General features: G+C 38.5%; 2 protein-coding genes across 5 annotated transcripts in view; one reads left to right on the plus strand and one right to left on the minus strand.

Moving 5' to 3' along the window:
• The window catches only part of LOC127075993 (uncharacterized), a 4,915-nt gene extending 472 nt beyond the window's left edge, over window positions 1–4,443 (plus strand). Inside the window, exons 1-2 of one of the 3 annotated variants that reach the window (XM_051017543.1) lie at window positions 1–1,069; window positions 3,906–4,443. The exon at window positions 1–1,069 is cut by the window's left edge and continues 472 nt beyond it. In XM_051017543.1, the coding sequence (XP_050873500.1) occupies window positions 1–1,056 (1,056 nt within the window). In that variant the 3' untranslated portion in view covers window positions 1,057–1,069; window positions 3,906–4,443. Of the gene's footprint in view, window positions 1,070–1,371; window positions 1,876–3,905 lie in introns of those variants that run through there. The other 2 variants (XM_051017542.1, XM_051017544.1) reach the window with 2 other exon arrangements.
• A 7,655-nt stretch (window positions 4,444–12,098) lies between these two features.
• On the minus strand, window positions 12,099–14,834 carry LOC127075994 (uncharacterized protein At1g01500). Of its 2 annotated transcripts, XR_007786736.1 has the most exons (3): window positions 13,752–14,834; window positions 12,477–12,831; window positions 12,099–12,388 (listed from the first exon to the last, which is right to left on the minus strand). XR_007786736.1 is itself a non-coding variant. In XM_051017545.1 (2 exons), the coding sequence occupies exons 1-2, from the start codon at window positions 14,430–14,432 to the stop codon at window positions 12,592–12,594; spliced, it is 921 nt and encodes a 306-aa protein (XP_050873502.1). In that variant the 5' UTR covers window positions 14,433–14,834; the 3' UTR covers window positions 12,099–12,591. The 2 variants fall into 2 exon arrangements, 1 of the variants encoding a protein (XP_050873502.1); XM_051017545.1 differs by having other exon boundaries at window positions 12,099–12,831.
• Window positions 14,835–72,089: the final 57,255 nt, after the last annotated feature.

Below are 72,089 nucleotides of genomic sequence, written 5' to 3' on the forward strand. Positions count from 1 at the left end.
GAAGATATTGAGGATGTTTACAAAGCTGAAGAGATTTCTGAGAAATATGATGGGAAGGACGATAAGGAGGTTAAACCGAAAGCAAAATCTGAATCCGTGTCCGATGAATCTGATGGTAGTGACTCGGATAATCCACGTTTGAGGAAGAAGAGAAGTAAAAGTTCTTCTAAGAAATCGCGAAGCCATAGTGAATCGGAATCAGAAGAAGATGAAGATCTGAAAAGGGGAAAGAATAGGAATTATAGTGACAGCGATAGTGATAGTGAATCAGAGGAGGAAGATCGTAAGAGAAGAAGGAGAAGCAAGAGGAAGATCAGTAGAAGGAAAAGGAAAAGTAATCGGAGAAAGAGAAGGCATAGTGATTCAGAAGAGAGTGAGAGTAATGACTCTGACTCTGATGGTAGTGAAAGAAAGAGGAAGCATTCTTCTAGGTCTCGATCAAAACGAAGCAGGAAAGGAACTAAGAAAAGTGCTGAACCGATAAGTGAGAGTTCCGAAGATAATGAGATAGTTTCTGATTCAGCTGTTGCGAAGAATAAGGAAGCAATTGTTGTTGATGAGGTGGATGTGCCTGAGATTAATGCCGAGGCTCTACAATTAAAGGAATTGTTAGAGTTACAGAAGAAACCGGCTTTGGATAACGAGGCGACAGTTGGGCCAATGCCTCTGCCAAGAGCCGAGGGGCATATAAGCTATGGTGGTGCACTTAGGCCTGGTGAAGGAGATGCTATTGCACAATATGTTCAACAAGGGAAACGTATTCCTCGTAGAGGAGAAGTGGGTCTTTCTGCAGAAGAGATTTCAAAGTTTGAGGAGCTTGGTTATGTGATGAGTGGCAGTAGGCATCAGAGGATGAATGCAATTCGTATCAGGAAAGAAAATCAAGTTTATAGTGCTGAAGATAAGCGTGCTTTGGCTATGTTTAACTATGAAGAAAAGGCTAAAAGAGAACACAAGGTTATGGCTGATTTGCAGCGGCTAGTACAGCGTCACATTGGTCAGGATGTTGGTCCAACTCATGATCCTTTTGGCGCAAAAGACGGTGCTGATGCCTGATATTATTATTCATGTATGTCAGCTTGTTTTCTTTTGCTTTATTTGTAGTTGTTTTTGTTCGGCTGGCTATGTTATTTAGACAAACCTGTTTAGACCGTTTAAATAGAGACGAGAACTTATTGCCTTCGTCAACATAGCATATGGATATTCAGAAAGTGGTGTATGATTTTCAATTAGTGACTAACTAGTATATAAACAGTTTGGTTTAGTTAATACTGTGTCCATCTGTTTATGTGAAATTGCTATAGAAGGGTAGATTTATCATCTATTGCAACATGCAAAACACGTGGATTGATTTTGTAGCTTCTAGTGCAGCGACATATTGGTCAAGTTGGTCCAACCAATGCTCCTTTTGCTGCAAAAAATGGCGCTGATACTTGATATTCATGTATGTTAGCTTGTGTTATTAAATTTCACTTTATTAGTAGTTTTATGTACTTGCTAAGACAGAAAAGAGGGATAAAAAAAAACTTATTGTCTTAATTAACTTAGCATTTGGATGTTCGGAAAGTGGTTTGTGAAATTGCTATAGAGTGGTAGACTTGTAATTTATTGCAACTTGCAAAGCACGTGGATCATTAGAAATTACTTTATCTGCTGCCGTTGTGTTTGTGGATGAGAAATGACATTACACAATTCCAAGTTTCCCATTATGGTCTGATAATGATAAGCTTATTGGGGCCTCACTTTGAAACTCTTCATCATCAATCTTGTTGAATTCGCCAAAACACTATTCTTTTGGTTGCTGTTGTTGTTGTTATATGTCCAGGATTAGAGGTGTAATATATCTGAATTCTGATGCAAATTTGATTTTATTCACATTTCCTTCATCTTACAGTCATTTTTGCATCTCTTTCTTACTCATCACATCATTCATTCTCTCTCCCTTCTCTTTCCTATTCCATTTCTCTGTTCCCTCAAAGAAGTATTGTTCATCATATCATTCACCTCTCTCCCCTCTCTTTCATATTCCATTTCTCTGCCCTTAAAGAAGTATTATTCATTCTGATTTGCTTGCCGTGTCTCAAGTGACCACACTTCACCATGTAACTGTTTAAAATGGTGAGAAAAAAAAGACTAGATATTATTTTTTCTGTAAGACATGTTTCTTTTCATACATTAATTCTTATATTTATTACACAGTAATCTTTGCTTGTTCGTTTCATTTCATATTTCTCATTTTCTTTCTATAATACACGAATCTATAGACTTTTTTTCTCACCATTGTACTACACCAACAATAGTGTTTTTCCATTTTGTCAAATGATCTGTGATTCAGCTATCATTGTATTAGTTAGGCTGGATTAACCAAATTTGATGATAAACAACCAAAAGGAAAAAAGGTGGTGTACTGTACCTGCCAGCACTGTAATCTAGATAGGAATGTAATCAGATTGTGTACCAATATTTATTGATTTTACTCTATCAGAATGAAGCTCATATTTAGAGTGTATCTAGAGCTTTTGATGCATCGACCGACTATGATTGCTTCATAGAAACATAGGAATCCTTTGCACACCAGATACAACTATATATTAAATCTCGTATGATGATAGGTAGAAGTAGTCTCTTTCGGCAAGCCAATCATAAGGTTATATAAAAAGTCTAAATCCCTATAATTGTTCTGATGTGCTTTCTGCAAACACGAAAGCCGAAATCGCTAATGTTGTATTCAAAGTAGTCAATAACAGCGCCCGAGCATTTTGGGAAGAGCTTTAGCGCGGTACACGATAGCGGCCGCTCTAGGGTAAATAGCGGGATAGCATGAACCCATATGGAGTGGTTTGTGGTCCGCTATCCCTTTCCCTTCTGGAAAAACCAAAGTTACCTCTTAAATTTAAATGTTTTAAGAGTAATTTTGGGTTTTCTAATAGCTGAGACTCAATCTTAACCTTCCTTCATCGTTGTTTTTGCATTTCATTGTTGTTTTTGCATTTCAGTTGTTCCAAAGAAAAATCATATGTTCCTCCCTCATCTATCTATGCACTTTGTTCTTCCCTCTGCTGCTGTCTCCTCCGTCTGCTCCATTGTTTCATTCTTTTCATGTTGGTTATTTTCTTCTCTGTTTCTTTCTTTTTCTTCTGTTTCTTTCTTTTTCTGCTTTCTTCCCCCTCTTATTTTGTTTTTCTGTTTTGCTCTTCTATTTTGTTCTCCCTCTGTTTTACTGTTTCTTCTGTGTTTTTATTTTAATTCCACTGTTCCTCTATTTTTTTTTTCTATCTCTGCTTTACTTTGTAGTATAAGTTTTAATTTTAATCACAATTTGTCTTCTCAGCTTTAGTTTTAGTCACACTTTTGTCTTCTCGATTTTAATCACATTGAAGAAAATGAAGAATTGGAAGAAGATAATAGGGTGGAGGATGAAGACAAATATGTTAAAGAAGACTTGTTTGATAATGTTTTTTAGCTTTAATTATGAAATTTGATTTTTATGATAGTTTGAATTTTAATATTTAATGCTTAAGTTTGAATTTTGGAATATAATGTTTTGATTAAGACTTGGTTGATGTTGATTAAGAGTTTCAACATTAAATATATGTTTGTAATCTATTATATGTATATGGCTATGCTATTCCGCCACCTCACTTTGGGGTCGGCCGACCCACCCCAGTATCGGGGATTGACTCTTCTGGTTTCATTTGAATTAGATTTATGTGAAGTATTTATGTCTTATTAATGTACTATGAAATTTTCTTAACAAGAGAAAGTTGGACACCACACAGACAGAAGATGTGAGACAGGAGACATTTTTTATATTTGCTTGAACTCAATTCTGGGAACCTAAGATTTGAAAATTTCATAATTAAAGCAAAAAAACATTGACACCTCCTTTTGGGTAATTGTGAAAGCCAGGAAGAAGCAGGTGATGAAGGGAAGTGAGATTGGAGGTGAAGTAACCATGGAAGAAAATGTCATCGAAGGGGAGATAAATCAACTGCAAAGGATGTTTGAGCTTTGGATTTGTCGATGAATGTTATGGAGCAACTGTGGAGAAAGAATGCGGAGGAAAATTCACTAGTAGGTGAAGAGGTGAAGTAACCATGGAGGAAAATGTCATCGAAGAGGCTTTGGCGATGCATGCATTGCATTGGATGATTATTCTTTTACTTTTCGGAGATGGGAATTCTTTTTGCGTGTGCTTGAATCACGACGAGAAGAAAATAGTTTCAAATATTTTAAAGTGTTGCCTGCAAATCTGGGGCATAAATAACCTTTATAATAACTTTTTATCCTTGTAATTTTCTTCTCTACTTTTCGTTTCTATCATGTGGCATTCATTCATTAGACGCCATCGCAGCATGATAGGGTTGACGTGGCAAGTAGATGATATGTAAAATGTTACGTGATCATGTTAATTTGTCCTATTATTGCTACATGTTATCGTCATCCTTGTGTTGTCACGTTGCATTGTCATCCACCACATGGACTAAACAAGGGTATCTAATTTTATGGGCCAGCAAAATTACAAGGACTGTACAAATAAAAATGTTTTTAATGCTTAATATTCTTGATATATACTCACTTTTAAAACGTATTATGTTAGTTATTTTTTTAATTAGTGACAATTTTTTTTTTGAAATTGATTGCTAAATTTGTTGATAACTTTTTGAAAAGTATTATGTTAGTCATTTTTGTTTAATTATTCTAAAATTGTTAAATTTATCATTTCTTTAAATTAAGTGATCAAGTTTGAGATGTAAGTTCATATGCACAAGAAAAAGGAAAAACCATGATCTTGTAAACACCTATTTCACTTCACCATTTCAAACTTTTTGCAATGTGGTGTTTACACTTTCTTGACACAAAATTCTGCAATCTTACATAGAATCGTGTTGATGTTCGATGTTCATGATACTTTTTTGAAATGATCATGCACCTTCAATATGAAATTGAGCGCATCTCAACTTTGGCTGATCACCTCTTTTAGCATGCAAGATATTTTTAAGTCTCATTGAGTAGACTCAATCATATAAAATAATGAGTTGCAGAGTGGAAATGAGGCCACCTCACAAACCTGATCTTGTAACATCTTAATGTAGGTCTAAGAACCTGGATGACTATTAAAGGAGACAACATTCAAATACTTCAATATGGCCACTTGAAACTTAGACAAAGACAGTTGCAGACCTAACATGGTGAACAAACACTCAAAAAATGGAACTGAACTCCCGTCAAAGGGGTTTCATATCCTTTTCTCTGAGTTCACTGGAAGGACCAACCAATTCTAAGATCAACCGACCACGATGTAGGCCATGTCTATAATCGTCTCAGTAATTAAACAGAATAGGTCCTCACTATTTATGAGGCCGCCCAGTTATATTTGATCGCATAAGACGACTCTACCAACGCCATCCTTTTTAGGGATAACTCATTAACCTTAAATTTCCAGAAGGTTTAAGCTAGGAAAATCCCTCCGATTGACCCTTGCACTTCAGACAAGCCTTGATGTCGGCATTGTTAGGATCTTGATTGTAGGTTTTTCAATAAATCTAAATATAATCTCTAGCACATTCCCTCCTCAGGATGGCCGCCAGTATTCTTGTTTATATCGCTACGATTATAAACACTTTCTTATTCCTATTAACAAAACATCCATTTTTTCTTCGAGAGGATGGTCGCCTACATTTCCAAATCCGAAATTACGGGAGAAATTGAAGCTCCTGCAACCCGAGATAAATGGGGCATGGAATAAATTGCATGGTACACCTCAATGTCATCATCAAAGAAGAGAGTATTGAAAGAAGAATCCCTAGAGGAAGTTCCTTCATCCTGGGAGCCCACAAAAAACCTTTCCAGATCAGAGTCGTTAGTTATAAATATGACCTCAGGACCCAAGACGAATGGGGAAAGGTGAAAAATAGGAGATACTCCTGTTCTCGTTACAAGAGAGACACCACTCTTAAAGTCACTAACAAAGTTAATAGGACCATCACTCGTATTGATGGAAGTAAAAGAAATGTTGAAGGTATTACAAGATTGAGGTAAGAAGGGTACGTGGTAAAGCAGAAGAGGATGAAAAATCTAGGAGTAATGGGAAAATACGAAGGTTTCGAGAAAAAAACTATAAGTAATCTAGTAAATAATCTCGGGAAGTAAGATAGGAAGACACTTTCAAATTAAAAGTGACTCTCAAGGACTGCGATAAGTTTCATCACCAATAAATAATATATATATATATATATATATATATATATATATATATATATATAACAATTGTATTCCTCCTTGAAAACATAAATAAACTCAAGTGCACTCAAGTACTATAAGCAATGCCATGTCCTAACTATTCACTTCAAACCACATGTCTGAAAGAAGTCGTGAAACATTTTATTGATGGGAATATATTTAATGTACATGTCCCCCCCACTACTTTTGCAACTGATCTAAGGTGTTTCCACATCCGATCTAAAGCGAGCAAAATCCTCGCCGACCACGATTGCTAATACTTCCCCAGAAGATAACCACCCGACAAGCCTTTAGGGAAACTATTTTGGACCGGCCAATGGCTCAAGAAGCCAAGGCCCAAACCAATGTCAATCCACTCCTAATGACCCAAGGCGTAAAAATCACCTCATGATAAATTCTAGGTACACTTTTTGATCTCTACTTTTTACTACACTCATCTTGAGTTATGATCTGACTTAGGAGTTAGAGTGCTAACCTTGCAGGTCTACCTTGCACCGTCGTATTAGAGGCCAACACAACCGATTTAGAATTCCTCACTATCAACATATACCTAATTCTTGTTTTGGGACGAAACAAATTCTATTAAATAATTAGAATCCCTACCTTTGAGGTTTTGATTTTATCGGGTTCGTCCCTAGAATCCATTTTCCTGTCTCAATTGGTATTTAGAGCCTTCGATTCTGAACCAATTATGGATGCTAAATACAATCAAAAGAAATTTTTTACTGCCTTTATATTAAATCATTAGAATCTCTACTTTTGAGATTTTGATTTTATCGGGTTTGTCCATATAATCCATTTGCCTGTCTCAACTGGTATTTAGAGCCTTCGAGTTTTGACCAATTATGGCTACTAAATACAATCAAAAGAAATTTTTGAGTGCCTTTAAAGTGGAAGACAAGATGGATATGGGTTCATTTTTGTTATGTGACGAACCTCATACCATAGACCATGAAAATAAACACAAAGGTATCTGATTCTTAGTGATAGATATGGATGACTAAGATGATAGGAATATTTTTCAGAAACCATTAAGGCATCAACCCTAACTTGAAATTTGGTATCTACCTAGTATTTCATACTTATATTTTTGTTGGCTTTCGGTGAACAACAACGAAGCACCAAAACTAGAAGTTCTCAAAATTGTTCAAGATTGCAAGTAATTTTTCATTTGTAAAAGAAAAATTCAAAGGTCAGCTTCTTCAATTGCATATTAAGAGATAACATGCCCTCTTTAAATTGAGTAAAGTACTTCTTCACAAAAGCAATCTTCATCATTCTATCTTCAACGCTTGAGTAAGGTTTAAATTTTAATCACTCTCATATAAAACATTTAGTATGTCTGCATAATCAGCTCATAAAATCCTCGACAATCTCAAAAGTTTTGATCCTGGTGGGTCGATACTATGCTCGTTTCTATCAAGACATTCAATTTTGATTTTACTTCAGATTTACGAGGTTGTGCAAATTGCATATGCAACAATAGTGTCACTGTACTTCATATAACTCAACCAACCATTGTCAAACGTTGTTCTCTCTAAGAAACAAGTAGCATCTTCACTAAGACGGTTGTTCCAACCTCTGAGGAGCAATAATGAGAATACATAACCGCCACCGAATTCACCTAATAGAGTTTACATTATGAAGTTATCACACAATCCATTTATATTCATTACCACACTAAGTGTTTCAAAACAACCCAATACCAAAGTATTGTTGCCAATAAATTACTACTTCCCATCCTCCAAATGTTTGATGAAATGCCAATATCGCATGTGGATGTTTGGAGTGTTATGAGTAACAAGTTTTATTTTCAGGACTTTTTTACGAAGGAAATTCATGTAAAATACAAACCAATCCACTAGAAGGATCCCAATCTTACACAAATGTATTTTAGAAGTGCCACATTCTTGAAAATAGTGGAAATTGCTTTGAGGTTTCTTGTAGCGGATGCATATGCATGAGAACTAATGTTATAAATAAGAAGGGTCATGATGATATTGTTTGGATATGGAAAAATATTAGTCCTCTACTATTTTCAAATCAAATAGAAACCATAATTTTTCCCATAGAGAAATTACTAGGAGAAAATAATCAAATTGTCTTTTTAGTACTCTACTATTGGAATCATATATGACTGTGGACTTTAAGGGTCAATTGATGAGTGCTAGCATTATTATTCATAACCAATATTTCTATCATGATAAAACCCAATCATATAGTAAGTCAAGACCAATTAATTTCACATATGCTATGAAAATGATGCCTTTGAAACATGGTTATTTAATTTATTGAAATTTGGTGGTTAAACTCAATTGATTCAATCCTACTTCTTTAAGCTTTAAATGAAAATTCTAATCATTGAAAAATCTATATAAGTGGAGATAAGCCCTTAAACATTAATTTGATCCTCATATTCCTTACTTAAGCTGAGCAATAAAAAGTTCAATTGTGTTGTGTGTATATGGATAAGTTCAAAAGAAATTTAAAAGCTCTTACTTCCTGGCTAAATATTATTATGATATATTTGAATCTCCAATTCTATTACATCCAATTATTTTAGATTTTAATCACATAATTTCACAGAAAAAGAAGTGGTTTAAGCATGACAATAAAGATAACTTCCTACAATCCAACAAATATAGTTACATGCAAATATTTTGAGAAGCATATATATTCACGGTTATGAGAAACTTCTCATAGTATAAAACAGAAAAACTAAGTTATCTAAGCTTCAAAGGGTCTCTAAGGCCACCTCCACTACATACCATCCAAAATTAGAGATTTCAAAAATACTCTCCAATCGAAGCATTGGAAATAATCAACATAACTATTTTGCATAGAAATATGATCAACGAAAATGTTCTTTTTCATAAAATTATGCTCAAATGAATGGACTTACACCATAAACACGACATTTGAGAATTTACTATTTATGAATTTTTGTTGTTATTTGTGTCATCGTCCTCGTCACAATTCTTGCACGAGACTACTTATTCAAGAAAAATTCCCCTTCTTGTCCTTTTGAGAAACACTCATCACCAAGATAATCTTTACTAGTTATAAATTGATTTGTTTGTGTAATTGTTTTTCACATGAAGATGATTAAGGAAAATGTTCGAGATCCTAAAATTTTAATCAAATGAAAAGGGTTGTCTCTTAAATATGACACTTGTGCTTGTTCATCCTTGAGAACAATGATGTTTAAAGGGGATATTATTGTTGCAACAATTTATTATCTTAGTAAATTAGTTATTTTAATTTTAGTTGATATTTTTCCTATTTTCCTATTTTATGCGATGATTTTATTTAGTAAAGTTAGTTACTATTTCCCCTATTTTTATGCAATGATTGATATAATTTGTTATTTAACCATATAAGTTAATGAAATAAATATATTAAATTTATAACAAGTATTTCTTCTTTCTGAAATTATCTTTTAATACCATACTCTCTCTATTGTATCTGATTCTATTATAAATCATTAGAATTCCTACTCTTGAGACTTGGATTTTGTCGGATTCGTCCCTAGAATTTGTTTTCATGTCTCACCAACATCTCCAACCATTAGCCAAAAACGGTTGGTTGTTAAATGTTTAGTGCAACTATAGACCGTTCAAACACAACTAAGAAAAAAATATGATTTCATTAGGTCTATTTGAAGAGTTCATAAGGATGGTATTTTTAACGGTGTTCCATAACTGTTGTGAAAGAAGTGGAGGAGAAGAATATATTTTTTTATCTGAAAATGATTTCTAGATAAAGCAGAGGTGGATTCATGTACTTTCTCTAACTTACTTATGAACGTTATCCCCTGCCTTAACCTATAGTGGATAATGTTTTGTCTTGATTATGAGGTTAATAGGGGTAATGGTTTTTGGTTCTCGCTTGCCGGTCTCTGATTTGTTGATGGTGGTTTTTGACTTTACCTTAACCTATATCAGATAGATTCTTTGTCTTGATTATGAGGTTGATAGTGGTCGTAATTTTTTTTATTCTTTCTTGACGGTCTCTGATTTATTGATGGTGGTTTTTGACAATCTAAGATCTAGCCCGAACAATATGGGTGAGGTTCCAGCTGCTTGGGTGATGTTTTTTTGGGATTTGTCAACGCACCCTATGATTTACTAGGACATTTCATAAAAAGTCAAAAATACCCTCAGGGTCCGGATATGCATCTCCGAACGCACCCCATGCACACACAAGTCTTTTGCTTTTTTAACCACACCCAAATTTTATGACTAAATTTAGTTCGGAAATGTAACACCCGAGGCAGAAGAGGACGGAGAATGGTTACATTTAACACCCGATGGCGAGGGAGTGGTTGTCGATGCGCGGGGCATGACAATGAGACACTCCTAGCAGCTTCTAAAAAAAACGAATTCACATCTGAATGAGAGAGATCCTGAGACTGTACAGGTATGTGACTGAATGGTTAAAGGAATGCTTATAAGGATTAATTGATACTATCTATACCAACAAGATGCATCTTTTTTTCGATAGTCTAACAAATAAAAATTATGTATTTAAACGTGCTTGACTTGGAGTAGTATTTGGATGTATGACCTTCTGGGAAATTTTTCGAAAAACGTGTGAGTGAGGACAAAACATGCTGAAAAGACCGTATTGATTTGTGGAGTCAGTTGGTAATCCTGAAAACAGTATAGGGCGTTACAAATGGTATCAGAGTATACCTCTCCCAGTACGATGTGGTTTGGGGACAAACCAAGTGGATATGGTGAGCATGTAACACTCAAGGCCGAAAATGGCGGAGAGTGGTTACATGTAACATCCGAGATCGAGGGAGTGGTTATCGGTGCACGTGGCATGACAATGAGACACTCCTACCATCTTCTAGATAAAAATCGAATTCACATCGAAGTGAGAGAGATCCTGAGACTGTGCAGGTATGAGACTGCATAGTTGAAGGAATGTTTATAAGGATTAATTGGTAATACCTATACCAACAAGATGCATCTTTTTTTCGGTAGCCTAACAAATAAGAACGTCGTAGTTAAACGTGTTTGACTTGAAGTAGTATTTGGAATGACCTTTTTTTGGAAAATTTTCTGAAAAACGTTTGAATGAGGACAAAACATGAGGAAAAGACTCGTATTAATTTATAAGGTCCATCGATAATCTTGAAAACAGTCTAAGGCGTTTCAGAAAATGCATTTCAAAAATGTCTCTAGAAATGCTTTTATGAAACTCGAAAAAACACTTACTTTCTATTGTTACTTATTTAATTTAAATAGTAAATCAAAAACACTATAAATAAATAAATGGTATGACTTCATTTCAATCAAATCTGCATATTTTAAAACTTTATAAAATTTTATAGACTCATATGTTCTTTATGAACATCTTACTAATTTAAATATAACTAAAAAACATACCAATTTAAATATAAATAAAATTTAAAAGTATTATTAACTATAAAATCTATGAATTTAATTAAAATACTCTGACAATATAAAATGACAGACGTTGGATATTGGAATAAATATGATTTTTACACTTAATAATGATTTTAATCTCAAAATATAAATAATAATTAATCCCAAAATATAGTATCATTAACTATAACATAAAGTTAAGGTGTATCTAAAAAAAATAATATATGCACGAGATGCTTCCGAAAATGTGATGTTTAGATGTTTTGATGCTTCTCTATTTTTACATTTGCTTGTTGTACCTTTTTGTTCTTTTTGTTTTTTTTTTATTGTTGTTGTCCGTTTCCTAAATGATACCCTCCTCTTTCGTACTTAAGTAATTTTCACCAATTTATTAATATATTATATTTACCATCAATTTGTTTTTTTGGTTGTAATTATTGAATCAAATTGAAAATGAAATTCACTAAAAAGGGCACACTTTTTTTTTTATTAAAAAAACCGCTTACCATGGAAACATAAAATATATACATATCAAAATTTGCATAAAATGATAAACAATCTACAGGCAAAGAAACAGTAAAATATCAGTACAAGTTCACATTTAAAACCTCTCTCAAACTTGAAGGCTGGCCATGGAACACTTGTTCCTGCTGCCACAAACCATATTATCCATATCCTCAAAGCTTTTATTGACATCCATTGTTGTTGGAGGATCCGATACATCTTCTACAAAATGCAAATCTTCAAACCTACGTCATACATACGATGCAATAACACTTCAATACATGAAAGTATGAGCGAATGCACCAAACCTACAAAAACTACACGATGCACAACCTTTCACTCATCTACGAAACTCATGATTCATGCATTCAACTTGTTGTTTGATCCAACTCCGGTATATCTTTTTTGTTTTTTCATTGATCGAGACCAGCAAATTCATTATTATCGATTAGAAAAACTTCCTCCTAAAATTCTTGGTTGTTGTTTGGTACGAACGCATAAGTAATCCAACGCCAATCCCTATCCCTACGCACATACCAAGGCCAATCCCGACACCAACTCTAACGCCAGCATTGAACCATGTGAGTTGTCCGTCCTCGCCAAGATACATTTCTTGAGAGTAGAAACCATTCGCCATCTTCCCATCAAGATCATAATCATAAACTTCTGACCCTGGAGACCCTGTTATCTGCAAGATATCATCAATGTAAAAACAATCAGCATTTGAGAAATCCCAAGACTCAGATACGATAGTGAAGTTAGACCAGTAACTACCGATATAAAGACTGACTACGAAATAAACATCGCACTTAGTAACCAATAAAAACTAGAAAGGTGAATCATTTTAGTGATGACATAATTGCATACAGAAGGCAGAGCTATGATATCAACCTCAAATAGCATAGAAGAACGAATAGCCCAAATGATTGACAATTTACGGCTTCATGACTTTTTTTGTGTGAATCTCTCTAATTTAAAGGACTAACCTAACATGACCGACAATTGCAGGAACCAAATTGTAGATTCATTAGCAGTATAAAAGCAATTTTAGAGGTATAGAATTGGTTTTGGAATGATTTTGAGGTGTTTGGTTCTTCTAAAGTAGAATTGATTCTGCCTCCATAATTGATTCTACTTAAGTTAGAATTTGTAGCTTTTGACATTGAAAATTACTGTTGAACTCGCTCACTTCTACATAAATTTATCCAAACACAACTCACTTTATCTTCAATTCACTTAAGTATCAATTCTAACCAATTCATTCAAAATCAATTCTTTTCACTGCAGAACCAATCACAATCACACACTAAATTGTGTATCGCATTCGCATAGCAATAGAAATTTGTTAAAATTCTGCTACGTTATAGAGTCATTATTTCAATCAACAGTGACTTTTGATCCTAAAAGAACATTACACCAAAAGTGACAATATCTTAATCACAATCACAATCACAATCACAATCATATAGAATTGGATAAACTTCAAGCTTTTTTACAATGCCAATGCATAATCATCAAACTCAACAAATAAACCAAAACTACTTATTCAAAATGAGAAATTCATACTAAATGAATAAAAAGCTTCTTATGAAAAACAAACAAAAATACCTGCAGTTTGGGGTGTGGAATCAATCCATTCATACTCTTAGCATGATCCTTCTCTATAACATTAATTTCCTCATCTTCTGGAATAGCATCCAAAATAGCATGCCTAGGAACTCTCCTCCGAGGACTCATCGAAATAGTCTTACTCAAAATCACAGGCACACCAGAACAACACCCCGCAACATAAACTTCAACCGACGGAGCCGAAACTCCGAGCTTCGGCCGAAAAAACGCCGACGAACCGGACCCAATAGACCCCGCCGCCACATGGCAATCCATTTCCCAACCCGACCCATTCCCCCAATCAGTATCCAACCGTTCCAATGACCCACAGAGAAACAACACATCCTTTTCATACACCTCAAATTCAGCACCACCGGTGATTCTCACATTATCCGTGCTGACATAGGTAACCTCAGCAGATTCCTTGTCGACACGGTCACGGCGGAGAGGAAGCGGCGGAGCGGAATCAATTGCAGGGATTGGTGTGCCGTTGATTACAAGAGAGGAACCGGTTTCGCGATTTGGGTGACATAGGGTTAAACATTCGGGAGCGCTGTTGATTACACAAGGTGAAATTCGAACGTAGAAGAGACGAAGTTCGAGCCACGATCGGTGACTCTTTATCGGTGAAAAGCTTAACGAGTTTTCGCTTTTCGCAATCGCTTCTTCGTTTTGATCCATATAACAAAGACTTCAAATATCGAATTTTGATTACCCTTCTGGGTTTTGTTGAAATTGGGAACGACCCAGATGAAAAAAAAGTGAAATTTGAAGGAAAAACGAATTTGGGTGAAGATGGTTTTTTTAGAGAAGAAAAAGAAGGTTTTTAACCGTTTAACTGAAAAGGGGAAAGAAACAGAGAATGAAATAGGGTTTTGGGATGGCAAAGTTAAAAATAGGAAATGAAGAATTCTATTGTTGGAAGGAGTCAACTCAAAAAGGTGAGATGGAGAAGAAAGGTTGAAGGACAGAAGGGTGGTCTGTCTTTCTTCCGGAGTTGATGCACTCTATTTGGAATGGGAATAAACAAACACTAGCTACTATTTTTTTTTGGTTACAAACACTAGATGATGTCTAACCAGCTATGATCATTTTTAAAATAGTACATTTGAATTTGATAATGTGTATATAGACTGATTTTAGAAAGAGAATCAAATTGAACATTTTTCGATTTTTTCGATTTGGAATTAGAATTGTTGATGCAAATTTTTGATGTAATGGTGCGAGTGGCTTAAGTACAATTGTGGACTTGTAAGATTATCACTTCAACGTCTAAGTTAATTTGTGAATAAATAGGATATAGTGAATTATAGATCAAATCCAACCTTTTTGTTGTTCATACAATGATATTTATGCAACGAGTGAATATTGAGCCTATACCGTATTGGATATATAGTGTTATGCACTAAAAGTCTTGAAAAGGTTTTGGAGACAACTTCATTAAATGCCAATCACACCATTGAGACGTTTCACAGGTTTTCTTCACACGTGGCCCTATGTTCATAGGTTAGGGTGTGACATTTCCGCTAGAGTGCACTCAAGTGCCGTTACATTTTTGAGGTGTCATCTAGACCGTTGATTTTCCATATTCCGTTTTCTTTCATTCTGCAATATTGATTCACTTCATTTATTTCATTATATAAAGGCTGCTTTGGCCTTTCAAACAATTTTTCGTTACCGCTCATACTTGAACTTTATATTCTTTGTGAACCATTTCTTATTTTTTCTTTTTTCTTTTTCTTTTCTTTTTCTTCTTTTCTTAAGCTCTGACTATTCTTGCTTTTGCCATATTTTCCATCTTGTTTGGGTCCATCGTTCCTGGTTCATCCATATTATCAAGTTCTTATTGTCTTTAGTAGTCTTTTTGCTTCACTTCTTACTTAAGTACCATTTCTAACCATTTCCCTTCCATTTACTATTTATCTTTCTAGCATTCACTATGGGGGGTGTTAATGTGTTGAGAAGTGGAAAAGGTTTTGGAGACAACTTCATGAAATGGCAATCTCACCATTGAGACATTTCACAGGTTTTCTTCACACGTGGCCCTATGTTCATAGGTTAGGGTGTGACATTTTCCCCTAGAGTGCACTCAAGTGCCGTTACATTTTTGAGGTGTCATCTAGACCGTTGATTTTCCATATTCCGTTTTCTTTCATTCTGCAATATTGATTCACTTTATTTATTTCATTATATAAAGTCCGCTTTAGCCTTTCAAACAATTTTTTGTTACCGCTCATACTTGAACTTTATATTCTTTGCGAACCATTTCTTCCTTTTCTTTTTCTTCTTCTTCTTCTTCTTCTTCTTCTTCTTCTTCTTCTTTTCTTAAGCTTTGAAGATTCTTGCTTTTGTCATATTTTCCATCTTGTTTGGGTCTATCATTCATGGTTCATCCATATTATCAAGTTCTTATTGTCTTTAGTAGTCTTTTCGCTTCACTTCTTACTCAAGTACCATTTTTAACCATTTCCCTTCTATTTACTATTTATATTTCTAGCATTCATTATGGCCAACTTAGAAAATGTTTTTGAGAATATAAATGGAGCTGATAGGGAGAATCTCCAGAATCAGCAATTTATAAGAACCCAGATGTCCCAATTATTGAATCTTTAGAAGTTAACGACCCTAATCCTAACTTTATCATGTTAAGTGATAGTTCTGGATCTAAAGGGTTTTTTTTTGTAGAGAGTGGCAACGATCATCTCAAAACTTCTGAAGAAGATGGAGAGGGGAACTCAAATAATCTAGATTTTAGGAAAGTGGTTTCCCTTCTTGCTTCCTCCATCAGGTCTTATACGAATCCAAATGCAGCTATAATGGCTCGAGATAAGTGACAAGCTCTCTTTTTCACAAATACTTTTAGGGAGTCTCATGGTCGGGGGACCCTAGTGATATAAAGCTTAAGGATCATCTTATTTTTAGGAGTAGAAATTCCGTTTATTATCGATATTAACTTTTGTATGACAGTCGAGAATAAACGGCTAAACTAAGACTTACATGCTAAATATAGTCAAAAATGCTCGGATGTACCACCTGGTGGATCCTGAATTGGTGGAAATGAGTTATTTCTTTGACAACGACGAGAAAGTGGAGGAAGCTCACGTAAAAGTGGTACTTCTTTGGACTAGTTGGTCTCACATGTTGATGTTGGCAAAAGGGTTTGCAGTTGTCATACCCTCAAATTCACCCTACCTTCATATCAATCTTCATAACCCTAATTCATGAGTATACATCCCTCATACATAATCTCATGCGCATATACATCCATAACAAGCTCAAACTCAAGGCACGGGGTTCATCTATGAAGCTTCAAGATCCCTTGATCATGTTGAGGTGTGCCCAAGCCACCTTAACCCTAATCTTTATCCTCAAGCATCCATTAAACCTTGTAGTATCAATCAAGACATATCACTCACTATCCAAAACCCTAATTGGATGGTGAGCCCTCACTGAAGACATTTGAATATTCATCTGGTCACCCAAGGACCTCAACCCTAGTTCTTGATCCTCAATGGCTTGTACAAGTCATGATTCACTTTGTGCCTTTGAGGACCCATAATATCCAAACTTTATTCATACCAAAACCTTGTGAATCACCTCAATACACCTCTTGCACCCCAAAACCCTAATTTCTCTAGCTATGGCTCTTGATGGAACTTGTGGACCAAGAAACCCTAGTTTGTGCATCCCTTGACTTCTATGCCTTGCATCACTTGATCATCCCATCATTCAAAATTTCATCTACCTTCAATTCAAGTCATTTTCAACCATATTTTATCAAGCAATCATCCATTTCATTCATGGTATAAGTCCTTGTTTTGATCTTAAACTTTTCACTTTCAATGCATTGGTTTCACCCATGGACTTAACCTTAAATCATCCCACCAAGCACCAAGCCTCATTTTACATCAAGATATGATCATATGAGCTTTAAACATCCTTCATGGTACCTTAAAAATCAATAAATCTCAAAATGACATTTATAGGGCATTATGGTTTGTCACATTTTTGGCAAGATTGGCCTACCATTTGGTCCAAACCCCCCAAACTTTTCACCTTTCAAGCTTTTCAAGATCTTATGTGAGATAAATGTCCTAATTGAATCCCTCTTCAACTTTATTTCAAGGTCCAAGACCTAATTCATTGAGCAAGGACCTCAATTTTTGGATTGGCCAAGTTGGCCAAGATGCCTAGCTAGACCTAGAATCATGCCAATGACCTCCACTTTACCTCATTTCCATTTTCAAACCACAACTTATTTTGACCTGGTTCTTTTTGAAAATGATCAAGGACATGGAAAATAACATTTGACACAAGTTTCATGCAAAACACACAATCCAATTTTATTTGGCCCAAGGTCAAAGTTGCTGACTTTCCATGGTGCATGCATCAGACCACCTTCAATCAGATTTGCCTAATCAAGCTCTCAGTCCCTAAACCACTTTGTTTCACTTCCATTTGGTCTTAAACATGTTACATAACATTGTGTGACATGTTTACAAGTTAAATTGAGTGGAAATGAGTCACATGGAGGCAAACTCGAAGCAATGTCAAAAAGTCAGATTTTCCCCAAAATGGTAAAAGAAAAAACCATAAACAAACTCTGATCAAAGCAACCTTATCCCTCATTTTTGATGCTAGGGTGCAATCAGATTGAGTGGAGGGAAGAACCAAGTCATAACACAACCACCCTTCCTTCACAAGTTTCACTTTTTGAGCATTTCCGGGCCTTCCCCTTTTATGAAAAAACTCTCTTCTTTCTCCCCATAAACGTTTCCCTCACCTTACCTATAAATAGGGGAAGGTATTCCATGTATTGAGGAAGCTTTTCAAGCCAGAAAAACTCTGCCTCGAAACTACACTTCTTAATCAAAAACAAAGGTTCAGTTTTGAAGTTTTGAGTCATTTAAATCCAAGCTAAGCACTCAGAAACCTTCCCTCAACATCACTTAAACTTTCTGGAATACCAAAACACCTTGAAACCACCTTCCTTGAGCTATCCATAGTCATCAGAGTCCCCCTTTGAGATTGATTTCGACAGGTAGTTACACTCATCTTTTTCACTCAAACAAGTTACCCCCTTGCTCGAAATTATCCTCTGATGCTTAACCCTGTGGTCTTAACTCTGATTATCCATTATCCACCATTTTATTTTATTTTTAGGTCAAGTTATATTTTTGTTTTCTTGAGAAATTCTCCACACTCAGAGCCAATCAATGGCTCATGAGTGTGGAGGAGACAATGATGAGGTGTGGTGATGTTGAATCCATGTTTGATTCCTTCCAAAAACATGAGTTTTAGAAGTTTGATTTTCAATGTTTGGAGGTTGAAGATGACCTTCGTGTTCGTTGCCTCGCGTTTTTTCAAATTTGAAAAAGTAACGTGTCTTGCTCTGATGATTCATCAACGCGTGTGTTTTATTTAATGTTATGTTTTATTATTTTATTTTATGGACACGCTGATTAGAACCACAAGGCGCTTGGCCAAGTGGATGAGGGTTGAACCCATGACCCCAAGGTCAGGGGTTCAACCCCTAGCGCCCTCACTTTATTTTTTATGCCTTTTCTTTCTTTTCATCAATTTCTTATTTTTCAACCATTTTCTCTCATTTTAATTTTAATTTTTTCACCACTCATTTTAATTTTGATCAAAATATTTTTTGAACACACTTGACTTATTTTTTCCCCTTTTATTTTATTCCACCCTTGTTTTATTTTATTTTGACTTTGTTTATTGAATTTTCATGTCCTGATTGATATGGGTTGATGAAATCTATTTGGTCATGACCTTGGTTATTTAGGGTTGATAGAATCTTCAATGCTTCAAGTCTATCAATGAATGATGAATGGATCATTCATGATACTTTGAGGTATTGATAAGTTGCCTCTTGTAAGACCCCAATTTTGACCCTAAGATCCCTCATGCTATCTCATCATATGCATTGGCATTGGGATCACATCTTGGCATCCTCCTTACCCCCCATTCATTGGGTTTGCATTGGGAGAGATCACCAAGCACCATTTGATTATATCATACTTTTTATTTTATCATCTTTACTAATCAAAATACCAAAAATATGTCTTTGTATGCACTAACTCTTTTGTAGGAAGGGCATGTGCTCACCTTTGATTCATCAAGCTCACATCAAGGGTTTAAGACCCTCATTGTAAGGAGCTCAATCAAGAAGTGGTTTACCATGACTCTATACATCATATATGAATCCCCATGAGCTTCACATGTTATTTTGATCAAGAATTCATCAAGAGTTTGGAATTGGTTTGCCTTGGAAACCGTAGTTCATCTAGGTATCTTGTGTAACTTCTTCAACAAGATTCTTCAACAATTGATTAAATAATTCAATGGATACTTCAAATTTCATTATCTTATGCATATATGATCTTCCATGGGTCCTAAAAGTCAAGAGAATTGCAAGTTAGCAAGTTAGTTGATGGTGGTTGACCAGAGGAATTCATCTGATCAAAATTGGGTTCCCTAGACCCTATCTCCTACAATTTTTGTCATATGAAAATTATTCCAAGATAAACGTTACTCTAAATGACATTCCAAACAACTTTCATGTTTAGGTCTAGAGCTAGTTTTGCTTGGAAAGTCATTTTTTATGGTAAAAGATTATAGGTCATTTTGTCTAAACCCTAATTTAGAGGACAACTTACCAAGGCCATAACTTGCTCAATTTTTATGATATGAAAGATTTCCAAGTTTCACAATCAAATTCAAGATGTATACTTCAAATTTTATGTTTGGAGTAAGAGCTAACTCAACTTTTATGTGCATGTGATATGAGGATACATTATAAGTCATTTTGGACCAATGCCATTGAACAAGTGATTTTCCTCAACTTCAAAAATACATGAATCCTTTATATTAAATCCAAATGAGGTCAAATTTGTTACCATTTTTAAGTACTTTGAGAGATCTATAAATTTGATGAAGGAACTTTTCTCATTTGAAGCTCACACAAAAAGTTAGCCAAGGTGGAATAAGCGAACATATGGCTTGACACTAAGAAACTTTTTTGACATGTTTGATCCCAACTTCCACCTCAAAATTCATCATGATCCAAGATTCAAATTAAAAAGTGCCCAACATAAAAGTTGTTCCTCTTGATCTAACCTTTCCAAAAAGTCCAATTTCATCCATTTTGGACAAGATTTAAATGGGATGCGCATGGATTGAACATTGGATTATCATTTGGCAAGATTGAACTTGAAACTTCCATACACCTCTGCCTTGCATTCCAACATGATCTCAACATTTCTTATACTCAATTATGGATCAGAAGAAGTGATTTCATGGGCCTGTACACGCCCATGCACGGATGCATTTCACATTGCTATTTTTGGAATTCCATTTCAAGTGTGCAAATATAAAACCATTTGACTATAAATAGAGGCTTTATGCATTAAAATTGAGGACCCTGCGCGCCAGCTTTGAATCCATACCTTCAAACCCTATCATTTTAAAGGATAACCTTGATAATTTCCATTGCAAATTGAGTTTGAATCTCCCTGTTTTAAGATTCGAAACTCCAAGAGTCTTGAGCTTTTCATCCATTCAATTCTACTCCTCCAAGTGTCCTGAACAAGATCAAGAGCAAGCAAGAACAAGATCAATCGAGCACAGACCTGCATTGAAGGTATTTTTCCAGAAATTTTCATCTCTTCGATTCTCACTCAATTCTCCATAATTCTCTTGGATCCTTGGTTGTCTGAAGTCCTACCAATGTAGGCAACAAGATTGAGTTACTTTGAGGTCAAATCGAAGCAACTCAGATCGTGCACCTCAAATTTCAACTCCTTGTATCTCTCAATATACTTGGAGTTAGGATAAATTGAGGCCAGATTCGAGCTCAGTGGAATTTTTACTTTAAAGTCATGTTCTCATTTTTAATTTTGGTGATGGTTATGAGTGAACCAGTTCGGTGAAACTCACCGGAGAAGGAGACCAGAGCTTTGGCTCCGGTGATGTGTTGGCACTCATCAGAACCACTTGATCCATTTGAAATGTTTTAATCACGCACGTTGAAACTGATTACCATTTGTGTTGCACGCTGACTCAAGACCATGGTGGAATGCACGCTAGCAGCCACTTGATCTGCCACCTCAATTAATGAGGGAGATCAAGTGGTCCACGTTTTTTCTATTTTCTGATTTTTCCTTTTATTTGGTTTATTTTCATTAATTCATATAAATTTTAATATTGATCCAAAGAATATGAGAGTTTTACCAAAAAAATTTAAATAAATTCCTCTTTCATTTTATGAATTAAAATCATTTTTTGGATCATTATTAATAATTTTCATGATTTAATTGATTTTATGAATATTTTTAATTGTTTAAAAATACTTTTAAGTTTCCAAAAATTATGAAATTTTTTCTCCAAGGTCCTTTGACCTTGTTGGACCTATGATAAATCTCATGGCCATTTCTTTGGTGTTTTGATGAGGTTTTAGGAATTTGACAAACCATAATTTAATTGATTTTTATTGTTTAAATGTAAAATAAATTATGTTGAGCTTCTAATTTTGACTTGTTGAGTTTGACTTGTGTTGTTGGGCCTTGGTCAAGGTTGATTTGACTTTGTTGGATTAAAATCATTGGATTTAGGGGATTGATGAAATGTACATTTCATCTCCCAAAGCGAATGAATGATTTTAATTTGATAAAAATCCTCCTTTGACCAATTTGTGTTGATTCCATTTCCCCTCCCTCTTCATCTTGATCCTATTCTCTCTTCATTCATGTCATAGGCCTATGATATCTCTACATCCTAAGGCTAGTTGATTGTAAATCAACATGAGTGTGGGTGAGATTAGGTCCACCCTTTGCATATTTTTTTTAAGTGTGGTATGTTTTAGGAGCATGGTTCATAATACCATGTCTCTAACATGCATTAACACTAAAATTTCTATTGCCCGACCTCAAATAGTTGTGACTTCTACATAAGTCCAATTACGACTGCTTAACATAACGCTAAATTTGTGACACAAAAGGCATAACATTCTAGTAAGTGAGATTGTAAGTCTCCCCTCTTTCATGGTATTGTGTGGAAACTTAACCTTTTTTCCTTCCTTTGGAAGATGTCTTGGTTCAAGGATCCATGCTTGTGACAAGTGGGTTGAGTGTTCTCCAAAGAATTACTTAAACAAAACAAAAGCAAAAGTAATACTAACTTCTAATCAACTAACAACTAACATTTAATTTCAATCCATTTACTTTTATGCACTTTAATTTTGACTCTTTATTCATTTGCCATTATGCATACCATTTAACTTGTTTACTTTAATGTCATTTTCACTTTTCTCATTTGAGCCATATCTTGTGATTATATTGTGTTTGCATATACTTGTTTATGTTTGTGGTCTTTTGACCTTAATGTACATAATAACAACAAAAACCCTAAAAGACATTTTGTGTCGACTGTTGGTTTGCTTTGAGACTTTGGACTTAGAATTAGGCAACATTCCCTATGCAAAAGGACTTGGCCAATGCCAACTTTCATGGAACCAAATGCTTGTGAATTGAAACTTCAGTTGAAGCAAGTATTGTGATCCCATCTGAATTCATCTACTACATGGTCTTTTGGAGCTGTTACTTTGAACCTGTGCCTAGTGCCCATCTTTGAGTTCATCTGATGCATGGGAAATTATGAAGAAGATCATGAAGTTGCTAAGCTTGGATGTGGCTATCTTTATTTGATGCCTTGCTCTTAATCTTGCTATTTGTGTATTGACATTGCTTGATTCTATAGTCCAAGGGAAATTTGGGTTTCTATATGACATTCTTGTCTATTGGATTGCAGCCCATTGGTAAGATATTTTCAACTCTTAACTTTTAAATTTGTGCTTAGGATTAGTCTCTTCCTCTCCTCCCCCATTTCTTTAATTTCAAATCTCTCCCTTCTTTTAAAATCTTCTTTGATTGTGTTCGTTTTCTAAACTTAGGCCATTTTGCAAATTAGAAACTTTGGCCTTATGCCATTGCATTTTAAAACTCTTTTCTTAACCAAACTTGTAAATGAACTTAACTATACTTGACTTAAAATTTCAAAAGCCAAAAAGAACTAACACTCATTCAAACCATTTTTAGGCCTCTTGTGCCTTTGTCATGCTTAAATTTTTGTTAAAAGCAATGCACTCACTTTGAAATTGTTACCACGAACTATGAGGTTTTGATCCTCATTTTATGTTTGTACGTAGGCACAAGTCCGAAGGTCTTGTCAAACACAAAAATATAATTAATTAATTATTTTCTCATCCCTCGACTCCATTTATTGCAAACATCATTTTGTACAAAAACACATATGCCCACAAGAAAGGGCTCCCTAGGAGTACCTAGGACACTTTGGGTGCTAACACCTCCCCTCTATGTAACCAACCCCATTACCTGTAATCTCTGGCATTTTATTAGTTTTGATTTGAAAACTTCTTATCTTTGGGTTTTGTTCGTACTTTTCCCTTTTCCCTTGGAAATAATAAAAGCGCGGCGGCGACTCTGGTTTAATTGACGTCTAGCTTATTCATAGCTTGATGATCATGAATTTACCACTACACCTCTATTTAACCATACTCAAGTCATTTGATGCATATATGAAGCCATGTTTGTGATACTAACTTGTTAATCCATTTGAATTTCTTCCATTAACTACTAACCCTCTAACATTTATGCTTCATTACTTAACTTGTACATTAATCAATTGTTCACTTGTAACCATTGGGTGATACAATCTTTCATTTGTCAAATCATTGATAGATGGACTTGGGGTTGTATAACTTTCATTGGTTTAAATCTATTGTTAGATGATCAAAAATTATCTTCAATACTTTGCATCGATGATAAGTTATCCCTTGATGCGCCATATTTTGATTCCTTTGACCTATGGATAGACAATCCTTAAATGTTTACTTTGTACATTTAACTAACCACTAACTATACATTATTAACTTTGATATCACTAACCATTGTTATTGTGATCTTGTTATTATTGTCTTATGGTTTACTTTTATGTCAACTATTTTGCATTGTAATTTACTTTCAAGTATTCATTATCATCATCATCATTGTATATATCTCATCATGCATATTTACCATTGTCATTTTACTTATTATCATCATACAATCAAAAACAACAAAAACATGATAAAACTATAAGACCATTATCCACTTGTTAACTTAGGTCACTTTTGCACACACAAGGCTTTATCTTGGACTACCTTACAATGAGACCCTTTACTTTCTTGCTTGGTTACTTTGTATATTCATTATACGTCACAATTTCAGAAACAAAGCAATAAACCCTTGATCCAACGTCAAGCGGATTTTTCTTAATCAAACTCAAGAAAACAATAAAAATACGATTATTATTATGCACCATGAGCCTTAAGTGGTGGGGAATGAGTAAAGATGGAGATCTCCTACCCTTACTATGATTATTTTTGACACAAGACACTTGAATTGTTTGTCTAGAATATTCACCTCCACCCATAGACTTTAGTGCAATCTAATCACAAACATCTCTTTTTCATAAACCCTTATTCAAGGTAAAATCAACACAATCCATCAAACTCATTTTTGGCGCCTTAGGGAATCACACCGAAAACCCTTTTCTCAAAGGTAAAATCAACTAACCCATAAACATTGTTCTACTCCAAACTACAGATCTCTGATTCTTTATCACCCGATGAATGATAAGTAGGCACAAGCCCCCCAATCCTTGGCGAGCCCAATAATAAAAACCCAAAATCTCATTCTTTCACACTCTTTTGAAAATAAAACAAATAAATAGATAAATACCCACACACACTAACAACTTAAATGGTTCCATGGAGTACCATGGACGTGAGGGGTGCTAATATCTTCCCCTCGCGTAACCGACTTCCGAACCCAATCTTGGTTGTGAGACCAATTTGTATCGGTATGTTTGCACTCCTTGTGCATTCTTTTTCCTCTTGAGGGTTTTATCGACTATTTCCCCTCTCCTCTCTCTTAGCGAGGAAACTAAATAAAATTTGGTGGCGAATCTTCTCTTTCTTTTTGAAAAAGGTCAGTCCTGATTGTAACACCTCAAAATTTGCCCTCCTCTCTTGGGACTAGCTTAACATATTGCATTGCATTTTTTAGGTCATTAGTCATTGCATATTTGCATATCATATGGCTACATTGAGCAAGTCATCCTCCTAGGTCTTGATCAGAAGATAAAGGGGTTAAGATGCAAGCTAGGGTTTCATTGGATTGATCATTAACCATCTGAGGATTGTGCTACAAATTAGGGTTTCTTGATTCCTCAAGGAGGTTGAGCTTGATCTTGGTTGAAATGGTACATCATCATCATCATGGTATTATCATCACCAAGAGATTCATTATGCTTGATCAGATGCCTTGAGATTAGGGTTTTGACCTCTGGTCAACCCTAATCATCTGCATTGTGCCAATCAGGGCTTGTGAACAAGATGAGGTTTTCAATGGATATGGGGATCATTTTATGGTTTTAATGAGCTTGTGGAAGCTAGGGTTTCATCATTGAGCCGTTTCATCAGGAGTTTGAGGATCAAGATCATCAGTGCATAGCTAGTTCATCTATCAGTCAGAAAAAGTCAACCACAAGTCAACTGATGGATTTGGAGGTGGGAGAGGGTTAGAGACACTTCATTCATGTCCAAAAAAGTTTCATTTGACATTTCAAACATCAAGAATGAAGAAAATAAAGTCAGATGGAAACTTTCCAAAAATAGAAAGTGACTTGTAATTCAAAATTGCCAAAAATGGAAAGGTTTTCACCTTAAAATTGCATGTCCAAAAATGCTTCAAATGAAATTTTGTCCAACATGAAAGTTGAAGATATTTCTCTCAACTTTCCAAAAAGTCCAAGAACATGAATTTCTCATTTGTGGTTGGCAAGTTATGATCAAATCATTGTCCAAAAAAGTTGAACTTCAAAGGTGCATAACTTTTGATTCCAAAGGCCAAATGGAGTGAGACCTTTTTGAGAAAATTTCTTTTGATGTCCTCTATCATATTCAAGCATTACATTTCATGAATTTTGCTCACACAAAAAGTCCATTTTTCAAGTGGACTTAATTTGAATTTTGGAGGGAAAAAGGTGTTTTTGCAAAATATTCATTGTTTTCACTCCATTCCATTTGCATTAGCTCACAAACATGTTTTAAAACTTGCTCAAACCAGAAATTGGCACTGTTACATTGCATTGCACATGTGTGGGTGAATTGACCAAATTACCATTTAGCATGAAAATGCATTTTCACTAATCACTTTGGTTTTGGCTAATTAGGATTAAGGAAATGATTAAGCCATGCTATATATTGCTAATCCTAACTGTTTTTCAGATTAACACTTCATTCTAACAGATCTAGATCTGAAAATCACAAAATTCTTCAACTTCTTCTCTCATTTTTTTGCAATTTTCTTCAAAGACCTTGCCAAGATCTTCATCAATTCATCATCTACATGCATTATTGAAGCTGTTGGAAGCAAGATTTCATCCTTTTCAAGCTGAATTCGTGGACTGTTAAAGAGAGCTTCAACAATGGCAATTCGAGTTTTGAGCTAGATCCTTCACAATCAACATCCAAACCTTGTTCCATTCATCAATTCAAGCATCAAGGAGCGTCTGTTTTGCACTTACAAGGCTTGATACGCGCGATTTCACCACTACCAATTCTTGAAGGTGAGTTTTCGAATTTAATGATTCTTGCAATTGATATATGATTTGGATAGATCTTGCTTAGTAGAGTGATCTGCAATTGGAATCATTGAATTTGGTTGAGAAATGAATGAGTTACATTGATTGGAAGTTTCACATGTGATTATGTTTTGCTTCGATTCTCTTAAATTAGGAGGAATTAGGCTTAATTGATGTGATATTGTTGATGTACGTTGTGAGATCTTTCCAATGGTGTATGGATTATTGATTTTAGTGAACATTTGTTCTTGAGTTAGGTTTTGGTATGAACATGTGAAGAACACTTGAAAAAATTCCAGAAACATGTTTTGATCCAAAATAGCGCGTTTTGCCATGCTGTTGATGTTTGTCACTGTAGCGCGCGCTACTTTTTTGAAATTGCACCTCCTTCGATTCCGTGCTAGGACAATTCTCATTTTTGGCTGTTGACATTTTTTTTCTCATATATTTCACATGTACATGCCATTCCACATGCATTTTTTATTTTTCTTCAACATTCAAAATTCCATAACTCATAAAACATTAATCCAAATTGACTGAAATTTTTTCCACCATGATCCTTGTAATCTCTAGTATTTTTTGATGATTTTTATTAAAATTGTGCACGTGTGGTTTTTGGAATGGCCTAGGGTTTGTTTAGATGTGTTCTTTCTTGCACATTGCTTGGTATTTTGATCATGAAATAATGATGCTTAATTGGATGGAGCTGAAATTTTGTGTGCATAATCTAGACACCTTGAGGAGAATTTTGGTATATAGTTTGTGATTTTTTCATTCCTGGATTGTGAGATATGATATGATCTTTGAAGGCGTGACAATTTGTGTCACACCATTTCTTGTCCAGTTTGTGGATTTTTGTTACCATGCCATATGAACTCAAAATGATGTGAACTTTTGCATGTTGGATCTTCTGGATGTCTAGTTTGATTGTGAATTTTCCTGGAATTTTTAAGTTCATTTCCAATTTGATTAAGATTTTCTCCCCTGTTTGACCAATTGTGAACCTTTTGTGAGTCATGATCTCATATGTTTTGTGAAATTCTTGTGGTTTATTGGATGGACTTAAAATTTGGCATGTGTATTATAGACATCTTGAAGTGTGTCATGGCTTTGATTTGGTTCATTTATCTTATGCCCATTCTGTTTTGTGCTTGCTTGAAGTTGATGCTTGATTTGGTGCCTTGTATGAGCTTGTTTGAATATGTCTTGACTTGATGATTTTAATTGACTTGCTTCCTCTTGTCTAAATGGATTGAAATTTGGTGTGATTTTCATGTTATGAATGTTGTTTGATCATGAATTTTTTGGTGATTTATTGAAATGTTTGTGAGTTGATTTGAATTGGATCTTTCTGTTTGGTCCTATGAGGTTCTAAATTGCATGCTTTGTACTCTTTGCCTCATGAAATGATAATGGTTGATGATATGAACATGAGACCAATTGGATTTGATTATTAATTGATTGATCTTGATTTTGGATAAGTTTCATGTTCTGTTTTGACTTATTGATCCTATTTTGACCCTAGTCTTGTACTAGTGGTTTGTGTTCTCACATTTGAGCTTTGTTTCAGGTCAAAGAGCACAATTGCTTATACTTGATGGTGTGCACTCAATTGGGATTGGTTTATTGCTTGTTTATGACTAACCTTGAGTTTGTTTTGTAGGCATTGAGATTTATGCTTAGGCCTTGTGGCTTGCACCTATGTGCATTGATGCTTGTTATCTGTTTGTGCTGTGGACTTGTAATTTTCTGTTTGACTTTTATTTGTCTGGTATACTGATTATGTTGGATTGATTTCAGGTACCTTAGTTGCTATAGTTCATTTTGAACTTGCTTGTGCTGTTGCTTGGTTGTATAAACCAATTGAGGTAGAATTTCTTTTCTCCATGTAGTCTGGAAGACCTGGCCTGTTACTTGGCCAGGCACCTGTCTGAAGTCCTCCTTAAGAGGCAATGCCTGTGCTTGTTTATTTTTGTCCCCAAGCAGGAAAAGACCTTTGTTAAGGCAATTGGCAGATACAAGAGATATGCAATCCATCTCCTGCTATTCTGTTGAGTCGTCCCTCTGCTCACACAACTGGTGTTGATGCATTGTGGACATTAACCCAAGATCCTTGTACAGTTGTACAGTTGAGTCAGTGTCATAAGTGTAGAAGGGTTCCCACTTTCTGAACCCACACTTCTTTGTCTGAAGCTCTCCCAGGCCAGGGATAAGAGCTGTGAGGCACACCCCTCACTTCCTATTTCATCTGCTTCACCCTGTCGCATCCGCGAAAAAAACAACCGGCGGGCTGAAACAAAAACACAACACAGAGCCGCCACTGCGCGTTATTTATCCCAAGATAGGGAAAGGAAACGCTCAGAGAAACCTGGAAAAAGCATGGTCTCGCGACCAAAGAGAAAGGGTAAGGGAGTCGGTTACGCAATGGGAAGGTATTAGCACCCCTCACGTCCGTCGTACTCGACGGGATCCACGCTCTAAGAAAAGAAAAGGTTGCTAAAACACCACACACACACGCACCGAAGACAACACAGGCGGGGTTAAAAGGAAGGGAGCTCGATAGGACGTCACATCCTATGCCTACGTATCTCGTCTGGAACGAGAATCAGAGCTGCCGTAGTTCGGCTCACGCACGCCAAACAAGACACACACACCCACAGGCAAACTTGGAACCCGAATGCCAATCGCTGGACTTACATCGGCTTCCGAACCAAACAAACACAATCAGGATACGTACAGCCAATCGCTGGGCTTACGTCCATATCCTGACACACAAGCAGAGTAACAAGCAAACACACACAAAAAAGAAAAAAAAAGTGCCCGGAGAGACCTCGCACGGTCTCCTGCCTACATACCTCGTCTGGAACGAGGATCAGGGCGATGTAGTTCCCCTGAAAGGGAAAGAAATTCTAGCCAGAAACCAAGGGAAGACACACTACCAGGGAGCTGTACTCGAGCCTAGTGTTATCATGCATCATTGCCCTATGTTGTGGTTTCTACCTACTTGCACAACAACAAGCTAATCCTATCCAGGAAGAAAGCAAGCATGCAAGCATCAATCACAATAAAACAAACATTTCAAACAAATATTCACAAAGCACACACTATATCCAGTCAAGTGAGGCTCAAACAAGGGTGGACTGCCGAGGCAAGTCATTTGTACAGAGGTAGTATTAGCTCTTAACCTTGCCATTGAGAGGCTAAGGTGAAGCTGATGAGAGGTGAGTGAAGATTAGACTTCACAGCTCTTATCCCTGTCCAGGGAGAGCTTCAGACAAAGGAGCGTGGGTCCAGAATGGAGGGACCCTTCTACGCTCAAGACTCTGACACAACTGTACAAAGTACAAGATCTTGGGTTTATGTCCCAATGCATCAACACAGTGGTGTGAGCAGAGGGACGACTCAACAGAATAGCGGGGGATAGATTGCATATCCCTATGATCCGCCAATTGCCTCATAGAGGTCTTCACCTGCTTGGCACAAAAGTAAACAATCACAAACATCGCCTCTTAAGGAGGACTTCAGACAGTTGCCTGGCCAAGTAACAGGCCAGGTCTTCCAGACTACATGAAGTATAGAGAGTCTACCTGAACTGGTTTAAAAACCAAGCAACAGCAAGCAAGTTCTTAAAGAACTGTAAGCGACTAAATGTACCTGAAATCAATCAAGTATCATCAGTACTCAGACAAACCAACAATAAACAGCAAAAGTCAATCTATACAGACAACACAAGTTAATGCACACAAGTGCAAGCCATGAGCTCAAGCTCAAGCATCAAACCCTACAACACAAAATCAATGTTAGTTTACAACATCAAACAATCTCAATTTACAACTTGCATTTCTCCCCTTAGGCCTTTTGCATTTCAACCTGAAAATCCAAACCAAATGTAAGAAACTAGACCACTAGGCCAAGCCTAGGGTCCAAAAGGGATAAAAAATTCTAAACAGCAAGTGCAAACCAACCAAAATCACATTCAAACAAATTAAAAGCAAATGCAATTGGTCCCATGCTCATATCAATCACCATTATCATTTCATGCACAATTTAACATCAATCATGCAATTTGCAACTTCAAAAGACCAAACAGAACTATCTCACTCAAAAGCATACCAAATCAATTCAATTAATTCCACAAAAATTCACACCTAAACAGGACTCATTCAATGTATAGCATGTCAATTTTCAGCTCAATTGGACAAAAGAAAGTAGGTCAATGAAAATCAAGAAGTCCAGACACATTTATACAAGCCAATTCAAGGCATCAACACAAGCATCCATTTCAATAATTCATAAAACAGTGACAACAATTAAGAAATGAATGGGATCAAAACCATAATGTCCTATAATGTGTCTACAATGCTCACACCAAATTTCATCTTCATCCAATACCATATGAGAATTTCACAAGCAAAATGCCAACATGTGTCACACAATGTCACAAAATGAGCATACAGAGAAGAAAATTATCAATCAATTAGAAAACTCCATCAACAATTCCAGCAAAAATCACATGCAATCTTGACATATCAATGTTCATTCACACAAAAAATTGGAGCAATTCAACATTCCTAAGCCAGGCAAATAAAATCATAAAGTTGACCTAGCTTGGTGTGACACAAATTGTCACACCTAGATTCAAAAAATCATATCTCCAACACCAAGTATCCAAAAATCACAAACTCTACATGAAAATCACCATCAACATGTCCAGAATAAGCACAAAACTTTTCATCCATTTCTTTAAAGGTATGAGCATTTCATGATGGTTTTGGCAAAACATACAAAAATGTACACATGAACAAAATCAATAGGCCAATCCAAAAATCCTCCAAGCACAACATGAGTCATCATACCTATAAAAAACTAGATTGAATTATGAATCTAACAAAAAAACTTCCACTAATTTTGGATTAAAAATGAATTTGTTTGGATTTTTTGAAGTTTTGTTAAATTAGTGAAATAATTATTTTAGGTTTAAATGAATTAATTAAACTGCAGTGGCACGATTGTAATTACCACCAGCCAGGCCAAAACGACGTAGTGTCATTTACGCGGTGTCAGCGCTCCATTCGCTGGATTTGGCGGCAAACAGAATTTCAAATGGCCAGGCGAAGTGAATGGATCAAAATGCAGGTTTTTCCAGAAATTGCTCGTGTTCATCATCGTTCATGCGTTCTTCTTCTTCAAATTCGGTTTCGGTCATTTCCTCACCAAAATACACAAACTCCATATGGATAGAAAGGTCTAAGCGTGTAGGTCACAAATATCACTACGAAATCGTCCAGAAATTCATGTACACTACGAATCGATGGAAATAAGTTTGTGCACCTAAACTTTAATCTAAGATATCTCTCTCAATAGTCAACCAAATCGAAAACTAAGCATAGCATGTTGATCTACATTGAACGATCTTTCAAAAGCATATGATAATTTAAGCAAAAGTGAGAATCGAATTTTGGTACCTTGGAGATGGCAACCATGGATTTTGATGCTTCCTTGAACAAAAAACCAAAAACAAATGGAGCACGAGGTATAGGAAGTTTAATGGAGTGATCAACCAAGCTCAATGTTGCTTCAATTGGAAGAAATTGCAAAATGCCATTGTTAAGCTCCTTATGAACAGTCACGATTTTGATGTTGTTGGCAATGGATTTGTCCAAACAGTTGGAGAGGAAGATGTAAGGAGCACGAATCAAGAAGAATTTTCCAATTTGGTTGAGAATTGAAGGAGTTTGGATCAAAAAAGTTTGATGAAGATTGAAGAGTTTTTGTGAATTTGGAGGGAAAGTTAGTTACAAACCTTGTGAATTGTGATTATGATTTGCAATTCAGTTATGATTAGAGCTAAATACCAATCTCTTAATCACTCTCTTAATCCAAATTAGCAAAAATGAAATTGATTAACATAATGTGAAACTTAAGTGCAAGTTCCAAAATGTCCTTGCCAAATATTGAACCATGACAACTCATGACAGCTCAAACAACTTCTATTTGGCATTTGTGATGTGTTGCAAAAATCCTCATTCCAAAATTCCATGTATTTCTCAACTTGGACCATTTTGCCCTTGGATTTTAATTAGTGCACTTGAAAATTGACCTTTTGCATTGACCATTTTTGATGAATTTTGATTATGCACCATGAAAGTACATGTTAAATGGAGTTTGCTCATAAAAAGATCATCCATTTTGGACACTCCATGTAAAAGTTATGCCACTTTGATTATAGGCATTTTTGGAAAATGAATGGACCATAACTTGTCAACCACACATGGGAATTTCAAGTTCTTAGACTTTTTGGAAAGGTGAGAACAAGATCTACAACTTTCATGTTGAACAAAGTTTCATTTGAAGCTTTTTTGGACACGTAATTTTGTGGTGAAAAACTTTCCATTTTTGGAAACTTCCATTACAAGTCACTTTCCATTTTTGGCAATTTTTGTCCTGACTTTATTTTCTTCATTCTTGAGCTTTGACATGTCAAATAACACTTATTTCAACATGAATGAAGTGTATCCAACTCTCTCCCACCTCCAAATCCATAAAATCAAGCACAGTTGACTTTTCAACTGATAGATGAATTTGGCAATGCACTGATCAATCTGAGCCCCAATCTTCTGATGAAATGGATCAAGGATGAAACCCTAGCCTCAATAAACTCCATATAATCATGAAATGATCCTCATATCCATTATAGACCCCATCTCCTTGCTATGCCCTGATTGGCCCAATGCAACTGATTAGGGTTGACCAGTGGTCAAAACCCTAATCTCAAGGACTATGCTCCAACACTTGATGATGACAAACCATGATGATGATGATGAATCATTTCAATCCCACCAAGATGAAGACCAATCTCCTTGAGAACCACAAAACCCTAATTTGGACCTCCACATCCTCAGATGGCTAATGATCAGTCAATAAAACCCTAGGCTTGCATCTCCACCTCTTATCTTCTGACCAAGACTTAGGAGGATGACTTGCACAATGTAACCACATGATATGCAATATGCAATGCCTAATGACCTAAAATGATATGCAATATGTTAAACTAGTCCCAAAAGAGGAGGGCAAATTTTGAGGTGTTACACACCCTAACTCTCAATGTTAGGGTTAAGAGCTAACATCACCTGATACAGTTGGCTTGCTTTTGCAGCCTAACCCTTGTTTGAGCCACCTCTGTCTGTGTATAGTGTGTGCTAATTGTGAATATTTGCTTTGTTTTGATTGTGCTTGCATGCTGTGCTTTGCCTGTTTAGGATTAGGTTGCTGCCTGTGCAAGTTAGGATAGAAACCATAACTTAGGGATGATATGCATGATAACATCTAGGCTCGAGTCCAGCTCCCTAGTAATGTGTCTCCCTTTGTATCTGGTTAGAATTTCTTTCCCTGTTCAGGGGAACTACGTTGCCCTGATCCTCATACCAGATGAGGTACGTAGGCAGGAGGTCATACGAGATCTCTCCGGGCACCCTTTTTCTTTTTTGTGTGTGTTTGCTTGACAGTTGCTAGGCTCGAGTTCCCGACTCCTTAGTAACTTGTTGCTTGTTTCTTCTTGTGTGTGAGTTAGGAGACGGATGTAAGCCCAGCCATTGGCATTCCGTATCCTATTGTTGTGTGCTTGGAGTCCGGTATAAGTCCATCAAGTGGCATCTGGTTTCCAGTGTGGGTTTGTTTGGTTCGGAAGTTGATGTAAGTCCAGCGATTGGCGTTCGGGTTCCATGTTTGCCTTTCTGTGCGTGTGTTTGTTTCGGCGTGCGTGAGCCGAACTACGGCAGCTCTGATTCTCGTTCCAGACGAGATACGTAGGCATAGGATGCGATATCCTAGCGAGCCCTCTCCCCTCTTCCTCCACCTGTGTTGTCTTCAGTTTGTGTGTGTGTGATGTTTGTTTTAGCAACCTTGTTCTATCTTTTGAGCGTGGATCCCGTCGAGTACGACGGATGCGTAGGGGTGCTAATACCTTCCCTTCGCATAACCGACTCCCGATCCCATTCTCTTTGGTCGCGAGACCATGCTTTTCCCAGGTTTACTTCGAGTGTTTCCTTTCCCTCTTTTGGGATAAATAACGCACGGTGGCGGATCTGTGTTGTTTTGTTTTAGCCCGCCGGTTGTTTTTCGCGGATGCGACACTGATTTCTTTTTTGATTATTTAAAAACCTTGGGTGTGACAACAGTTACTTTGACATATGCTATATTCCTTTCTATGTGTGTCTCTTTATTCAACTGAAGTTTAGGTTTCCCATCAGTGGGTTTGAGTAGGAGTTGATTAGGCATTTGAATATTACTCCTTCCTAATTTCATTTGTCTTCTTATGAATTTGCTAAGGTATTTCAACATTGGTGTGAGTATCGGGGTAAGGAGTTGTCCCTTGGTATCTTTTTTTAACTTGTTATATGTATATATCACGTACTTCCAAGGATCCACTCCTTGGGTAGAGGATGTATTTGTTTCACCAAACATCTAAGATGTTTATCATTTACTTGGAAGAATCTAAAAGGCCATTTTATCTTACTAACTCCTCAAGCTCCAAAGGCCCACTCTGTCTTATGCATGGTTCCTAAAGGAAAACCTATTCCTACTGGCGTATTTGCCTCTTTGTCCACCAAGTTCAAAGGGAAGATCCATAAGTGTTTGGCCTAGAATCACTTTATCCAGGAGTCGCATGACTATACAGTCCCCTTGGAGAATCAGACTCTAAAAGAGGTGTCAACTAAGGAAGTTTTAGTAACCTTCTAGGAAAATCTGGGCTTCAAATAAGGTAAAGGCCCTGAAATGTAGGGCCTTTTATACAACATAGGCAACTGATTAACACACGAGTTATACTAGATTTAAACGATGCCCAGGAAAGGAAATTAATCTTTGGTGATGAGAGAAAATTTAATTTATACTTGCTTTTGATATTTATTAGATGTCCACTAACTACTTTGCTCTTTTAGATATACCATGGCGCATATCAAGAGTCTTATGAATAGAAAAAAGGTCTGGAAAATAGATGTTGTGTTGCATGTAACACTCTAAACCCCATAACTTATATAAAAAGATTTAATCGACAACTTAAGGTGTCACTATGATAACAATCCAAAAACTTTCGAAAATATTTGTGGAATTAACATAATAACAACTTCAAAATCAAATTTCACAGATAAAGTATTAGGCTTTAAACCACATAATTCAACATTAGCTCAAACCATAATAAAAAAATGCACCATTCCCAATGTTACAAATCATAGCATTTAACCGGCTAAAAACGATAACGATAAAAATAAATGAAGATGACCTCCAAGAAGCTATATTACACTCACAAAAAAATAAGTCTACTCCTGATTATATGCAAGATATCCATGATGGATAATATAAAGCAAAGGGGTGAGAATACGCTTAGATATGTTAGCAACACAAAAGATAAGGAAATGTAGCCTAAACAACAACAATCAACAATTATTAACGGGTAATGCATTCACACAACAATCATAAATAACATAAACTCATATAAAACACTCCAATCAACTCACATAATCAATTACTCATTCACTTAAACTCATATCAACAACTAACTCAAACTCAACGCAAATATGTATGCAATGCTCAATTCTCAACATTGTCAATGATCGTCATGGTCCCCTCTCTGAACCGGACTCGTGACTCAACTCTATATAAATGTGGTACCAACTCAATAATGGTTCTTCATACGAATCGGGTCCCAACATCTGAATCCCGAGCCCCCTCCCTGAGCTTGGGATAAATCACAAGTCCCAACATCTAAACTTGTGACTTGCCTCTTTCACAACAATTACAACATATGATGCATGACATACAATAATTCAAATACAACAACATAATGATAATTAAAACCCAACATATAACTGTAAACAATCATGCAACGACACAACACAGCAATGATTATAACCCCACATATAACTGTAAGCAATCATGCATCTCAACGCATCAACAATAATTCTCACTCCAACTACACATCTCAACAATCATCTGCAAGTATTTACAACACCTCACATGATTATACTTGTAATTCACAATATATATTCAAGCATAGAATAGAAACCCACATAGTACTCAATCTTATCAATTCATCATTAATTCGTTCATTCACAACAATTAACTGTTCGTTCGTTATCGTCAACTATTATGTAACAAGTAAAATAATTAATTTTCACAAATTCCAGTCCCTGTCTAGCCTCTTAATACATCACTATGGGATAGTAATATGCATTATCTTTCCAAAACTTCAAACCACACCTCATTTGGATTTCACAGAACTAATGTTATGGAAAAAACGATCAGATAGAAAAATAGGTTTGAGCTCAACAATTTTTCAAAATTTGACTAGCATCAATCAATTGTAGCAGGCTATCAAACGATTGATCCAATTCCTCATTACATTTAATATTTCCAATTTTCACGTTTTGACTTAGCGCAATCGATTGATTAGGGGAATTAATCAATTGACATTGTTTGATTTTTCAGATTTTTCCAAAATTACACGTGATCCAATTGATTGACATATGATATCAATCGATTGACATCATCCAATTTTCCAAAAATTCCAATTTTCAGCATATTCACTTCATCCTCTCCATTCCTTAACCCTCATACATCAAACGAATCAAAGCATAAACCATACAATTGGACATGCAATTTATACATTTTTCATCAAGAACACATGAACAAATCAACAATAGTGAAATCAAAAGAAAAACCTATAAGAGGGTGATGATCCCTCTCTACCCTTCATATAATATAGACCCATAAAAGAGTAATCCCCCCTTACCTTGGATTTCCTGCAATGCAAGCACTAAGCTCCTTAATAATGGTGTTTTCTTCCTAAACTATAGGTTGCCTCCCTTGCCTCTTTTCTCTTGTTCTCTAAAATAATACGTATTGTCAAAGTTCAACCCTCACTCTTTTCTATAACTACCTTATTTTTAACTATTCCACTCAACTTAAATTAATTATAATTAATCTAATTAATTTCTACCACTCTCTTAACTTTCTCTAATACCTACCAAGGCACATATATTCACCCATTATCCAAACAAAAGCATATAAATTAATTTAAATAATGAAACTAAATTCAATTAAGTAAATTAATTGAATTCAAGGTGTTACACTGTAGACCCTCTACTCACTCTAGCTCCTATTGCGATAAAGGCAACAACGAGCTAGCCTGTAGTGGTCGACCAACCTTATACTAATGATGAAGCCTTGTTCGTCTCTCATAACCAACCAATTTCCTATGAACATAGCAAAAGACGAAGCAAGAGGTCCAACAATCGATAATATGACATGGACTGTGGCAATAACAAATGGGGCCGAGATAAGAATCCCGCTGAAGAAGGAGGGTTGGACAAGAGGTCCAAGTCTTTTGGCTATGGCGTAGTTGGGATCACTCTTGTTGTCCATGAATTGACTCCTCCTAAATTTCCAATGGTTATCCTTCCTATAATGCTTTTGTCTTCTCAAGAGACGCAAACTTGTTTCACCAAGCAGGATGCCGCCTGCCTCCAAAGTCTATATAATATCGACAAATTGGAGTTGATGGAGGAGACCATATATCATATAATCTGCAACTTTTCTATGATAACTCTGGCGGCTGTTGGCCAAGGAGAAAAACTTTCCCTAGGAAACCTTTCCAAAAAGAAGGAAAAATGGAAGAGTAAATGTGAAACCTCTATCTATGAGTGGAGTTCCCTTTAAGAAAAGGTGCCTAAGATCTAGGAGGAGTTGGAGAGGTCTCAGAAGAAGGAGGGTGATGACTCAAAAATATATCGTGTTTTTAACTCGACTCACATGCATTTGATATCAATTTTATAGATTTTTGTAGTGTTATATCGATATTGTGTTCCTATTTCAGGTAATTGTTAAGAGAAGGCTTACGTGTGGTAAGACGATGAAAAACGGAAAAAACAGGAGAAAATTACATGTATTCTGCTATCATGACGACCTCCCTGGTGGCATGTGTCGTGACGGGAAAAATTTGAGATTAAGCTATTGATTAACTTAACTTAGAAAAGCAAGAGTATCCATCGAACTTTATTGTTTCCAAAGGGAATGGGAAAAGGTTAAACAAAACCCACAAAAGGTAAAACAAAAGAGAAATCTATATACGGGGGTTGGTTATGCAAGGGGAAGATACTAACACCCCTCACATCTATGATACTCCATAGGAACCACTTGCAAATCTGTGTTTATAAAAAAAGTTGGGTTATTTGTTGATTGATTTTAATTTGAAAAGAAATTTTGTCGTATTCGAGTGGAAAACTCAGCTTACTACCCACACGTATGAGGAAATGAGCATTTGCATCATCTTGATATGGATAACTTTTACTTGGACTTTCTTACAATAACATCTCAACGTTCAAGTGGAAAATGTCAACCATTTCTCAACATATTGTAGAAGTATAATGGTTTGCATCACTACAAGAATAGACTAATATCCAATCTTTTTAAAAAAAGGCTCTTAAAGGAAAGTGCACAAAGACACAAAAAGAAGTTTGATGAGGTTTTTATTTTTTAGAAGTTTAAAAAAAAGAGTTTAAGTATGCTTAATTGTTTTAGCATTTATTGAGAAAAAGATTTTCTGGATCACTTGACAAAGTCAAGGTTTATTAAGAAAAGGCGTGGAGTTTGAAAACAAGAGGTTTTTGAAATATGGAGAAGTTTTAAAAATTGAAGAAGTAGGAAGGAGATAAAGAGGCTATCCTAAAGCATAAAGTAAATGACATGAAATACAATGTCATTGTAAGGTAGTTCAAGAGAAAGCCTTTGTGTGTGCAAGTGTACTAACCACAAGATGGAGTAAGCATTTGACATTGGTCAAAACAAGCATTCCTTTCCCTTTGGATTGAGCCATAAGATGAAAAAGCACATAAGCAGATGAAAATCAAAAGATCTAGATGAACAATAAAGCCACAAATAAAGATCCAAGTCTTGAATTGAAGATCAAAGGATCCAGAGGGATCACAAGGTCTCAGATACCACTCAAAACAAAGGAAAACACTAAGTCCTGAGGTCCAAATTCAAAATACTCCTCAAGCAAGGGATAATAACACAAAGCCCATAAGACCAGATTAGAGATTTTTAGGGTTTTAGCCATTCTATAATTTTTTGTTCTTTTGAAGCAAGAAAGCAAAAAAGGAAAAAAGTTAAAGGCGAGAATGCAAATGACATGAATGTAAATGACATAAATGTAAATAGCATAAATGTAAAGTTAGGTGTTAGCATAATTAATATGTCAATGTTAGTGTTAATGAGGATTCAACCAAGTCGGGACAATTTAACGCTATGTTAAGCAATCGTAAGTGGATTTATGTAGAAGTCACACCTATCAAAGGCCGGTCAATGACAATTCATGTGTCAAACATGTTAGAGAAATGATACAAAATCATTCTCCTATAATAATATAATACAATAACTAAAAACAAAAGAAAAAGACAGATGAAGATGAGGAGAGACTGAAAAACAAGCTCAAGTCATCACAAGGGATTGTCTATCATCAAGTCCAAAAACCCAAACATATATTACACCAAAGGATAAACCTATCATTAGTCCAAAATGTCAAAAATGATCAAATGATCATTTAATAAACATGTTTGAAATGATGAAGGTTCAAGTCAACCAAGGGACATCTATACAATAATTGGAAGTGATGAAGTATTAATCGACCAAGTAACTTCTCAAGTCAAACAGAAGTCAACCAAAAATCAAACAAAAATGAATTAAAAGGCAAGTTAAAATGATTTTTAATTGAAAATAAAGAGAAAATTAAAATTAAGCACCAAAACATAAAATAAATGGTTAAGCTTGGATCATGATGAATTTTGAGGTGGAAGTTTGGGAAATCAATCATATTTGAAAATTTTCTAAGTCCCAAGTCAAATGTTCACTTCTTCCACCTTGAATAACTTTTTCTATGGACTTCAAATGAGAAACGTTCATTCATAAAAGTTGTAGCTATTTCAAACCTCTTCAATATGGTCATAAATTTGACCTCATTTGGATTTGGCATGAAGGAGTTATGCATTTTAGAAGTTGAGGAAAATCACTTGTTCAATGGTATTGGCCCAAAATGACCTATAATGTTTCCTCTTGGCACATGCATTTTCAAGTTGAATTTGAACTTCCTCCAAACATAAAAGTTGAAGTAGACATATTGAATTTGATCATGCAATTTGAATGTCTTTCATATCATAAACATTGAGAAAGTTATGGTCTTGGGAAGTTGACCTCCAAACTAAGGTTTAGACAAAATGACCTATAATCTTTCACCATAAAAGATGATCTTACAAGTAAAACTAGATCTTGAATTCAACATGAAAGTTGTTTGGAGTGTCATTTTTAGTAACTTTGATCTTGGAATAATTTTCATATGACAAAAATTGTAGGAGATAGGGTCTAGGGAACCCCAGTTTTGACTAGTTGACTTTCTCTGGTCAACCACCATGAACCAACTTGCTAGCTTGACATTCTCTTGACTTTTGGGACTCATGGAGGATCATATATGTGTAGGATGCTGTAATATGAAGTATCCTTTGAAAAATTTGATCAATTGTTGAAGAAACTTATTGAAGAGGTCATATAAGATACCTAAATGAACTAGGGTTTCCAAGGCAAACAAACTCCAAACTCTTGATAATTTATTGATAAAAATAAGATGTGAAGACCATAGGGAACCATATATGATGCTTAGAGCCAATGTAAACCATTGATTGATGGTGTTCCTTGCATTAAGGGTCTTAAACCCTAGATATGAGCTTGATAGAGCATAGGTGAGCATGCACACTACCTACAAAAGAGTTAAACTATACATTGACATATTTTTCGTAATTTGGTTAGTAAATGAAGAAAAGAAAAGTATGATACAATCAAAAGTGCTTGGTCATCTCTCCTAATGCAAACCCAATGAATGAGGGGTAAAGAGGATGCCAATGTGTGATCCTAATGCAAATGCATATGATGAGATGGCATGAGGGATCTTAGGGTCAAAATTGGGGTCTTACAACTGCCCCTATTTAAGGATGTTCTAGCTGAGGAGATGAAGGTTAAAATCTTCGTATCGACTCAGTAGAATGGACTTAAATAACAACAATAGAAACAAATTTTGGTCCCTAAGAGACCTCATGATGCATATGATATGAAATGTTAAAAACAATCTCTGTGGGGAAAATGTTGCCACAAAGGAAAAGAATTCGGAGAGACTGAAAATCTGCAGGAGCATAATGCATTCCTTTAAGGAAAACTCGCTGGGGGGACAGAGACTCTGGGGGACAAAAAGTTGTGCGTAGGCGAGGCTACAACTTGAAACTGCTGGGGGACACGAGGGATTCCATGAAAATAAATCAGTGGAAGGACCCCGTCGGGGATAAAGGAAAAATCTGCAGGGGAAATGGGTAAATCAAAACTAAAATACTCGATCCAAATAGGGGACGACTATTTCACTGAGGAAATACGCACTCGAACTCACTAGGGAAGAAAAGAACTTCAATGCAGGAGTACCAGAAATATGTCATCTATTACTAGTTACTGAGTAAGGAAATAACATAGTCTGACATGGAAGACATCCGTTACCGGTTAGGGTAAACATATCAAGGATGACTTGCTGAGGGAAACAAGAGGTGTATTCATTACTAGTTACTGGGTAAGAATAACCTGCTGAGGAAAAGCCAAATAGGATTTACAACTACCGGTTACTGGGTAGAAGACCAAAGAAAGAGAATATCCATCACTGGTTAAAGTGAACATATCAAGGATAGACTCATTGGGAAGAATATCCGTCATCAGTTAAGATGAACATATCAAGGATATACTGCCGGGGAAAAGTAGGAATTACATCTATCAATTATTGGATAGAATACCAAAAAGAGATAATATTTGTCATCAGTTAAGATGAACATATCAAGGTTAGACTCCAAGGGAAAGTAGGATTTACAACTACTGATTATTGGGCAGAAGACCGCAAAGAGGAGGGAACCCGTCATCGGTTAAGATGAACATATAAAGGATTGACCCTCTAGGGAATAAAATAGGGATTACAACTACCTTTTTACTGGGTAGAAAACCACAAAGAGAATATTCGTCACCGGCTAGGATGAACATATCAAGGATAGACTCAGAAGGAAAGAATATCCGTCATCAGTTAATATGAACATATCAAGGATAGACTACCTGAGGAACGTGAAACAAATCTCCTAGAAAATCAAGAGGAAGTAGATTACCATTATCGGGTGTTAGGTAAGAGTAAAGTACTCGCAAATCGAGAAGAATGTTAACAGTTACTAGGTAACAGGCTCTCGGGGAATCAAGGTATCTATCTATGCAAGATCTAGAAAGAAAAGGTCAATCAAAGACTCAACCCAATGAGGATATAACTCAGGGGAAATGGTTCCATCCAAATAATCAACTAGGGAGGAAGCTGAAATAATAATCATCCACGAGAAATAACTCAGTGGGGAATGAGAAAGGTTAAATTCTTTCTCCTTAAGGGGCTGACACTCTACAATTGAAGGAGGACAGACATGCCAAATCTGCGTGGGGAAATGATATCACCATAGCAGAGGATCAGAAAAATAATGAATCACAAGGTGCAATAATAATGCAATAATGAAACCTATGAATGTATATGTATATGTATATGTATATATGATGATTATGTTGACGAAACAATCACAAGGATACAAATGTAAATGGTCTGAATCATCGTTACTACACTCGACCAATCTCAACAGGATGGAGGCATCAACTGGAGAAAGAGATGTTAAGGATGAACATGAATCATCCGTCTCGAAGGCTCGGCCCTGGATGAGGAAAGAGAACAAATTTGCTGAGGATCTACATCATTAGTTTTGCGGGGATTTTTAGGTCAACACCATATCAAATGGGAGACAACCTTGCAGAGGACCAAAAATATTGCTCAAGAATCAATGCTAACAGGGATCAGGCACAAATTCTGCTGACGACTCGAGGGGAGAAACAATCTGGGCTGAATCTATGCAAACCGCTGAAACGACGCGCCTACAACTCAAAAATAGGGAGGCAATTACAAACTCAGCTGGGGAAACTAACACAACTAGGATGGAGAGGTTAGGTTGCCGTTCGGAAAAAATGGCCGAACCAGCTGCTTGGGGAAGACCAACAATGCTTCGCATTTTAGGACTTACCTGTTCTCAGGCTGTTGTTGATGTTCCTTTAATGAAATCGATTGCTCTTAAAAAGTAGTTGCTTTTATTATTTAAGAAAAACATGATTTTGATTTTTAAATTCAATTTCAAAATGATCATCATAAAAATTTATTCTATTTAGCTGAATAAATAAGAGTAGAAACAATTGGATAAAAAGCTCAACTTTATTTAATAGAACGGTAGTCTGTAAATGACAAGACTCCATAGATCCTTATAAAAGTAGAAAAATGGTATTTTACATGGAAAAGGGCTACATTGGATACAATGATCACTAATCCTTCTACCAACTTTGATATTCACTGTGCTCTTGGCTTTGGTTGAAGATGAAGAATCGGAACCCAATGACGTGCTCAAGAATGTTTTCAAATTGAAGGTCAACCGAATGTAGTTACTTGCCATGATCCCTAATTTTTGTATAAATTTCCCCAAGGTGGGGTACTTAATTTATCGGGATAAATTTTCTGTTTTATGTCTCTAACTTTTGCCTGGATCGCCCTTTCGGGTTTTCAATCCACCGAGACGCTCATTTTTGCCTAAGTCGCCCTTTCGGGTTTTCAACTTAGTGAGTTGTTCTTTTCTTTTTAGGTGAAGTATTTCTTGACTGCATCAACATTCATAGGACGTGTGAACTCTTCACCATCCATAGTTGTAAGAATCAAAGCACCGCCTGAAAAGGCTCTCTTAACAACATATGTGCCTTCATAATTAGGAGTCCATTTGCCCCTAGCATCTGGCTTGAAAGATAGAATTTTCTTGAGCACAAGGTCACCTTCTCTGAACACACGAGGCCTAACCTTCTTATCAAAAGCTTTCTTCATTCTCTGTTGGTACAACTGACCATGATACATGGCAGTCAACCTCTTCTCTTCGATTAAATTCAGCTAGTCATACCTAGTCTAACAACATTCAACTTCTATCAACTTGGCTTCCATCAGCACACATAGTGATGGGATCTCAACCTCTACCAGGAGCACAACTTCCATGCCATAAACAAGTGAGAAATGAGTTACCCCTGTTGAAGTGCGGATGGATATACGATACTCGTGCAAAGCAAATGAGAGCATCTCATGCCAATCTTTGTAGGTTACAACCATATTCTGGATGATCTTATTGATGTTCTTGTTTACCGCTTCAACAACCCCATTCATCTTAGGTATGTAGGGAGAAGAATTATGGTGTGCAATCTTGAAGTCTTTGCAAAGAGCTTCCACCATGTTATTATTCAAGTTAGATCCATTATCAGTAATGGTCTTACTTGGCACACCATAACGACATATAAACCGATTCTTGATAAACCTCATAACAACTTGCTTGGTTACATTCGCATGCGATGCCGCTTCAACCCACTTTGTGAAGTAATCAATAGCCACCAGAATGAAACGATGTTCGTTCGAAGCTTTGGGCTCAATCATACCAATCATATCAATTCCCCACATGGAGAAGGGCCACGGAGAGGAAATGACATTCAACAATGTCGGTGGAACATGAGTCTTATCTACATAAATTTGACACTTGTGGCATTTTTTCACAAACTTGCAACAGTCAGGTTCCATTGTCAGCCAATAGTAACCTGCTCTCAGCATCTTTTTTGCCATAGCATGTCCATTGGAATGGGTACCAAAGGAACCTTCATGGACTTCAGTCATCAATAAGTCTGCTTCGTATCTATCCACACACTTGAGCAGAACCATATCGAAGTTTCTCTTATAAAGCACATCACCATTCAGGTAGAAGTTCCCAGCTAATCTTCTCAAAGTCTTCTTATCTTTCAGAGATACCCCAGGCGGGTAAATCTGACTTTGGAGAAAATACTTGATATCGAAATACCATGGCTTTTCATCTTTGACTTCTTCAACAACAAACACATGAGCTGGCCTATCAAGACGTATCACAGTCAAATTAGGAACCTCATTCCAAAAATTCACTACAATCATCGAAGCCAGCGTTGGAAGAGCATCTGCCATCCGGTTTTCGTCTCGAGGGATATGATGAAACTGAACCTTTGTAAAGAAAGTTGAAATCCTCCTCGCATAATATCTATATGGTATCAAACCGGGTTGATTCGTCTCCCATTCACCTTTGATCTGATTCACAACCAAAGTTGAATCTCCATAGTGTAACACCTCAAAATTTGCCCTCCTCTCTTGGGACTAGCATTAACATATTTGCATATCATCTTAGGACCTTAGGCATTTCATATTGCATATCATGTGGTTACAGTGTGCAAGCTATCTTCCCAAGTCTTGATCAGGAGATAGGAAGTCAGAAGGTGCAAGCCAGGGTTTTACTGATTGATCATGGGCCATCTGAGGATTGGGCTGTGAATTAGGGTTTTATGATTCTCAATGGATGCTGGTCTTCATCTTGATTGAAGTGATATATCATCATCATCATGGTTGGATATCATCAGAAGATGCCAGTAGATTGAAGAAGATTCCTTGAGATTAGGGTTTTGACCACTGGTCAACCCTAATCAGTTGTATTGGGCCAATCAGGGCTGGATCAGGAGATGGGGTTTGTGATGGTTATGGGGTTCATAATGTGATTATATGGTGCTTATGGAGGCTAGGGTATCACCCTTGAGCCATTTCAGTTGGAAATTGGGGCTCAGATTGATCAATGCATTGCCAGATTCATCTATCAGATGAAAAGTCAACTGTGGTCAACTGTACATGATCTGATGGATTTGGAGGTAAAAATGAGTTGGATACACTTCATTCATGTTGGAACAAGTGTTGAATGACATTGCAAAGCTTAAAAATGAAGAAAATCAAGTCAGGACAAAAATTGCCAAAAATAGCAGGTAACTGGTAACTGAAGTTTCCAAAAATGGAAAGTTTTGACCTCAAAAACAGAAGTCCAAGGAAGCTTCAAATGAAAAATTGTTCAACATGACAGTTGTAGATCTTGCTCTCACCTTTCCAAAAAGTCCAAGAACTTGAAAATCCAATGTATGGTTTGCAAGATATGGCTCAGTGAATTTCAGAAAAGACCCGTAATCAGGAGGCCATAACTACCACATACTTTGTCCAAATTGCAAGTTCTTTATATGCACAAACTCCATTTGACATGTACTTTGAGGGTGCATCATTGGATTTTCCCAAAAATGGCCAAGGCAAAAAGTCACTTTTCAACTGGACAGCTGAATTGGACCAGGGGCAAAATTGTCCAAATGTCAAAATAATTGGAATTTTTGGATGGGACTTTTTCCAACACCTCAGGAATGGCATTTAGAATGTGTTTGAATTTTCATTTCATGCATAAGGCTTTTAATTTGGATTTTGTCTTGAAAAATGGAAATGACAAAAATGGACCAAATGCATACACATGGTGAATTTGAGAATGGAGCAACCAATGAGCATGAAACAAGTTTCTACAGCTCACATATGATAATTGGAAGGTGTATGTGCTGTCAAAACAGGTGGCACTAGCTGTCATGTGGAAATTCCCATTATGCCCCTACTTGTTAATTAGCATTTTCACTTAACAATGCAAGGTGGTTAATTAAGTTGATTAATCATGGATTAGGCTCACATATATAATCTAAATCTCCTTCTAATCATAACAGAATTTCACAATCACCAAATTCAGATCAAAAAACTCTTGCAATTCTCTCACATTCATAGAAATCTCAAGAACACCATAAACACCAAAATTCCAAGAACTTTCTTCATTCTTGATCAATTGTTAAAATTCCTTTTGGTTTGGTTTCTATTCATCATTTTCCACATCTGTTTTGAGGATTCAACAGCTAACACACCTCAAATCGCGACTGTCTTCATCATGATCAACAATGGAGTTTTAAGAATTCTTCCATTTGGATCGTGCTTAAGTTGATCTAGCTGCTTCAATCATCATCCTTAACCTTCCTCTTGTGCTGTTTTGAAGAATTTCGTTCCAATTCCTCAAGAACAATTCTGCATTTCCAGGTTTGGAGTTTTTTCGAAATTCAAGATTCAATGAATTATGATATGCATTCTGTAGAGCCTTGCTTGTAGAACACGATGATACTCTTAGATTTGTGAATAGTGAACTATAGCGTGAGAAATCTAAGTTTAAAGTTACGAACACAAACCCTAAGTGAGTCGATTCGAGAGATTTAGGAACTTTTAGGATGTAATAGTATGATATTCATGTTCCTCTTGAAGAGACGGTTCGAACGGATATGACCATGTCCATTTTCGTTAACTTTTGATGTTCATCATTTTTTTCAATTTTCTGGAAATTCTGTGGTGAGAACGAAGAAGAAGAAGGTGTTTGATCCAAATTTCAGTTTAAAAATTCAAAAAAACTGTTTCCCGCCGGCGCCAAAAGATTTACAAAAATGCCATTGATGATTTTTAGTTAATTTCATTTAATTATTAGAAAATATTTAACACATTAAAAAATTCAGAAAAAATAGTAAAAAAAATCAAAAAAATATGAAAAAAATTGTGTTGACTTTGTCTTTGAGTGTAGGATTTTTTTGACCTATTGGTCAAAGTTGTGCTTGGTAGGATTTTCAATTGACCTAGGGTTTTCCATTGTATGTCCATTTTTGACACATGTTTGTAATTTGATCATGAAATACTCATATCATAAAATAAATGGCTGAAAATTTTTGTGGTGGTTCTAGACTCATTGAGGATTATTTATATGTAAATTTCATGAATTTTTGATACCTGGTTAGAGAGCAGCAAATTCTGGAATTTAGGTGTGACAATTTGTGTCACACCTCTTGATGTCAACTTGTTGAATTTAATTGGATAACCTATGCATGTTGGAATTGGCTGAAATTTTGCATGATGACTTGTTGATATGTTAGGATGTTGTATGAATTTTTCTAGAATTTTGCACTGCCTTTTCAATTTGATCATGATTTTTCATTTCTGGTTGTTGAAATTGCAAGCTCATGTGATACATGTTGGTAGATTGATTGGGAAATCCTCATATTGTATTGTATGGCCATGAAATTTGATATGCATGAACTAGACACATTGTGTGACCTCCCTGTTTTGGTCTCATCCATTTCTTTTTAGTTTCCAATGAGATATGAATTTTTGAATTGGATGTATGCATTGATGGTGTGAATTGAAGCATGAAATTGTGTCTGTTTTTGTTGATTTTCATTGACATGGTTCCATTTGCCCAATTGAGCTCAAATTTGACATGGTAGACCTTGATTATCCCCTGTTTAGGTGTATTTAATTTGAGAATTTTTGGATTTATTTTGATAGGGATTTGAATGCAATACTTCTGTTTGTATGCTTGGTGGTTCATTTGACCTCATATGGATTGTTTTGTGCATGAATTGAGCATGATGGATGATATAAACATGAGACCAAGGATGTTTGCTCTTGTTTGATGTTAATTTGATGTTGGATGGTGGATACCTTGCTGTTTTAATTTTTTTTCTTGCTTTGGGACCCTAGGCTTGGCCTAGTGGTCTAGTTGCTAATGTTTGCTTGGTTTTTCAGGATCAAAAGCATAATGTACATGGAGAATGATACAAGTTGATTTTAATTGATGTTGTGGATGTTTGTACACTAACATAACATTGTTTTGTAGGTGTTGAAGCTTGGGCTTAAGCCTTGAGCTTGCCTTGTGTTGTGCAATAGCTTGTATAGTTTGACTGGTTAACTGTTTATTGTTTATGCTTTGTCTGTCTGATTACTGACTGAGTTTGACTGTTTCCAGGTACTTTAGTTGCTCAGTTCCTTGTGAACTTTTGCTTTGCGTTGCTTAAGCAACTTGCATTTGAGGTATAACCTTCTTACTTCATGTAGTCTGGAGACCCGGCTGTTACCGAGCCGGGCAAATTGTCTGAAGTCCTCCTTAAGAGGCAATGCTTGTGTATGTTTATTTTTAAGCCAAGCAGGAAAAGTCCTTCAAGTAAGGCAATTGGTGGAAGGTAGGGACAAGCAACCTGTCCCCCACTATTCAGTTGAGTCTTCTCCTTGCTCCCATTACATGGTTGTAGCATTGAGATCAAAAGCCCAAGATCCGTTGTGTCAGAGTCATCGAGTATAAAAGGGTTCCCCTATTCTGGACCCATGCTCATTTGTCAGCTCTCCCTGGTTAGGGATAAGAGCTGTGAGGTCTCATCCTCACTTCATCCTGTCATCTGCTTCACCTTAGCCTCGTAATGGCAAGGTTAAGAGCAAAACCAGCCTGTACAGACGACTCGCTTCGGCGGTCAAACCCCATTGATTGAGCCTCTTGTTTGGTTATAGTGGGTGTTTTGTGATTATTTGATTGACATGCTTGTTTGAGATGCCTGTTCTCATTTAATGTTGATATATGATTGTATGCTTGTGTGCTAGCTTCTTTCCTGGTTAGGTTAGTTTGCTTATGCAAGTAGGATAGAAACCTGAACTTAGGGCGACTTTGCATGACAACATTAGGCTCGAGTCTCAGCTCCCTAGTGTCGTGTTTTCCCCTCTGTCTCTGGTTAGGAGAGTTTCACCCCTGTTAAGGGGAACTACATCGCCCTGATCCTCGTTCCAGACGAGGTATGTAGGCAGGTGGTCGTGCGAGACCACTCCGGGCAACCTTTTTCTTTTTTTGCGTGTGTTTGCTTGTTATCTGATTGTGTGTTTGGGTTCGGATGCTGACGTAAGCCCAGTGATTGGCTGTCGGGCTCCACGTTTGCCCTTTGGTGCGTGTTTTGGTTCGGATGCCGACATAATTCCATCAAGTGGTTGTCGGGCTCCATGTTTGCCACCCTTGCTTGTTTGTATGTTTTGTGTTGTTTGGCGTGCGTAAGCCGAACTACAGTGGCTCTGATTCTTGTTCCAGACAAGATATGTAGGCCTAAGGTGCGATACCTTATCGAGCTCCCTTCTCTTAACCCCACCTGCGTTCCCCGTGTGTGTGTGTGATGTTTAGCAACCTTTTCTTTATTCTAGGACGTGGATCCCGTCGAGTACGACGGACGTGAGGGGTGCTAATACCTTCCCCTCGCGTAACCGACTCCCTTACCCTGTCTCTTTGGTCGCGAGACCATGTTCTTTCCAGGTTTCTCTGAGCGTTTCCTTTCCCTACTTTGGGATAAATAACGCGCAGTGGCGGCTCTGTGTGTTTTTATTTTCGAGTCTCGCCGGTTGTTTTTTCGCAGGATGCGACAGCTGGCGACTCTGCTGGGGACACTCGCGATGTAGACCTATGCTGGTCCATCGTCCCTAAGCGAGTCCTTCCTAGCGCTTTAGGATTAGTTTAGGTTGCTTGTTTGTGTTATTTATTGCATTTATTATTCTAACCAGTGTGTATATATTTGCATTAAATGTTTGCATGCATCATACTATCATGTTGTTGCTGTCCTCTGCAGGTGGTTCTGTTGTGTGGGGTGGGTGTTCTGAGTGGGGCTAAAACCCAGGCCCGAGTATACACCTAGGACTAGTGTGGTCTCACGTTGCCTCTTTCATGTTAAGTCAACATGTGCCTGGTGGCGTGATGTGCCACAAGCCGGACGAGGCTCACTTGATAGTGCTCATCTCTGTGGATATTCCGCTTTGTTTGAGTCACTCCATTTGAGTTGTTGACTCTGGTGACCGATCATTCCCGGATCTTTGGTTTAGACGATTTTAAGGGAGCTACAATGGCACACCCGAAAGGGCAAACCCATTGAGTATCTCCGCCCGATTGTCGAGACCATTATCCGCCTTAGGATGACTTGATTAGAACTTACCTGTGAGGGGAGGGTTGTTCTGTCAGATGTTTGTTCAGATAGCCTTCAGATGGTGACTTTTGATCTGTGATTCAGAGACATAATTATAAGTCGGATTTATGGTCATTTATTGCCGTGACGCCGGAGTGCTGTCTGTGACTTATCAGTGGGGATCCGTTTATTTCGGATTCCCCGGGCCGAGATATTTTATCAGTGGGGATCCGTTTATTTCGGGTTCCCCGGGCCGATTCAGATAAGGGTGATGTGTCTGCTCAGAGACCAGTGGTGATGATGATGATGTATCTGTCTTCCGTTTATTTCGGAACCCGTGGGTCAGAATTGGGATTGTACATTCCTCAGATGGTTATGATCAGTTCAGAGCCCAGATTCAGTGCAAATGATCAGATGGCTTGGAGGATGGCAACGCATTGCATTCATTCATCAGCATCATTACATTTTGCATTAATTGCATCTAACCCATGTTTACCCATATGCAGGGACACTTTTGATCGAGATTCTGGTTGAGAGATTTTCTGCTCCAATATGAGGACCGGTTTGAAGAACAACATTGCTTACAGTTTCTTTGATCCAGAGATTGGTGTGCTCAAGGATATGATAGCATTGATTACTCCTGACCATGTGGGAATGTTTAGAGAGTCATACGGCGGTATTCTGAAGATGGTTTTCAGACTCACTGACTGCGACAGGAGCGCCATCCACACTCTTCTTCAGTTCTATGACCATGGGTTGAGGTGTTTCGTTTTTCCAGACTATCTGTTGGGACCTCTGATGGAGGATTATGTCAGCATCCTGGGTATTCAGATCCGTGATCAGATTCCTTTTCATGTCACCAGAGCAGAGCCAGATGTCCTTGGAATTTCACGTGCTCTTTATTTGAGTCCGGAAATGGTCAAGGAAGGTTTGAAGGAAAAAGGAAAGCTACCCGGGTTTCATTTGAGTTTCTTGGAGGCCAATGCCAAGGAACATGCTGCTTTGGGTAACTGGAAGACGGTGTGTGCTCTGATTGCTGCGGGCATTTATGGGATTATTCTGTTTCCTAACCAGAAGAATTTTGTGGATATTAATGCCATCCGCTTGTTTGTTCGAAGGAATCCTATCCCTACATTGATCGGAGATGTCTATTATTCGGTTCATAACAGGAATGAGAAGAGGCGGGGTGGTCTGGTCAGATGCTGCTCTCAGTTGCTCTTTAAGTGGTTCATGGGATATCTGCCTTCCCGAGGTGCCTTTGCTCAGATTGATCCTAGTGTAAAGTGGTCCTTTCGATTGATGGGTCTGCGGGCTGATGACATTGCTTGGACTCATAATGGTCTAGCTGGTCAGGACTTCATATGCAGTTGTGGGAGTTTACCTAATGTGCCTTTGGTGGGAGTTCAGGGTTGCATTAATTACAACCCGATGCTTCTCCGGAGACAGATGGGGTTTGCTATAGAGGGTCCTCCTCTCGGGCGAGAGATTCAGGAGTCCTTCTATTTCCCGATTGATGGTAACCAGACCAAGCTGAGGCAGGTATTGGACGAATGGCGAGATATCCAGAGGAGGGGTAAGGTTCCTTATGGCAAAGTCAACTGCCGGTATTTTCCACTATTTGAGGATTGGTTGCGGAAGAGGATTGAGTCTACATTTCTACCGTTCCCTGGAGGTGACTCAGTGTGTCCTAGGATTGAGGGTCCAAGTTCTTCTGTCAGCATGGAGGAGTTCCTTGAGATGAAGAGGGCCAGAGATCAGTTACTTGCAGAGAAAGCGGAGTTGGAGAGAAGTGTTGCTCATTTTCAGGCAGCTAATCAGGAAATCAAAGTGAAGATGGAAGATCAAGACAAGCGACATGCTTTGGAGGCCAAACGCTTCGAGATGGATACAACCTACTATGGGAAGATCAGCCAAGCTTTAGCATCATCCAACCGGGAGCACGACATCACGAGGGAGAAGCTGTTCAGAGCATCGAAGGTCATTGAGGATGAGAAGAGGAGGCAAATCCTTGCCAGGGATCAGAGAGAGGAGAGAGTCAGAAGCCTCATTGCTGAGTGGGAGACCAAGCTGAAGGTCAAGGAAGCAGAGAATCTGAAGATCAGGGCTGAGAGAGATCATTATGTTGCTGAGAGAGACCATTACTTCAGACAGATGAAGATTCATCAGAAGGAAGTTGGGAGATTGCAGCAGGAGAACACCGAGCTCAGGTTCGCCGCAGAGTTCGCGAGGATGGAAGATGAGATAGGGCCATCTGTGGGACCCTCATCCAGTTAGATCTTTCATTTGTGTTGGATTACCGTCAGGCTTGTTGACGGAATTCACTTGTCTGTATTTCTTTCCTATTCTGGAGGATTGTATTTGATTTTATCTGGTTGATGTATGACTATGACACTGTTTGTGCACTCTTTGGTTATGTGATGGTTATTTTCAGTCAGTGATTAATCTTCAAGCTTTATTTGCTTTGCCGTATGCACTCACACAGGCACACACATGGTTGGGGGTATCCTGCTAAATCACATATCTCCGATCTGCACGATAAAATCAAACGCTGAATATCAGAATATTGATGCCGGATTATTATTTGTCTCAGTGATGCCAGGATCGAGAGACAAAGTGTCCTTCCTATGAATAGACACTGCATCCATGCATTGATCATAATGACTGTGCTTTATTTTGCAGGTGTTTGTTATTAACGTGCTTGCTTGTGACAGGAATCATTGCTCGCGCTCGAAGGACAGTACCTTTGCACTCAACACGCCCTCACAGATATTACACCCGAAGGAATACACCCAGACTCATGGAGCTTCCCAGTGCTGATATGCTTGAATTGAAGGATAAGATGAACGAGCTGATCAATATAATGCAAGGTTTTGCAATTGGTCAGAAAGCGCTGGCGGATAAAGTTGAGAAACTCGAGCGGGTTTCTGCTCAGAACAGTGGGGTCAACCTGGATGGAGTCTCCAACCAGGGGCAGGGATCCAGAGACGGCGGGAAGAGAACAACAGTTGGTCTGGTGAATAATGCTGGTGCTGCTGGTCAACCTGGGCCTAGTCAGAATATGAAAGACAACTTTGTGCCTCCGTTTTATGGGTTTGACGAAGATCAGGAGGAAGATAGAGAGGCTGACCAGTTCTCTATGCGAAATGAGCCTTTGGTGCCTTATGACATTCCTCCTCAGAACAAGGAAATTCAGCTGCTGGCTGAGAAGATAAAAGTGCTTGAGAGCTATGCCACGCCTGGGGTGGTAAATATGTCCAACATGGGGCTGGTGGAGGGGATTGTAATCCCTCAGAAATTCAAGGCGCCCGCATTCGACAAATACAATGGCAGTTCTTGCCCGGAAACTCATCTCCAGGCATTCGTCCGCAAAATCTCGGCATACACCGCAGATCAAAAACTGTGGATGTACTTTTTCCAGGACAGCCTGTCTGGGGGCTCCCTGGAATGGTACACCAAGTTGAGATCTTCTGATATCAAAAGCTGGCAAGATCTTGGGGATGCGTTCTTTAAGCAGTACCAGTTTAATGCAGATATGGCTCCGAGTCGTACCCAGCTGCAGGGTATGTCTCAGAAACATAATGAGGGCTTTAAAGAGTATGCGCAAAGGTGGAGAGAACTGGCTGCGAGGGTGCAACCTCCTCTGGTGGACAGGGAGATGTCGGATTTGTTTATGGGGACCCTGCAGGGGCCGTTTGCAGAACGAATGGTGGGGTGTCCTGTTACCAACTTCTCTGATATCGTGGTAGCTGGAGAAAGAATAGAGAGTTGGTTAAAGCTGGGCAAAATTCAGGGTGCGTCTTCTTCTTCTTCAGGGTCGAAAAAGCCGTTTGGTAACAATGGTGGACAGAGGAAGAAAGAGGGAGATACCAGTGCAGTGTACGCTCAACGCGGACCCAGTAGGGACCGTTACTTCCAGCACAATGCTGCAGTAACAATTCCTGCTGAGTCTCATTCAGCACAACCGCAACAACAACAACAGCAGCAACAGCAACAAAGACAACAACCCTTTCAGCAGAGACAGCAAAGGGCTGGTTATCAGATCCGAGGCAGAGCGCAGGATCGTCAATTTGATAGGCCTCCAGTGAGTTATGCTTGCTTGTTTAAGAAGCTGCAGGATTTGGGCCTTGTGCAAACCAGAACTCTGGCACCTTTGAGACCTGATCAGAGGCCAGCCAGTTATGATGAGACTGCGAAATGTGAATTCCACTCAGGTGCGCCTGGGCATAATATTGAGAACTGTAAAGCTTTTAAGCACACAGTTCAGGATTTAGTGGATTCCAAGGCTATTAATTTTGCTCCATCCCCCAATGTCAATGCAAATCCCATGCCTGCGCATGGTCAGAGGGGGGTGAATGCAATTTCTGAGGAAAGTCGAGTTGGGCTATTTGATGTTGATCAGCTGAAGACGCCTTTGGCTGAGGTCAAGAGGCAGTTGTTAAGAAATGGGGTTTACCCGGGCTGCGGGTTTGAGTGTGCTGAGTGCACTATTTCTGCAAATGGTTGTGAGCTTCTGAGGAAGCATGTCCAGGGGCTGATGGACGATGGGGAGATTGTGATCGAGAAGTCTGAAGGGAAAAAGGAGGAGGTCTCCACCATAACCATTTTCTATGACCCGGTAGATTTGTCAAATCTGGTGGAGGAGGCCCCAGTTACCATCACGGTACCTGGGCCAATTCCATATGACAAAGATGATGCCGTACCTTGGCATTATGGTGGGGAGGTATATTGTAATGGTGAGAGGTTGGAGGAACAATCCGCTAGTGAAACCACCGTGCTAAAGGTGGATAATGCCGGTCCCAGCGGTTTCACTCGCAGCGGTAGGTTGTTTGCTCCCGACGCATTGAGGAGGGGGGAGGAAGAAAAAGAGAAAAAAGAAAAGGCCGAGGCTTTAGCCAGGGCAAAGGGAAAGGCTGTGGTGGATAATGGTAGTACTCCTGTGATGACACCGGCGCCTGCGGGGTCGGATAATAAATTTGATGATGAGGCTGAGGAGTTCTTGAGGATCATCAAGAAGTCAGAGTACAAGCTGGTTGATCACTTGCAGCAGACTCCTTCTAAGATCTCGATTCTTTCACTGCTGTTGAGTTCTGAGGGTCATAGGGAAGCTTTGTTGAAAATATTGAAGAAAGCTTATGTGCCTCAGGAGATCACAATCAACCAGTTAGAGACGGTCGTATCCAACGTGCATGCTAGCCATGGGTTGGGCTTTACTGATATGGATTTGACCGTAGATGGAAGGAATCATAACCGGGCTTTACACATTGCAATGGAATGCAAAGGAGCCGTGCTTTCGCATGTGCTGGTGGATACCGGCTCCTCTTTGAATGTGTTGCCTAAGAAGGCCTTGGCAAAGCTGAACTGTGAAGGGCTGATTTTGACCCCGACTGATTTGATTGTGCGGGCTTTTGATGGGTCAAAGCGAGCCGTATTCGGGGAGGTGGAGTTACCAGTAAAGATTGGCCCGGAGGTGTTTAAGTCAACCTTTTATGTTATGGACATCCAGCCAGCCTACAGTTGTTTGTTGGGTAGGCCATGGATCCATGCTGCGGGAGCAGTCACATCGACTTTGCACCAGAAGCTGAAGTATGTCTGGGGAGGCCAGGTCGTTACTGTTTGCGGAGAGGAGGACATCTTTGTCAGCCACCTGTCTTCTTTCAAATATGTTGAGATGGACGGCGAGATCTGGGAGACGCCGAGTCAGGCTTTTGAAACCGTCAGGGTGGAGAATGCCCTGTTCGCCAAGCAAGAGGAAGAGAAACCGTCCATAGCTTCCTATAAGCAGGCTGCTGAGGTAGTCAAAAGCGGAGAAGCTCCAGGCTGGGGCAGAGTAATGGAGGTCCCTGAGAAAAAAGACCGTTTTGGGGTTGGATATCAACCGGGCCGAGGCTTGGGACGAGGAAGAGGACGTCGTGCGTCTGTAACTTTCACGAGTGCCGGAATGCTGGATCCGGACCACATCTGCATGATGGGTGAAGATACTGACAGCGACTGTGACATGGACCGATGGATAACGCCGTGCGTGCCAGGGATGGAAATCCACAACTGGAAGGCCGAGGAAATCATCCGGGTCACTCTCCTCGAAGAGTAATATTTTTCCTGTTTTCTTTCTTATTTGCATGCAAACCATGCGTGTTGCCCGACACGTAATGGTTCATTGTAAGGGCCTCCTCATGTCATAAAATTGCAAAATTTTGCATCATTAATAAAGGATGTTTTTCAATCAAAAGAGCGGTGTTCCCTGTTTTTCATTTATTTTTGCAGTTTAAAAAAATAAAAACAAATAAAAATGGCAATGTTTTCATTTTTCCTTTTTTAAATTTCTCACACCGGTTCTAAAGCAATGCATGAATCAACATTCATACAGATGCGATTCTTCTCCGGATCTCATTGATAACAATCCTGTTACACCCTTGTATGACTTCGACAATCCGATCTATCTTGCTGAAGAAGAAGACGAAGAAGATTGTGAACTGCCAGGGGAATTAGCCAGGTTGTTAGAACAAGAGGAGAAGGTGATTCAGCCGCACGAGGAACAGATTGAGGTTGTGAACTTGGGTACCGACGAGGCTAAGAAAGAAGTGAAAATCGGGGCTGCTTTGGAGGAAAGTGTCAAGAGCAGATTGGTGGCATTGTTGAAATAGTATGTCGACATCTTTGCCTGGTCTTATCAAGATATGCCAGGGTTGGATACCGATATCGTTGTGCACAAGCTACCGTTGAGAACAGATTGTCCTCCAGTGAAGCAGAAGTTGCGCAGAACTCGACCTGACATGGCGATGAAGATTAAGGAAGAAGTGCAGAAGCAGTGGGATGCTGGTTTCCTTGCTGTCACTAACTATCCGCCATGGGTTGCGAACATTGTGCCAGTCCCGAAGAAAGATGGGAAGGTGAGAATGTGTGTGGACTACCGGGATTTGAATAGAGCTAATCCGAAAGATGATTTCCCACTACCTCACATTGACGTGTTGGTAGATAATACAGCTCAATTCTCGGTGTTTTCCTTCATGGATGGTTTCTCTGGCTATAATCAAATCAAAATGTCGCCAGATGATATGGAGAAAACAACGTTCATTACACCATGGGGTACCTTTTGTTACAAGGTGATGCCATTTGGTCTCAAGAACGCCGGTGCTACTTATCAGAGAGCCATGGTGACTTTGTTTCATGATATGATTCATCATGAAATTGAATGCTATGTTGATGACATGATAGCAAAGTCCCAGACAGAGGAGGGGCATTTGGTTGATTTGGCTAAGTTGTTTGACCGGCTGAGACAATTCAGACTGAGGTTGAATCCGAATAAGTGCACGTTCGGAGTGCGGTCCGGTAAACTGCTGGGGTTCATTGTAAGTGAGAAAGGAATTGAGGTTGATCCTGCAAAAGTAAAAGCAATAAAAGAAATGCCTGAACCGAGAACAGAGAAGGAGGTTCGTGGTTTCTTAGGTAGATTGAACTACATTTCACGGTTCATATCTCACTTAACAGCCACGTGCGAACCGATATTCAAATTGTTGAGAAAAGATCAAACGGTTAGGTGGAATGATGATTGCCAAGCGGCGTTTGAAAAAATAAAAGAGTATTTGCAGGAGCCTCCGATTCTGATGCCTCCTGTGGAGGGAAGACCGTTAATTCTGTACCTGACAGTCCTCGAGGGGTCTATGGGGTGTGTATTGGGGCAGCATGACAAGTCTGGTCGAAAAGAGCATGCCATATACTACCTTAGCAAAAAGTTTACCGACTGTGAAACAAGATATTCACTGCTCGAGAAAACTTGCTGTGCTTTGGTCTGGGCTGCTCGCCGACTAAGGCAGTACATGTTGGTTCATACCACTTTATTGATTTCCAAGATGGATCCGATCAAGTACATTTTTGAGAAGCCAGCATTGACCGGACGGGTTGCGAGGTGGCAAATGATTTTGACAGAATATGACATACAGTACACCTCTCAGAAAGCAATTAAGGGGAGTGTATTGTCTGATTACCTCGCCCAGCAACCCATTGATGATTATCAACCGATGAAGTTTGAGTTCCCTGATGAGGACATCATGTTTCTCAAATCGAAAGATTGCGAGGAACCAATCCCGGAGGAGGGGCCTGACCCTGAATCCGAATGGATTCTGATGTTTGATGGGGCCGTTAACGTGAATGGAAGCGGTGTTGGTGCTGTTTTGGTTACGCCGAAAGGATCTCATATTCCTTTTGCTGCCCGGCTCACATTTGAGTGTACCAACAACGTAGCTGAATATGAAGCTTGCATACTGGGAATTGAAGAGGCGATTGATTTGAGAATCAAGAACCTTGTCATATATGGAGATTCAGCTCTGGTGATAAATCAGGTTAACGGGAAATGGTATACGCATCAATCTCATTTGGTTCCGTATCGAGATTATACGAGGAGATTGTTGACATTTTTCACCAAGGTGAAGATGCATCATGTGCCCAGAGAGGAGAATCCTTTGGCAGATGCTTTGGCTACTCTGGCTGCCTTGATTAAGGTGCAGAGGTGGAATCAGATCCCCAGTGTGGAGGTTGGACGTCTGGATAGACCGGCTTATGTGTTTGCTGTTGATGCAGCGCCTGATGATGAGAAGCCGTGGTATTATGATATCAAACGCTATCTTGAGACCCAAGAATATCCTGAGGGAGCATCAAAGAAAGATCGAAAGACTCTGCGGAGGTTAGCCATGGTATTCTACCTGAATAAGGATGGGGTTTTGTATAAGAGGAATTTCGATTGGGTCTTGCTCAGATGTGTGGATGATGCAGAAGCAAGCCAATTGATGAAAGAGGTTCATGAGGGATCGTTCGGTACCCATGCCAGTGGGAATGCGATGGTGAAGAAGTTGCTGAGGGCAGGTTATTACTGGATGACAATGGAGGCCCAATGTTTTAATTTCGTGCGGAAGTGTCATAAATGCCAGATTTATGCTGATAAGGTGCACGTGCCTCCGAATCCATTGAGTTTGATGTCGTCTCCATGGCCGTTTGCTATGTGGGGCATTGATATGATCGGGAAGATTGAGCCTACAGCTTCGAATGGGCACAGGTTCATATTAGTGGCTATTGATTACTTCACCAAGTGGGTAGAAGCAGCTTCTTATACGAATGTGACGAAGCAGGTTGTAGCCAGATTTCTTAAGAGAGACATCATTTGCCGATACGGGGTTCCCGAGAGAATCATTACTGATAATGGTTCTAATTTGAATAATAAGATGATGGCAGAGTTGTGCCGGGAATTCAAAATTGAGCATCACAATTCTTCTCCCTATCGTCCGAAGATGAATGGGGCGGTTGAGGCAGCCAACAAGAATATTAAGAAGATTGTGCAGAAAATGGTGGTAACCTACAAAGATTGGCATGAGATGTTGCCGTTTGCCTTGCATGGGTATCGAACATCGGTGCGCACATCTACTGGGGCAACTCCTTTCTCATTGGTATATGGGATGGAGGCGGTATTACCTGTGGAGGTTCAGATTCCCTCTTTGAGAGTCCTGATGGACGTGAAGTTGCAAGAGGCTGAATGGGTAAGGACCCGATATGAAGAGTTGAGCTTGATTGAGGAAAAGAGGCTAGCAGCCATTTGTCATGGGCAGTTGTACCAGCAAAGGATGAAGCGTGCTTTTGACAAGAAAGTACGACCTCGGGTATATCACGTGGGTGATATGGTGCTGAAAAGGATCCTTCCTCCTCAAAACGATCGAAGGGGCAAATGGACACCGAATTATGAAGGTCCGTTCGTGGTTAAGAAGGTTTTCTCTGGTGGAGCCTTGTTGTTGACGACCATGGATGGCGAGGATTTTCCATCCCCTGTGAATGCGGACGCAGTTAAAAAATACTTCGTATAAATTGACCCGCTGGACGAAAAGAATAAAATAGTCCAGGCAAAAATGGGCATCCCGGCGAACCAAAAAACAGAAAGAAAGGTTCGGGCAAAAATTAGGGATAAAAAGAAAAATGTACACCCGGCAAGTCGAAAACCTGGAAAGGCGACTTGGGCAAGAAAGGGTATCCCGGTGGACTGAAAACCCGTAAGGGCGGTCCAGGCAAAAGAGGGATTGAAACGAACAACTGCGTCCGGCATAATCGTTTGCGCTTTGGTTGAAGCATCATGGATAATACCCGGTGGGGATCAATCAGAATTGTCTTATTCAGAAGGCAGAAAGCAAGGAGAGTCTGAGGACATATGGGGTGTAACCGAGTTGGAACTCGATGAGATCACGGGTTTCACATTGCCATTAGGATAGATTTTTCCTTTTGAGCGCAATTACCTCTTTTCAGGAATTGCTTCCCTTTGTATTGCTCATTTGAGCCACACTTTTTCCAATCAATAAAATGCATATTCAGTCAAATAATTTTGTTTTTGTTTTTCATTACCGCTTTGATTGCAAAAACATCCAATATTTTTGATAAAGAATGTTGCACTTTAAGACATACAGGTCCCTTCCAATGCATGTTTATAAGATTGAAAGCTGGAAATCTTATTTGGAAGGTTGAGTGACCCAAGTGTTGAAATCTTGACACGCCTGGGGCACGGTTTTATCTGACGATCTGTTTTGCAGGTACTGTTAGGTATTTTCACTCACTTGCAGGTTGTGATGTGGAAGCTTTGTGACAGATCCCCAGAAAGTTCGCTCAGGAACGAATGAATATGAAGGGATGATGAAGAGACGTTGAGACGTACGATGATCCTTGATGGTAATCAAGAAGACTCTTCAAAGTCGGAAGACTTGAAAGTGTGTAATTCCCCGCAGGGTCCAATCAGGGACGAGTGTGTGAAGGAGGAACGGAGAGACGACGTTGAGACGGTCGACGACCTTTGAAATTAACCAAGAAGACTCTTCAAAGTCGGAAAATTGAAATTTCTGTATAAATCCCAGGAGTACGTTTCTCGTCGAGCGCGGGGCGATTTGGAATACAAGATGATGGAGCAGAAAAGGTCCAGACGAGTCTGGGAACTCTCAAAAGTGGAAAGCCGATATGAGTATTGGAGGTAGACACCATGGTTCGACGAGTTGACGGGTGTTTTTATACCAACTTTTCTCATTTCCCAGCTAAGTCCCCAAGCAGAGTTATAGGATTAGCTCCCCAGCAGATTCAAGGTCTGTGAACTTCTCCAGCCGAGTCAAGATGGTTATCCCGGCAGGGTTACAATGTTGTTTCCTCAGCAGCCAGGCCAGAAGGTTGCAGTTCCCCGAGTGGAGCGGGTTTCAATGACATATTTCTCCAACAGTGTCCATCCTACCAGTGGATTGGACAAGTTCCTGTAGCGGACGAATTTCTGCATCCCCAGCTGAGTTGATGCTACCTATGGATTGCATGGGTAATCCCCAGCGGAGTAGTATGCAGTTCCTTAGCAGGGTCGGGATGGTTATCCCCAGCAGGTGATAGAGTGAGGCATCCCCAGTTGAGTCTGGAGATTGCTATTCCCCTGGCAGAGTATCTGTGAGCATTTCCCCAGTGAAGTCAGCAGGTATCTGTGAGGGTTTTCCCGAAGTGGAGTCAGGATTGATATCCTCAGCAGGTGATAGAGTGAGGCATCCCCAGTTGAGTCTGGAGATTGCTATTCCCTTAGCAGAGTCTCTGTGAGTGTTTCCCCAGTGAAGTCAGCAGGTATCTGTGAGGGTTTTCCCGAAGTGGAGTCAGGATTGATATCCTCAGCAAGTCAAAGACTGTTGTATCCCCACAGAGTGTTGGTGGTGCTTATCCCCAGCAGTTCCTCGAGTGGATTGGGTGCAAAGGAGGTTCTTCCCCAGCAAGGGTTGCCTTTCCCCAGCAGCAGTATTATTCCCCAGCATGGTGGAAATCGGAGCGGTGACGAGTTCCTCAGCGGAGTGTCTCGTATTCCCCAGAAGAGTCCCTTGAGGGGGATATTTTTTATGCATTCATCATGTAGAGTAAGCATAGCATATTGCATAGAAAAATAATAAATCGCGTAGCATTTCCATAATTATGGAGCATTACGCAGAAAAAGATCATGCATCATTGTTGCAAGCATAGAGCTAGTCTCAAGCCGTGGTTACCGTTTAAGAGGTGGTTTCGCCCAGAGGTGAAGATGTTACTCTGAGGAGTTTAGCATCACGACGTCAGATCAACAATGTTCCCCAGTAGTGCGATATTGGAGGAGATGTTTCCGTCGGACAGAGATGGAGATAAAATCAGAAGACGTTGCGCGATCAACGCGATTTTCGGGGTTCAATCAGAGAAGAGTATATGTTGAGGCATTTTCGGGGTTCAAATGGAGAAAAGGAAGTGTTGCGGCATTTTCTGGGGTTCAAATGGAGATGGAGTTGAAGATTATATCCGGGATGAGGTCCTTAGGATTACTTTCTGTTCATGTGTCGCCTTAGACTCTGGTTGAGGCCAATGGAGGTCGTTATAGGCGTCTTCTGAGGAAGAGATACACATGCTACCTTCCTTTGTGAAGGTTTACCCTCTGACATGTCGCCCTCAGAGTGGTTTGGTGTTATTTCCGACATTGCCAGCGGAATTATCACAGGAGATAGGAGATACTGAGGTATTTTCTGGGGTTCAAATGGAGAAAAGAAATGCTGAGGCATGTTCTGGGGTTCAAATGGAGAAAGGAAATGCTGAGGCATGTTCCGGGGTTCAAACGGAGAAAGGGAGATGTTGCGACATTTTCTGGAGAACGGGGTTCATTCTGGCGATCGAGAGTTATCGTCAGGCGACTGGGGTTCAAATTGGAGATCGGGACGTATCACAGTCAAATTAGGAACCTCATTCCAAAAATTCACTACAATCATCGAAGCCAGCGTTGGAAGAGCATCTGCCATCCGGTTTTCGTCTCGAGGGATATGATGAAACTGAACCTTTGTAAAGAAAGTTGAAATCCTCCTCGCATAATATCTATATGGTATCAAACCGGGTTGATTCGTCTCCCATTCACCTTTGATCTGATTCACAACCAAAGTTGAATCTCCATAGTGTAACACCTCAAAATTTGCCCTCCTCTCTTGGGACTAGCATTAACATATTTGCATATCATCTTAGGACCTTAGGCATTTCATATTGCATATCATGTGGTTACAGTGTGCAAGCTATCTTCCCAAGTCTTGATCAGGAGATAGGAAGTCAGAAGGTGCAAGCCAGGGTTTTACTGATTGATCATGGGCCATCTGAGGATTGGGCTGTGAATTAGGGTTTTATGATTCTCAATGGATGCTGGTCTTCATCTTGATTGAAGTGATATATCATCATCATCATGGTTGGATATCATCAGAAGATGCCAGTAGATTGAAGAAGATTCCTTGAGATTAGGGTTTTGACCACTGGTCAACCCTAATCAGTTGTATTGGGCCAATCAGGGCTGGATCAGGAGATGGGGTTTGTGATGGTTATGGGGTTCATAATGTGATTATATGGTGCTTATGGAGGCTAGGGTATCACCCTTGAGCCATTTCAGTTGGAAATTGGGGCTCAGATTGATCAATGCATTGCCAGATTCATCTGTCAGATGAAAAGTCAACTGTGGTCAACTGTACATGATCTGATGGATTTGGAGGTGAAAATGAGTTGGATACACTTCATTCATGTTGGAACAAGTGTTGAATGACATTGCAAAGCTTAAAAATGAAGAAAATCAAGTCAGGACAAAAATTGCCAAAAATAGCAGGTAACTGGTAACTGAAGTTTCCAAAAATGGAAAGTTTTGACCTCAAAAACAGAAGTCCAAGGAAGCTTCAAATGAAAAATTGTTCAACATGACAGTTGTAGATCTTGCTCTCACCTTTCCAAAAAGTCCAAGAACTTGAAAATCCAATGTATGGTTTGCAAGATATGGCTCAGTGAATTTCAGAAAAGACCCGTAATCAGGAGGCCATAACTACCACATACTTTGTCCAAATTGCAAGTTCTTTATATGCACAAACTCCATTTGACATGTACTTTGAGGGTGCATCATTGGATTTTCCCAAAAATGGCCAAGGCAAAAAGTCACTTTTCAACTGGACAGCTGAATTGGACCAGGGGCAAAATTGTCCAAATGTCAAAATAATTGGAATTTTTGGATGGGACTTTTTCCAACACCTCAGGAATGGCATTTAGAATGTGTTTGAATTTTCATTTCATGCATAAGGCTTTTAATTTGGATTTTGTCTTGAAAAATGGAAATGACAAAAATGGACCAAATGCATACACATGGTGAATTTGAGAATGGAGCAACCAATGAGCATGAAACAAGTTTCTACAGCTCACATATGATAATTGGAAGGTGTATGTGCTGTCAAAACAGGTGGCACTAGCTGTCATGTGGAAATTCCCATTATGCCCCTACTTGTTAATTAGCATTTTCACTTAACAATGCAAGGTGGTTAATTAAGTTGATTAATCATGGATTAGGCTCACATATATAATCTAAATCTCCTTCTAATCATAACAGAATTTCACAATCACCAAATTCAGATCAAAAAACTCTTGCAATTCTCTCACATTCATAGAAATCTCAAGAACACCATAAACACCAAAATTCCAAGAACTTTCTTCATTCTTGATCAATTGTTAAAATTCCTTTTGGTTTGGTTTCTATTCATCATTTTCCACATCTGTTTTGAGGATTCAACAGCTAACACACCTCAAATCGCGACTGTCTTCATCATGATCAACAATGGAGTTTTAAGAATTCTTCCATTTGGATCGTGCTTAAGTTGATCTAGCTGCTTCAATCATCATCCTTAACCTTCCTCTTGTGCTGTTTTGAAGAATTTCGTTCCAATTCCTCAAGAACAATTCTGCATTTCCAGGTTTGGAGTTTTTTCGAAATTCAAGATTCAATGAATTATGATATGCATTCTGTAGAGCCTTGCTTGTAGAACACGATGATACTCTTAGATTTGTGAATAGTGAACTATAGCGTGAGAAATCTAAGTTTAAAGTTACGAACACAAACCCTAAGTGAGTCGATTCGAGAGATTTAGGAACTTTTAGGATGTAATAGTATGATATTCATGTTCCTCTTGAAGAGACGGTTCGAACGGATATGGCCATGTCCATTTTCGTTAACTTTTGATGTTCATCATTTTTTTCAATTTTCTGGAAATTCTGTGGTGAGAACGAAGAAGAAGAAGGTGTTTGATCCAAATTTCAGTTTAAAAATTCAAAAAAACTGTTTCCCGCCGGCGCCAAAAGATTTACAAAAATGCCATTGATGATTTTTAGTTAATTTCATTTAATTATTAGAAAATATTTAACACATTAAAAAATTCAGAAAAAATAGTAAAAAAAATCAGAAAAATATGAAAAAAATTGTGTTGACTTTGTCTTTGAGTGTAGGATTTTTTTGACCTATTGGTCAAAGTTGTGCTTGGTAGGATTTTCAATTGACCTAGGGTTTTCCATTGTATGTCCATTTTTGACACATGTTTGTAATTTGATCATGAAATACTCATATCATAAAATAAATGGCTGAAAATTTTTGTGGTGGTTCTAGACTCATTGAGGATTATTTATATGTAAATTTCATGAATTTTTGATACCTGGTTAGAGAGCAGCAAATTCTGGAATTTAGGTGTGACAATTTGTGTCACACCTCTTGATGTCAACTTGTTGAATTTAATTGGATAACCTATGCATGTTGGAATTGGCTGAAATTTTGCATGATGACTTGTTGATATGTTAGGATGTTGTATGAATTTTTGTAGAATTTTTCACTGCCTTTTCAATTTGATCATGATTTTTCATTTCTGGTTGTTGAAATTGCAAGCTCATGTGATACATGTTGGTAGATTGATTGGGAAATCCTCATATTGTATTGTATGGCCATGAAATTTGATATGCATGAACTAGACACATTGTGTGACCTCCCTGTTTTGGTCTCATCCATTTCTTTTTAGTTTCCAATGAGATATGAATTTTTGAATTGGATGTATGCATTGATGGTGTGAATTGAAGCATGAAATTGTGTCTGTTTTTGTTGATTTTCATTGACATGGTTCCATTTGCCCAATTGAGCTCAAATTTGACATGGTAGACCTTGATTATCCCCTGTTTAGGTGTATTTAATTTGAGAATTTTTGGATTTATTTTGATAGGGATTTGAATGCAATACTTCTGTTTGTATGCTTGGTGGTTCATTTGACCTCATATGGATTGTTTTGTGCATGAATTGAGCATGATGGATGATATAAACATGAGACCAAGGATGTTTGCTCTTGTTTGATGTTAATTTGATGTTGGATGGTGGATACCTTGCTGTTTTAATTTTTTTTCTTGCTTTGGGACCCTAGGCTTGGCCTAGTGGTCTAGTTGCTAATGTTTGCTTGGTTTTTCAGGATCAAAAGCATAATGTACATGGAGAATGATACAAGTTGATTTTAATTGATGTTGTGGATGTTTGTACACTAACATAACATTGTTTTGTAGGTGTTGAAGCTTGGGCTTAAGCCTTGAGCTTGCCTTGTGTTGTGCAATAGCTTGTATAGTTTGACTGGTTAACTGTTTATTGTTTATGCTTTGTCTGTCTGATTACTAACTGAGTTTGACTGTTTCCAGGTACTTTAGTTGCTCAGTTCCTTGTGAACTTTTGCTTTGCGTTGCTTAAGCAACTTGCATTTGAGGTATAACCTTCTTACTTCATGTAGTCTGGAGACCCGGCTGTTACCGAGCCGGGCAAATTGTCTGAAGTCCTCCTTAAGAGGCAATGCTTGTGTATGTTTATTTTTAAGCCAAGCAGGAAAAGTCCTTCAAGTAAGGCAATTGGTGGAAGGTAGGGACAAGCAACCTGTCCCCCACTATTCAGTTGAGTCTTCTCCTTGCTCCCATTACATGGTTGTAGCATTGAGATCAAAAGCCCAAGATCCGTTGTGTCAGAGTCATCGAGTATAAAAGGGTTCCCCTATTCTGGACCCATGCTCATTTGTCAGCTCTCCCTGGTTAGGGATAAGAGCTGCGAGGTCTCATCCTCACTTCATCCTGTCATCTGCTTCACCTTAGCCTCGTAATGGCAAGGTTAAGAGCAAAACCAGCCTGTACAGACGACTCGCTTCGGCGGTCAAACCCCATTGATTGAGCCTCTTGTTTGGTTATAGTGGGTGTTTTGTGATTATTTGATTGACATGCTTGTTTGAGATGCCTGTTCTCATTTAATGTTGATATATGATTGTATGCTTGTGTGCTAGCTTCTTTCCTGGTTAGGTTAGTTTGCTTATGCAAGTAGGATAGAAACCTGAACTTAGGGCGACTTTGCATGACAACATTAGGCTCGAGTCTCAGCTCCCTAGTGTCGTGTTTTCCCCTCTGTCTCTGGTTAGGAGAGATTCACCCCTGTTAAGGGGAACTACATCGCCCTGATCCTCGTTCCAGACGAGGTATGTAGGCAGGTGGTCGTGCGAGACCACTCCGGGCAACCTTTTTCTTTTTTTGCGTGTGTTTGCTTGTTATCTGATTGTGTGTTTGGGTTCGGATGCTGACGTAAGCCCAGTGATTGGCTGTCGGGCTCCACGTTTGCCCTTTGGTGCGTGTTTTGGTTCGGATGCCGACATAATTCCATCAAGTGGTTGTCGGGCTCCATGTTTGCCACCCTTGCTTGTTTGTATGTTTTGTGTTGTTTGGCGTGCGTAAGCCGAACTACAGTGGCTCTGATTCTTGTTCCAGACAAGATATGTAGGCCTAAGGTGCGATACCTTATCGAGCTCCCTTCTCTTAACCCCACCTGCGTTCCCCGTGTGTGTGTGTGTGATGTTTAGCAACCTTTTCTTTATTCTAGGACGTGGATCCCGTCGAGTACGACGGACGTGAGGGGTGCTAATACCTTCCCCTCGCGTAACCGACTCCCTTACCCTGTCTCTTTGGTCGCGAGACCATGTTCTTTCCAGGCTTCTCTGAGCGTTTCCTTTCCCTACTTTGGGATAAATAACGCGCAGTGGCGGCTCTGTGTGTTTTTATTTTCGAGTCTCGCCGGTTGTTTTTTCGCAGGATGCGACACATAGACATCAAGATATTTGATTCTGAGATCAATGGCCTCTTCAAGCCCCATAATACAAGCTTCATACTCAGCCATATTATTCGTACACTTGAAAGTTAATCTAGCTGTAAATGGAAAACGAGTGCCTTGATGAGTAATAATCACTGCCCCAATGCCAATACTATACTGATTAACAGCTCCATCAAACACCATGCCCCAACAGGAACCAGGTTCTGGCCCTTCTTTAAGCAATGGTTCATAACAATCTTTCATCTTCAAGTACAAGATCTCTTCATCAGGAAAATCATATTGTACTGACTGGTAATATTCAATCGGTTGGTTAGCCAAGTGGTCAGCCAAGACACTACCTTTGATTGCTTTATGAGATCGGTATTCAATATCATACTCTGATAGCAACATCTGCCAATGGGCAATCCTCCCAGTTAAAGTAGGCTTCTCAAAAATATACTTGATTGGATCCATTTTGGATATCAACCAAGTAGTATGATTCAACATATACTGGCGCAGACGCTTAGTAGCCCAAGCCAATGCGCAACAAGTTTTTTCCAGCATAGAATACCGAGTCTCACAGTCGGTGAACTTCTTACTCAGGTAGTAAATAACATATTCTTTCTTTCCAGATTTGTCTTGCTGACCCATAACACAACCCATACTTTCATCAAGCACCGTCAAATACATGATCAGCGGTCTCCCTTCAACAGGCGGAGACAGAATCAGAGGTTCAAGCAGATACTCTTTGATACTATCAAAAGCTTTCTGGTAATCTTCGGTCCAATAACAAGACTGATCTTTCTGAAGAAGCTTGAAAATAGGCGCACATATGGTAGTCATATGCGATATAAATCTTGAGATATAATTCAAGCGGCCAAGAAAACCTCTGACTTGCTTCTCAGTTTTAGGCGCAGGCATCTCTTGTATTGCTTTAACCTTGGCAGGATCAACTTCAATACCCTTGTCACTGACAATAAAGCCCAACAACTTACTAGAACTAACACCAAATGTACACTTACTGGGATTCAAGCGGAGTTTGTACTTCCTCAAACGCTGGAATAACTTCAACAAATGTTCAACATGTTCTTATTTATCACTTGATTTGGCAATCATATCATCAATGTATACTTTGATCTCTTTATGCATCATATCATGAAAAAGAGTGGTCTTAGCTCTCTGGTAAGTTGCACCAACATTCTTTAGACCGAAAGGCATCACTCTATAACAGAATGTTCCCCATGGCGTAATGAATGTGGTCTTTTCCAGATCTTCAGGTGCCATCTTGATCTGATTATAACCGGAAAATCCGTCCATAAATGAAAAGACTTTGAATTTAGCTGTATTATCTACCAACATGTCAATGTGTGGTAGAGGGAAATCATCTTTTGGACTAGTTTTGTTCAAATCTCTATAATCGACACACATACAGACTTTTCCATCCTTCTTTGGAACATGCACAATATTGGCCCCCCACTATGGATACTTAGCGGTAACAAGGAAACTGACATCGATATGCTTTTGCACTTCTTCTTTGATCTTTACTGCCATATCAGGATGAGTCCTCCTCAACTTCTGCTTGACTAGCGGGCATTCTGGCTTCAACGATAATCTATGCTCCACAACCTTAGAATCCAAACCAGGCATGTCTTGATAGGACCAGGCAAACATATATGAATACTCTCGGAGGAGATCAACCAACCTCTTCTTAATCTCTGGACACAGTTGAGACCTAATCTTGACTTCCTTCACATCATCTTCGGAACCCAAGTTGACTAACTCAATCTGCTCTTTGAACGACTGAATGACTTTTTCCTCGTGCTCAACTAGACGAGATAATTCATTAGATACCTCTTCATCAATTT

This window comes from Lathyrus oleraceus, chromosome 4, assembly GCF_024323335.1.
Source record: "Lathyrus oleraceus cultivar Zhongwan6 chromosome 4, CAAS_Psat_ZW6_1.0, whole genome shotgun sequence".
Classification (NCBI taxonomy): Eukaryota; Viridiplantae; Streptophyta; class Magnoliopsida; order Fabales; family Fabaceae; genus Lathyrus; species Lathyrus oleraceus.

Excerpts from the sequence above, each read along its gene's own strand:
- LOC127075994 (XM_051017545.1), bottom strand. The coding sequence starts at position 14,432 with ATGGATCAAAACGAAGAAGCGATTGCGAAAAGCGAAAACTCGTTAAGC. Across the intron at positions 12,832-13,751 it reads TTCCACACCCCAAACTGCAG|ATAACAGGGTCTCCAGGGTC; the intron begins GTATTTTTGTTT and ends GATATCTTGCAG.